At 46.2% G+C, this 72,089-nt stretch overlaps 1 protein-coding gene across 4 annotated transcripts; it reads right to left on the reverse strand.

Annotated features, from left to right (window-relative positions):
• Window positions 1–9,543: 9,543 nt before the first annotated feature.
• ETV3 (ETS variant transcription factor 3) lies at window positions 9,544–55,041 on the reverse strand. Of its 4 annotated transcripts, none has more exons than XM_030186331.1 (5): window positions 54,971–55,041; window positions 29,289–29,351; window positions 27,127–27,364; window positions 22,922–23,037; window positions 9,544–13,198 (listed from the first exon to the last, which is right to left on the reverse strand). In XM_030186331.1, exons 2-5 carry the CDS (start codon window positions 29,332–29,334, stop codon window positions 12,027–12,029), a joined length of 1,572 nt encoding a protein of 523 aa, XP_030042191.1. In that variant the 5' UTR covers window positions 29,335–29,351; window positions 54,971–55,041; the 3' UTR covers window positions 9,544–12,026. The 4 variants fall into 4 exon arrangements, with proteins under 4 accessions (XP_030042191.1, XP_030042192.1, XP_030042193.1 ...); XM_030186332.1 differs by lacking the exon at window positions 54,971–55,041 and adding an exon at window positions 49,374–49,487; XM_030186333.1 differs by lacking the exon at window positions 54,971–55,041 and adding an exon at window positions 32,497–32,676.
• Between the last annotated feature and the right edge of the window lie 17,048 nt (window positions 55,042–72,089).

Genomic DNA, 72,089 nt, shown 5'->3' on the forward strand with positions numbered 1-72,089 from the left:
TGTCCTTTAGGAAACCCGTCTAACCCCTTTTTAAACTCTGCCAAGCTAACCGTCTTCACCACGTTATCCTTAAACCTGTTTTCAACAGATTAAACATTGCGTGTGTGGGTTTGGGTTTTTTTCCCCAATTGTTCTGCTATTCATCTCTACCCTTATGTTTTTGGATGTTGATTGAGAACGTAATTTTGTGTATTTGGGACTTTTATTCTGTACACCGCCTTGATGGGTGAACCTCTTCACAAAGGCAGTTAATAGATCCCAATAAATAAATAAATATCTGTTGAATGATGGTATAAAAAATGTTTACTAAATAATTTTTTAAAAAACTCACACTTAAAAAGAGGATGCATAGAGACGGGAGGGTAGAGCACACTTGACATCAGCTACAACCTTTTAAAATATATTGGGGACGGAGGGTAGATAGGAAAATTACAAGAAGTCACAGGTACAGCTCCCTTCTGGGCAGACTGGAGGGTCATGCTAGTCTTTATCTGCTGTCGTATAGGGTAAAGGTAATGGGATTTGATATACCACCTTTCTTTGGTACAATCATAGCCGTTTACATTTATTATATGCCACCACATAGAGTTCCAGATGCAGTTCAGGTCCAAGGCAGGGATAAGCAACAGGTAAGAACAAACAAACAAACAAGGAAGGCTTTAAACCAGAATCGTTGGGGCTGGGTCATCAAAGCCCCCGGGTGGTGGAGAGGAAAATGGTAACAGAATTCAAACATGCGTGGGATAAAGGAATCCTGCTCAGAAGGAAGGGATCCCCAGAAGCTTAGCCGGTGGTGGGAGGCGGGGCTGGTGGTTGGGAGGTGGGGATAATGCTGGGCAGACTTATACGGTCTGTGCCAGAGCCGGTGGTGGGAGGCGGGGCTAGTGCTGGGCAGACTTAAACGGTCTGTGCCCTGAAAAAGACAGGTACAAATCAAGGAAGGTATACACAAAAAATGGCACGTGAGTTTATCTTGTTGGGCAGAGTGGATGGACCATGCAGGTCTTTCTCTGCCGTCATCTACTATGTTATTATGTTTTTTAGGTAAGTATAAATACTTCTACCCAAATAGAAAAAAAGAGGCAACTTCTGGGAAAGCAAAGCTACTCACCTGTAGCAGGTGTTCTCCAAGGACAGCAGGCCAAGGTATTCTCACATGTAGGTGACATCATCCGACTAGAATATAGATGTTTCAAGAAAAATGCTAGCAGCGTCCCAACATGCTTGCAGCCTAAGGTGAAAGGGGGCCGATGCAGGAGTAATCTAAGGAAATATTCTTCACGGAAAGGATGGTGAATTTGTGGAACACAGTCTCCCAGTGGAACTGGTGGAGGCAAAAACTGTACCTGAATTCAAGAAAGCTTGGATAAGTACACAGGATCTCTAACAGATAGCAGATGGTAATGGAACAGGAGGGTAAAACTTAGCTAAGCATGTACACCAGACCCTAAAAATCACCCTTGTACCCATTTATTTTAAATAAGGAAAGTTGATATACTGCTTAAATACTCACTGTGCCATCAAGCGGCTTGCAATCGGAAATGAAAAGAAATGTGCAACAGTGGAGACAAGAAATAAGAGGAAGAGGGAATAGAGAAAGAAGGGGAGGATGAGGAAGGAAAAAGATCAGCTGAATGCTAATTGATATAGCCATGTCAAGAGCCAACATGGCAAAACAGGGCGATACCAGGCCTGAGACTCACAACTGTGTTGAGAGGCAAATCATACAATTCCTTCTGGTCTGCCCATTGCCTCTGTGTGGCCACTGTAGGGTGTGTGATCTTGTTTAGGTCCCATCACCACTGCAAAGAAACATAACTTTGGCAGATGGACACAAGAAGATAACACGAACAAGAGTCGCGTAGCCAGAAGGCAATTTTTGGGTGGGCCAACAGGTTGGATGGGTGGGCACTACAACTTTTTTGAAAGAGAAAAAACAGCAACCTGATGCACTCATGCTCTGTCCCTACCGTGCTCCCCATAACTTCAATGAGGGTAGCAGTGCAAATCCAACATATTATATTCACATTAAAAATAAAAATTTTTTGTACCTTTTTGTTGTCTGGTCATTTTATTTTTCAAATCATATTGGTCCCAGTGTCTGATTTCTGCTTCCCTCTGTCTTCTCTTAACTCATTTGCCAGGGTCTCCTGTCCATTTGACATTTCTTCTTTATCCATGTCCATCATCCATCTCCGTTTTCCTATATTTCCTTGTCCAGTATCTCCCTGTGTTCATATCCCCTCATCCATCATCATTCCTCTGTGCACCTATGCACCCCATGCCCAGCATATCCCTTCTGTGTTCCTATCTATGTACCCTTATCTGGTATCTCTCCCCCGTGTCCAGCATTGTATTCTATTCCATATCCCCCTCCTCCCCCTTGTCAGGCATTGCCCCCTCTGTGCCCATATGCCATTGCCATCCCATAAAGTATCTCACATTTGTGTGCCTTTCCCCATACTCCCACCTAATGCCCATCATCTCCCTTCTGTATCTGTACACCTCCCATGTCCCCTTTCTCCCTCTTTTCCACACCAATGTGTTCCTCTCCTCTCTGATCCCACCCCAACCAGCTTCTCTTTCTCTCTTTCCTTCCCCTTATGCATCTGGCTCTTTCTCCCATTGTGGGTTCAGCATTTGACTCCCTCTTCCTTTATCCCCTTGGCCAGCATCTCTCTCCCTTCTCTCTAACCCCTCCCATAGGTCTAGCACCTTTCTCTCTTTGCTCCAACCCTCCTTGCAGGTCCACATCTTTCCCTTCAGCCATCCCCTGCATAGCCAGCACCTCTCTTCCAGCCCCCCCTACATGCCCAGCACCTCTCTCCCTTTCATCCAGCCCCCCTACATGTCCAGCACCTCTCCCCTTCATTTCAACTCTCTGCATATCCAGCACATCTCCCCTTTCCCTCCAACTCCCCCCCCCCCGCATATCCAGCTCCACTCCCCTTCCCTCCAAACCCCCCTGCAATTCCACCACCTCTCCCCTTCCCTCTAACCTTCCCCCTGCAAGTCCAGTACCTCTCTCTCTTCCGTTCTCTCCAACCTCCTGCCCCTCACAAGTCTAGCACCTCTCCCTTCCCTTCAGCCCACTCCCCTTGCAGGGCCAGCAGCCTTCCCTTCAGCCCCCTCCCCTTGCAGGGCAAGCACCCCATTGTCTTCCTCACCCCCCCCCCCCCAACACACATCCAGAACCTCTGTCTTCCCTTCAGCCCCCTCCCCTTGCAGGGCCAGCACCCCATTGTCTTCCTCAACCCCCCCAACACCTCTCTCTTCCATTCAGCTCCCTCCCCTTGCAGGGCCAGCTCCCCATTGTCTTACCCCCCTCCCAACACACATCCAGAACCTCTCCCTTCCCTTGCAGAGCCAGCAGAGACCACTGTCTTCCTCACTCTCTCCCACCCCCCACCGCAGTGCTTGTATTCAACACTATCGGTACTGCATCCCCCTGCACCTCATAGTCTCCCACCCCCGCGGCAGTGCTTGCAATTTGCACATACTTGACTGCCTTTACCCGCCGAGAACAACTCTTCACACACATTCAAGGACCAAGAACCCTCCCACGGTCTATCAGCGATCCCTTTTCCATTCTCCAGTCCATCAAATCTCCCCATTCTTAATCCAGCATCTTTCCCTCCCTGCCCCCGCCACAATCCGACGTCTCTCCCTCATTTTCAAATTCCCCGCTGCGCTCCCGCGTCCTCCTACCTTCAAATTAGACGCTTTCTATCGTCCCGCCTCCTCCGACCTGCTCTGGGACCTTCCCTTTGCAGCGTGCGTTCCGCCCTGCGTAAACAGGAAGTTGAATCAGCACGGCAGAGGGAAGGCCCCGGACCAGGACATCACGCCGCGTCTGTAGCTGTCAGGCAGCGCCGAGCAAATTACAAGCACTGCCGCAGGGGTGGGAGGCGGCGCCGATAGCATTAAATACAGGCGCTACGGTGGGGGTGGGAGAGGGTGAGCTGGCGAGGAGACATGGCGAGGGACTCTGGATGGGCCTGAGACAAAACTGGGTGGGCCTGGGCCCATCCAGGCCCACCCGTAGCTACGCCCCTGACGAACAGAGATTTGGAATCCAAAATGTTCACAACTTTAAATATTCAGATATACATGCTCTACAATCATATCTTTACATACTTTTTTAACTGTTTTTGATCTGGCCACTTCCTCCTGCTTCACTGCCAGTTTGGTTGAAGCCAGGGTTGAGATCTAGCATCAAAGGCTTTAATCTGCATTTGTCCAGGGATTCCCCTGCCGGAATGGCCAGAACTCTATAAGGGACGCCAGGCAGTGGCAGGCCCGCCATAGACATCAAACTGGTAACCCCCATGTGGCAGTGCCACTGAACCAGACCATCCCCATTTAGTAATCATAAAGTTCATCCCATGCCATTAAACAAAAATAATTTGCCCATGCAAGGCAAAAAAAAGTGACCACAAAAACAACTTCATTTTTTTAATTCAAAAGGGTATTTTTTAAAATTTTTAATCTTTTCAAATTTGAGGTAAAATACTTTACTTTCAAATCTCATACAAAATACAGCGCTATCCAATACCCTGGGGAAAAATATGCATATTATACATATATTTCTATAATGTTACATCATATATACATCATATATGCAAACAGCCTTTGACAACTTTATCGAAAGTTAAACGGCTAAAAGGCACTGCACAAAAAGGTAGTTAGGAACTGCTTACAGTTATGTACATATACACATTGGTTTTAATGCTAAAATCGACTCCAATACCACATTTATGAAAAATCAGCGCGCGTAGGTATAAGGAAACTCCTGCAGTCTTAAGGATAACAATTTTCCACTAAAAACACGCAGCAAAAAAGTTGTAAAATGCAAGCGGCATTTAAAAAAAAAAATTTGAAAAACAAACTAAAACAGCAGAAAGCAAAAATTGTATTTTATAGATATGCAAAATCCAATTTTTTTTTTAAAAACCATTAGGATTCACAACAGCCAAAGGAAATACCATAGTTAAACAAAATGAGGAAAAATAAAAACAGAAACTCCACAATACCATCAGGTTCCTATGCTTTCCCTCCACTGAATAAACTGGGGAACCATCAAGCAACAGAATGGAGAGAATTTAGCATCTCTGTGCCAATTAAAGGATTCTTTACAGAGACCTTCTATTACTGGCTTCTGCCAGTATGTTTGGTAACTGTCCGTTACCATGTCAAGGTGGTCTGTTTTTCTCCAAGGATGTCCACTAACAGTCCAATGGCATCTGCCCCAGTACAGACCCTGAATGTCACAGTCCATTCTCTCTGTGCAGTGGCTGTGTTTAAATCGAAGGGGTCTTCAATCAGTAAACCAAGCTGATTATCTGGGCATAGCTGCTCCGTGACATGAAACCGGTAACCCAAGACCTCACAGTTAGTAAGGGCCTTTCATCACTCGAGGGAGTGTTTTTTTTTTTTTTTTTTTAATTTTGTTTCCTTAAGAGACCCACAGCCCTATTCACTAAGAAAGATCTGAAAGCCAATGACTAAAAAGAAACATCTCCAAACAGCCAACTAGCAAACTCCATCCGAGATTCAACAGAACAGACAACAGTAAATGTAAAAGAAAAAAAACCCAAAAATTAACCCCCCCCTTCCCCATGCCCAGTTACATATTGCTTCTTTGGCCTATCACGTCAAGACCAGACCTATAAATCCAGATATGCAATGCAGGGAACCAGCCTCACCTTATCTCTTGTGACTGCAGGACGGCTCAGTATCAAAAGACAAATTCCGTAGCCCTATCAGGAACTCCAACTTCTACTAAGAATCAAAAATGTTACCCAATAAAGAACACTGCATGTTTAAATTGCTGGTTTTAATGTTTAAGGCAGTACATGTGAGGAAACCTATTTAACTGAATTGTACATTCCAGGTAGATGTTTAAGATCAAATCACATACCTATTTAGTAGAAAATCCCTACAACTGCAGTTTTTAGGAAAGAACAGTGGAGGAGAGTATTCTGGGTTGCTGGCCTTGAAACGTAGAACAAACTACCTGCAGTACTCAGGTCCCCCCCCCAAACTACATTATCTTTTGAGAAAAGGTTTGAAAACCTAATATTGAATAAGTTTATTGATATGATCTTGTTCATAATTTAGGGTTTCTTTTACTAAGCTGTGGCAAAAGGTGGCCTTAGTGTGCCCTTGCATGGGTTTTTCCCATGTGCTAGGGCCATTTTTACTGGAGCTGTAAAACAGACGTTTTTCTGGTTTTTGTATTAAAGGCCATGCGTTAATGTTGCCACTAGTGAACGTTCATTTAAAAAAATTACCATGCGAGCATTTACCACCGCCCATTTTGTAGGTATTCCTGTGCTAACCGGTTTAGTAAAAGGACCCCTTAATCTTTTTGGCTCACTCTAATTGTACATCTTACTGTCTTTTGTTTGTGTGTGCTGTGAACCATTTTGAATGGACTTGCTCCAAAACATGGCATAAACTACATAAATAAATCAAATAAATAAATCTCTCAGAGAAATACCATAAAATTTTAGAAAGCACATTTTCAAGGATGTATATGGCTAGATCAGTGTCTTAGTGAACAGGGTCTCGGGTACAGACGGATACATGAACATATCGATTTAATGCTTTGATATAACGGACTTTCCTCCATCCCTTCCCCACCCCACCAGATAAGGAAATAACTCTTACGAGTGGCTACCTTTATGGTTTCTTTAAACACTCTACAAGTACAAAAATAAATCTACGTAGTTCCATGCTGGTTTGGTTAACTTATACAGGTGGATTTCATTACATTTGCACATTCAAAACTTTTAAATGTTTAATGCGTTTGGAACTCGAAATTCAGTACAACTATGTAAGTTTTTCCCTTCGCCTCCAACAGCCAAAACACGCATCAGCCCTTCAATTACACTTCCCCACTCTGCAATACTAATCCGGCACAGACACAGAGGAGATAATTTCCTAACAGTGCCAAACCAGGCTGAAAACTCGTCTGCAAATTTTGTGCCTGTACCTTCATCAACATACCAGATTCATGGCACAGAGTGTCACCTCAGCTGTAAAATTTCATAACCCATGCTTCTACCACACAGCTACGCGGAAAGAAAATCCTGAAAGTATAACTCTGCGCAAAATATTATCAGGATTTCCTTCCAGAAGGGTGTGTGGGCACACCTTGATGTGACATTTCCTCCGAACTGCAATTCCTGGAGCAGCCTGAGAGGGCACCCTTGCACCATACAGAACGTTCTCTCTCCCTCTCGGAGATCAGACACTACCATCCTTGGCAATATGCCCAACCTTTATTGGGCCTACATCTCAGATCCCTAAACTTTCCCCAACACAGACATCAACACCCAGGATGCGGTGCAATTCCCACAATCCACCAGTGGAATGGCTATCCAGAATATAATATACCTTTTAGCGTTACTACAAAGCCCTTCCCTCACACAAATATATATATAATTATAGTTCATTTTCATAAAATATGAAACGCATAACTTTTGAAAACAAAGCAGCATCTACTGAACCTGGCACTTGGGTTTTATGGGAGAAATCTATTTGCATTCTTGGAGAAAGGCCTCTTTTTTTCTATTCCTGAGTTCATACTGGCATCCAGTGGTCCTTTCAAGGATTAATCTTCAGGGAGTTCCTGGTACTAGTAATAAAGAAACCACATCCTCTCGCATCCTGGGAGACAACTTCACGGGGCTGGGAAGGGAAAGGGGGAAAACAAAGCCTCTTGTTTGCCCTACGGTGACCACTATATTTTTATGTTCCATGACAGATCTCTCTTATATGAGCACATACACACAATCAGTGAAGGTCATGACCTCTTACGGACATGAACACTAGGCACAAAATGGTTATACACCCAGTAATGAAGCTGGGAGGGCTTTTCTTAACCAATGAAAAGTGCAGGTCTTCAGGAAAGCTGCTAAATCCCCAGAAGATGATGTGAGAGCTGGCCTGTATGGTCACACAAAGAAGCCATGACAGCTTGTGGCCATGCTAAAAGCAAGACATCTCAACCAGCTCATTACTCCCATTAACCATTTTAAACTTTAGCTTGGGAGGAACTTTTCAGGCAGGAGTGTCCCTGTTTCTAACTATCACCTTTGTTTACACGTAATGAGGAGGACTGGTTCAGCCTGTCCCAACCAGTGTCAGATGCCATCTTATGACATAAGACACTCCACATGGCACTTATGAATTATATACTCAGATATTCTACAATTTAAGAAAAGAATTTTGTGAACAGCCCCACCTGACTGCTCATATCCGTTTTCCTGCTTCCGAGCAGGACTGCACACAGTATACAAGGCAGGGTGTAGCCTACCTAAAGGCCTGACTGGGTGACAAGTCCAGAGGTACTTTAAAGTGACTAATACTAGAGAACCTAGAATATGAAAAGTCAAAAAGGACAGTTTTGGTTGGTTTCCAGTTAGGGACTACCCCTAAAACTCCATTACAAGAATTTTACCATATTCAGATGGGAACCCCCTCTCATGCAGCTGGACATTCCCATCACAGCCAATCAGATGCCAGGGTTCCAGATGTGCATTTCCACTCACTCCTGAAACAGGCATCCTTTACCAACAAGCAATACGGAAAGACCCTGGCTGACTGTGGTTCTAATCGTATTCCCCAGGGAATGCAATTTTCAAAATTATTTTCAAAAATACTAGTTTAAAGTGAAATATGTAGATTTACAGAAAAAGTCAAACCTAGATTTAACAAAAATCAACTTCATCCCTCTAAAAGACCAAGGTTAACCACTCGCCATTATAAAACGTTTAGAAAGCAATTTTAGCATAAAAGCGCTCATTCATGGACCAGGGAGAATGAGAATTGCTCGTGTTAAGCTGGGCAGGAAAGCAACCCGTCATTGCTAAGGCAGGACATAATTCAAGAGTAATAAAAACAGAATAGGCTCTTTTATCTCACGGTTCCATTCGCCACCCGCCATTAAAGTGGCTGTCCTTGACCATGAGCCACACAGCATGGCACACTCCACAGCCAGGTACAAATGCACTCCAAGTCACCAGCAAGTGTCACTGGTAAGAGATGAATCCTCCTCAAGAGTTCCAATTTCTACCTCTACGATAGCCCCAGTTACCCCACAGAACAAGAACTGTGGTTCTAAGCATTTTGCTGTATTTGAAATGAGCAAACAATACTCTCCCCCCCCCAACACTAAACAGAATCGATACGAATACACATAAAATTTCAAGCACATTTAGAATTTAGTTGGTACTTACTGCCTGTTATTATAGGGGAATCTTGTCCTGCATAAAATCCTTCTTAAGGCAGGTCACTAAACTTTAAAATCAGCCTGTAGCAGGTTTATCATTTTTCTTTTAAAATGACTACTCCCCCCCTCCACCCCCAATTTGATCTTGCTAGGATTTTCTGCTTTCCCTCTCGTTTCACTTTCTGGATACAAATGGCTATGTTCCTATTAGGTCAAACAGTTTAAGGGCTGATTTGAAGGACAACAAATGGATTTTTTTTAAAGTTAAAATCATTTTTTATTTACAGGAAAGAGTCTAATTTCTGAAAAGTCCATTTTGCTAAAACTGTAGTCATCCCTTCTCTAACCCTGCAGCATACAGCACAACACTAAGCTCATGAAGAAAATTTAACTTGGGGAACCTAGAAGGAGCTTACTGAAAACTGCACCCGATTTCCAACATTCTTTTAAATATAACTCAGGCAAACCTCATTTCTGTTAACTTGGGAGCTGGCTGTTCTTAGGTCAGGAGAGTAAAGTGGGCAGGCCTCACCAAGTGTTTTCAATGAGAAGTGACAAGAGCAGAAAAGGCAGCGTTTTGGCGATTCAACCTGACCTGAGAGACGCATTAAAAATTCTCTTCCATGAGCCCTTATTCCTCAGTCTAGAATAAATCAGAGTGTTACCAGAGCACTAAAACACATGCAACAAGAGACTTCAAGCCACTTACAGCACTCCAAATTCTTCAGACTGCCTCTCCCTAATACAAATACTAGAATTTATCTTGCTCTTTGATGCCCCTGTGGTTGATTGCTTCCCTATGACTCAATGTGCACCTCTGGCATTTTTTTTTGACACACTTCTTTGCACCTCTGAAGGGAAATTTGAAAAGGTGAGAGGCGGTCCAACTTGAAATGTGCCAAGGCAAAGAACCTACTCAGATGCTTTGTAACCGCACAAAAGATGCTCTTAGCCATGGGGAAGAAAAACAATGAACAGTAATAATAAAAAACTTTATGGCTAATACACTCAGTCATGGTTGTGTGTATACACAAGGCATGAGTCACCTTAAGTATGGGAGGGGGGGCTGGTACAGGAAGCAAAACTATACCAATCGTCAAGAGACTTCAGTGCATAGGTAATACCCAGTCTTCTAAAGCTGGATTCAAACCAAACAAGCAAAAAATAAACAAAAATCAAGAACGTGCAGGTTGTGTGCTCCGAGGCACCGATGAAAGGCAGCACCAGGCATGTCTTCAAAGACGCCAGAACTCTCTGAGTCATAGTTTTTGCTCAAACACGTGCGACAAGAGGCCAGACTTTAAACAAGATGTGAGCATTCATTTTTTCACTACAGGCTGCTTATCCACAGCTCTGTTCCATCTCCCCCTTTGCCAGTCACACTTAGAAAAAGAATATATATATATCTAGATTTATACATATATTTTAAAGGCATTGGCTTCCTCCTATTCCCTGCTTCCTTCATGGCTTCTTCAATGAGCTAATCAAGTGTTCTGATCACATACAGATCAAGTGTGTAAGAAAAATAAGATATGGGATATGGCCCAACTTAACACAAACCAAAAAGCTACAGTTTAACTGTCATTATCAACTGCCACCAAGAATGCCAGGGAATTAAAATATAGATGTGGAAGGCCAGTGATGTTATATACCTCTGCAAAGCTGTGCAGAAAGCCTCTCGACTCCCTGTACAGCCTAACCACGGGCTTCCCAACACAACGTGGGTTTTCCAGAGGCCGTGGTTAAACAGATTTATGAAAGACCAAATGAATGTATTACACTCTGTATCTATGACATGTCTAGGAGAAAACTCGGGCAGAAGACTGTGGCATTATGAATGCTGCAAGGCCAGTATCTGCAGGTCTTTAAGACGCTGCTTGCAAGGCTGGGAAACACACACACCACAGAGGACTCAAAGCCGTAGCTACAGCAGGCGCTATCGTGCATTATATAGTGTTATACGTCTTTTGCAGGTTTAAAAAACAAACAAAAAAAATGCAGGAAAAAGAAAAATTGGTAATGTCCCTGATTTTCACGCTGTGTTCCAGTTTTTGAGGATCAAGCAGTATGCAGACGGTGGCTGGGAGCAATCAGAAAGCATCTGTTGGGATTGCAGGTCTCGCAGCATGTCCCAAACACACCAGTTGCTGGTTTTTTACGAGAGGCATGGCAGCGGTGAGCATGCACTGTGGCTGCGAAACCAAGGCTCTGGCACGAGACATGCAATCCCTGCCCCCATGCCAGAAGAATGCAACTGTTTCCATACGCCCTCTCCTGCTTTCTTTATATGACATTTGAAGAATGCACCAGGTGTATTCCTCTTCCACGCATGATCTTGGGGATGGGAGAGGAGAATCACAGAATTATCCATTGTAGCTTCAACCCTCCCCTGTAAAGAAAAGGCTCTCTGCAACTAGGTAAAGTATAACCCTAGAATGGGATAATGATAGTAGTTGTACTATTTTCCCACCTACTGGGGGGATGGGGAGAAAAAAAAGTCTCCTCCCCTTCTATCCACCACAAATATTATACAAAATATTAGGCTGAAAGGGCCTGGAAATGTCACCAAATATTGGTTTTGGCACTTTAGAAGGAATACTTTCAGCGCATGTTTAAATTTATCCCCAGAAACCCTACCAGTGTTGCAATTGTCCTTGTCAAAATAAACTTCTATTTTGTTAAATTACCAACCCATCGTAGCTCCTCCCCGCACCCTCACTCTGCATTCTTGCTACTTTAAACGCACCATTAAAATGACAGTGGGTGACTATTGTCCCATATTTCAGTTCTAGGCATCAGCAACCACCTTGGGTCCTCCCACAACAGGGGTGACCCCGAGGTCACTAGCACAAAAGCTGAATTTGCTATTCTTCTCTTCCACCTGCCGTTCCCCATTCCAGCGTCGTTTCAAACGCAGTTTTGCTGGCATGGATGACTCTTCCTTTTTCTCTGGGGTACCGATTGCAGCTGCTGTCTCTCGACACGGCTTGTCGTCTTCCGCTTGGTCCGAGTTTGCCTTGTTGGCTATGTTCACCGACGCTGGCTCTGCTGAGGGGAGGGCAGCTGCAGCGGGCCATGATAGGGGTGTGGGCTTGGCAAACACAGACACTCTCTCCCTGTCCACTATCACGTTCGGCCTTGGCTTGCTGGGATTCTCCTCTTGCAATGGTAAATCTTGGCTCTCAGGCTCATCGTCAGATACAGGCTCCACTTTCATCTTGTGGGGGATGGGAGCCATCTGAGGTTGAGTAACAGCACCGACATCGTCTGAACTTTCATGCCTCTCTCTGTGCTTACGTCCCATGGGAGGAGGCTGCAGCTTTATGGGAAACGCAGGCTGCTCCTCTGGATGCAACTGGCGCTGAGGTGGTGGTATAAAGAGCCCTGGGTACCTGGGAAAAGTCCGGGGGCTCAGGTGGTAGTTGAATACTGAACATGCCTGAGACTGAAGGTAATGTTTCATCTCCTCTGGGTTAAAGGTGAAGCAATTGCCCCCTGGGAAGGCAGGACTCAGGCCAGGAGAGGGGCTGTAGGAGAAAACTGTGGGGGTCAGAGAGAGAGCCGGGGAGATTGGGACATTGAGGACCCCTCCACGACCTGGCAGAGGTGACACAGAGAACGGACTGTGAGGGTCAGGGTACATCCCGGGTCTAGCAAACAACGGGAGGACAATTTCTGGCTTGCGTTTCTGGTGTGGTACACCGATGCTTGAATTGATATTATTCCGGGAAGCCACAAGGTCCGCGCTACGTTGCCACTCTGAGGAGAGGTCCTCCAGCTCAGTAGGGTTGGTCTTCCGGTCATTGAGGTTGGGGTGGGAGTCATGGGTGTGTTGTAGCAGGGGGCCCGCAGGGAACCGGCTTGCCTGGGCATCTTCAGTTGGAGAACGGGCATCCAAGGGAGGGAAATGAAAGCGGGAGGCGGCAGAGGGAACTGGCGGGGCACTCTGAGGGACCGCACCTATTATAGAGGGAAAAGGGTGGGGAAGAAAAAGGGAAAAAGAAAAAAACGAATTAGTAGGATCAAAAAAAAAAGTTATTACCACTTTATGGTTGTGTCCACACTACATCAGTAAAAGAACATGAATATGATCAAAGATGGAGCCTGAATCATAGAAAACATTGCTCTCAAAAATGCCACTGGGTTCCCTGTCAGTACTGAATTTTAAAATAATCACATTTCCTAAGTTTACCTTCTTCTATTTTCATAGGTTAATTTTTTACAGTCCACATTTGTTTTCGTGCAGAAAATGTTTATTCCTCAGGTTTGTTCAGAGAACTGTGGTTTAGACAGCCATAGGGATGCCTTGACACATATCCAGAGGCAGCGGATGCTGGAGCTGTGTTTGAAAGCTCCTTAATAAAGGGGGGAAAAGGGGGGGGGGGGTTCTTCAGGCTGGACCGGGGGCTCGATGATGTGCGGGAACCTGAGTTCCCTGCATTCATGACCCCTGAGAGGAGGGAGGTGCTGAATCAGTCACTGCTCAATATTTATTTGTAGCATTTGTATCCCACATTTTCCCACCAATTTGCAGGCTCAATGTGGCTTACATTTGCCATAATGGCGGTTGCCATTTCCGGGCAACAGAATTACAAATGGAACATAACATACATGGAACAGATCATGGTATATATATATATACCATGCGCGTACATACATGGTAAAGAAGAATACATTATGGTATTGCATGAAGGTTCCTGAGTGATACTTGGATTATAACATACATTAGGTCATCGACTATGGAGAGACCATTTTCGACACCTCACACCAGGTTCCAGAGGGAGTCACACTCTGTGGCCCCTGACTGAGGACTGTCACTACAAAGAACAGATCAGGCAAGTGAGAGGGAGATATAAAACAGGGGCAAAACATTTCCTGTGGTACCACAGGCAAGAGGCCCATTCCAACTGAGCTGAAGGCACAGAGGAGGCAACGTCTGAGCAGACACACACCCTCTCAAGTAGTCCCACAAATTCCAAACTGGGAGCATCGTGTGTACGGATATTCTAGTAATCTGCAATCAGTTCAGAGCTTAAAATTAGTTAAATCATTACACACACATCCATACTGGCGAAAAGTAAATTCTGATTTTCTAGGTTGTGATACTGTCACATACACATATACTTCTTTCCTTTAGTCCCTGCAGTCAGATCTCGAGTGGACTCTAAAGCTCATATGTCATCTTCGGAGAATTCTTTTGTTGACCAATGCTAAAGTATCACAACTTGCTAATTATCCTGTTACCACGATGAAAGCAATGGGATCACACACGGCACTCACTGTAACTAACACAAAGTACATTATCCAATAAGACAGGGAACATAGTAATGCTTCAAGTGCACTGGATTGTGCAGTCAAAAGACAGTGGTTGGCTGTGTGTTTTTTTAAAATAGTGAACTGATAAATCAATTCAATATCATGGAGAGGCAATTCATAGGCTTATTCAAGAACCTCTAAGAGGGTCTTGACCTGATCAGGATGTGCCTTCTGCACACCAGTAAATGACTGTTCCCCCTCCCCTGCTCCGCCTTTCCCCCTGCAGGTGTAACAGCAGGGAGGAGCAAGGAAATAAAACAAGCAGATTCCAGCACCCCAAAAAACAGGCTGCAGGTCCCTCCCGCCTCTCCCTTAGGCAGGGGGGAGGGGGGAAAGCAATAGCAGCTGCAATTAGAGACATACACATCTCAGTTCTTCAACTACTGCTTACTGTTTGTACGCCTGGCCCCAAGGGGAGAAAGGGAGTGGCAGCACCAGAAAGACAGCTTGCACACAGTGAAAGGCACAGCAGGGAGCAACTCAAACCCAGTTGCTGCAGACAGCCCAGGTTAAGCACGCACCTCCTGCTCCCATGCACAAACTGTATTCTCTCAGGCTTCCTCAGTTTTACACCCAAGGCACATTGCATCCGAGTTTTCTCTAGTGGCAGGAAGCACACTTCTGGGACTCCTCATTAAAATAAGGACCTCTGGCTTGCTTTTAAACAGGTGTCAGCGTGAAGACGTGGCTAGGTATTCAGAGGAAACCATCTACGTTTTTCACCTCCCGGTTCTGAATTCGGGACCACACAGGCCCTGAATTCAGGTGTATCTGCCAGGCTGAAGGAAGCATTATATCTTTTAGCGCATGCCACCAGGGGATGAGAGGAGAACTCCAATAATATAAATCATCAAGAGGTTGAAAATCAAGAATAGATGAAAAACTTCCTTTTTCATATCTGAAAAAGGGACCTGTGTTGTTTTTAAAGATCATATGCTAAAACATTTTTAATGGAAACGGAAAGGAAAGAAAAGTGTGTGGGGGGGGGGGGGGGGGGGGGGGGGGGGAAGAGTGGTATTTCCAGTCCACCCACAGATTCCAGTTTTCTCCAGAATCAGTCTGCTGCTAGAATTTTACACCCCACCATTTGTGAATTTAAACCACTAAGGTAAAATTATGTATAATCATACCTGATAATTTTCTTTCCATTAATCATAGCTGATCAATCCATAGACTGGTGGGTTGTGTCCATCTACCAGCAGGTGGAGATAGAGAGCAAACTTTTGCCTCCCTATATGTGGTCATGTGCTGCCGGAAACTCCTCAGTATGTCGATATCAAAGCTCCATCCGCAGGACTCAGCACTTAGAGAATTACACCCACGAAGGGACACTCTGCCCAGCTCACCACCGCCGAAACGGGGGAGGGGAATTAACCCAGCTCATCCCCACACAAGTGGGGGAAGGGAATCCGTCCAGCTCATCCCCGCGGAGCGGGGGAGGGACACCACACCCGCCGATGCGGGGGGATCTGGCTTATCCTGCAACCGCAACCGCGGGAGGAGCTGACTGACCCGAACACCGCCGAAGCGGGAGGGGTACAAAACTGCCCTACAGCCGCACGAAGCGGGAGGGAGTGCCGGCAGAATTATAAGTCTCAATCCAGCCCCGTAAAACGGAGGGGAGAGGAATGCAGCAGCTCACTGTAACACAAACTCGTCTTAACTCTTGAAGAATCCAAGTGAAAAAACTTGAACACGAAGTCTTTCTGAAGTAACTGAAGAGTAAACTTGAACCTGAAATGCAACCAGAATAAAACAATACAGATATCTGGGAGGGGCTATGGATTGATCAGCTATGATTAATGGAAAGAAAATTATCAGGTATGATTATACATAATTTTACCTTCCATATCATCAAGCTGATCAATCCATAGACTGGTGGGATGTACCGAAGCAGTACTCACCCAGGGCGGGACCTAGAAATCCCTGACCGCAACACTGAAGCTCCAAACCGGGCCTCCGCCCGAGCAGCCACAGTCAAGCGGTAATGCTTGGAGAATGTATGGGCCGAAGCCCAAGTTGCCGCCTTGCATATCTCTTCCAAGGAGACGGAACCGGCCTCTGCCATCGAGGCCGCCTGAGCTCTTGTGGAGTGAGCCTTCAGCTGGATAGGCGGCACCTTCCCTGCGGCCACATAAGCCGCTGCAATGGCTTCCTTGACCCATCTTGCCACTGTAGGCTTAGCAGCCTGCAGACCCCTACGAGGACCTGCAAACAGGACAAACAGATGATCCGATTTCCGGAAATCATTGGTCACTTCCAAGTATCTGATGATGACTCGTCTCACATCCAGATATTTAAGAGCAGAGTACTCCTCTGGGTAGTCCTCCCTACGAAAGGAAGGGAGACAGAGCTGCTGATTCACATGGAAGCGAGAAACAATCTTGGGCAGAAAGGAAGGCACTGTGCGAATAGTCACTTCTGCCTCAGTGAACTGCAGAAAAGGCTCTCGACATGAGAGCGCCTGGAGCTCGGAAACTCTTTTGGCTGAAGTGATAGCCACCAAAAAGACTGCTTTCAACGTCAGGTCTTTCAGAGATGCCCTCGACAAGGGTTCGAACGGCGGCTTCTGCAATGCTCTTAGCACCAGGTTGAGATTCCACGCAGGCACCACTGAGTGCAGAGGAGGGCGCAGGTGATTAACTCCCTTGAGAAAGCGCACCACATCTGGCTGGGAAGCCAGGGAAGCACCCTTCAGGCGGCCCCTGAAGCAAGCCAGAGCCGCTACCTGGACCTTAAGGGAACTGAGCGACAGGCCTTTGTCCAGACCTTCTTGCAGGAACGCCAACACTGAAGAAATTGGAGCAGTGAAGGGAGAAAGTGAGCCTGCTTCACACCACGCTGCAAAGATACGCCAAACCCTGGCGTAAGCAGTAGAAGTAGAGCGTTTCCTCGCTCTCAGCATAGTGGCGATGACCTTGTCTGAGAAGCCCTTCTTCCTCAGACGCTGCCGCTCAATAGCCAGGCCGTAAGACCAAAGGGGGAGGGATCCTCCATCACCACGGGACCCTGATGTAACAGGCCCTGCTCCACTGGCAGCCGCAGAGGATCGTCGATTGAGAGCCTGATCAAGTCCGCATACCAGGGACGTCTGGGCCAATCCGGACCCACCAGGATTATCCTGCCGGGATGTCTTGCCACCCGGTCTAGGACCCTGCCCAACATGGGCCAGGGTGGGAACACATAGAGAAGCTCTTGTGTCGGCCATTGTTGGAGAAGAGCATCTACTCCCAGGGATCGAGGGTCCCGTCCTCTGCTGAAGAAGCGCGGCACCTGGCAATTGGCCGATGACGCCATCAGATCTAGGCTCGGCTGGCCCCAGCGCTTCGTGATGTCCAAGAACGCCTGAGCAGATAGCTGCCACTCTCCGGGCTCCAAGGTATGGCGACTGAGAAAGTCCGCCTTGACATTCATGACTCCGGCAATGTGGGCCGCTGACAGCTGTTCCAGGTTCGCTTCCGCCCACTGGCATAGACTCATAGCCTCCTTGGCTAGAGGGGCGCTCTTGGTACCTCCCTGGCGGTTGACATAGGCCACAGCCGTGGCATTGTCCGACAGTACCCGTACAGGCTTCAGCACCAGTACCGGGATGAACTCCAAAAGCGCCAACCGAATGGCTCTGAGTTCCAGGAGGTTGATAGACCACTTCGCCTCTGCAGGAGACCAGAGCCCCTGCGCTGTCCTTCCCAAGCAGTGGGCTCCCCAGCCCGACAATGAGGCGTCCGTCGTGACGACAATCCACTCTGGGGTCACCAGAGGCATTCCTGCAGACAACTTGTCTGCCTGCATCCACCAGCTCAGCGCCTTGCGCACTGCTGGATCCAAGGGAAGACGCACCGCATAATCCTCCGACATCGGAGTCCAGCGCTGCAGCAGAGAGTGTTGTAGTGGTCTCATATGAGCCCTGGCCCAGGGCACTACTTCCATCGTGGCCGTCATAGAGCCCAACAGCTGCACATAGTCCCAAGCCCGAAGAGGAGAGGCTACCAGGAACTGGTCCACCTGAGCCTGAAGCTTGACAATCCGATTGTCTGGCAGGAACACTCTGCCCACTTGGGTGTCGAATCGAACTCCAGATACTCCAGGGACTGAGTCGGGCGCAGCTGGCTCTTCTCCCAGTTGATGATCCATCCCAGGGAGCTCAAAAGAGCAACTACCCGGTCCACAGCTTTGCCGCACTCTGCATAAGAGGGGGCTCGGATCAACCAGTCGTCCAGATAAGGATGGACTTGTACTCCTTCCTTTCGCAGGAAGGCCGCTATGACCACCATTACTTTGGAAAAGGTCCGCGGAGCAGTAGCCAACCCGAACGGGAGGGCTCTGAACTGGAAGTGTCGGCCCAGGACTGCAAAACGCAGAAAGCGTTGATGAGGAGGCCAGATGGGAATATGCAGGTACGCTTCCTTGATGTCCAAGGAAGCCAGGTACTCCCCTGCCTTCACTGCCGCTATAACAGAGCGGAGAGTCTCCATGCGAAAGTGCCGCACTTTCAAGGCCCGATTGACCCCTTTGAGGTCGAGGATAGGCCGGACAGAACCTCCTTTCTTTGGTACCACAAAGTAAATGGAGTAACGCCCCTTGCCAAGCTGACTTTCTGGCACCGGAACGACCGCACCCAGGCGGATCAGATTGTCCAAAGTCTGCTGCACTGCCACAGCTTTGACCGGAGACTTGCATAAGAGAGTACAAACCCGTCTCTTAAGGGTCGGCAGAACTCTAGCTTGTAGCCGTCTCTGATGACTTCCAGCACCCAAGCGTCTGAAGTTATTGTGGTCCACTCGCCCAGAAACGAGGACAGCCGTCCTCCAATCTGCACTGGGGCGTGGACCAAGACCCCGTCATTGGGTACGAGACCCTGGGGGAGGACCGGAGGGAGCACCTCCGGGACGGCGGTCTCTGCGAAAGGAACGCTGCTTGGGGGAGAAATGCCTCTTAAAGGAAGAGGGGGCAGAAGAACCCGACCTGCCCGGGCGGTACCGACGGGCTTCCTGAAACCGTCCTCTGGAGGTACCGGGACGAGCACTAGCCCGAGCCCTGACCTCTGGTAACTTCTTGCCCTTAGACGTGCCGAGATCGGTCACGATTTTGTCCAGCTCGACCCCAAAGAGCAGCTTGCCTTTAAAAGGCAACCTAGCCAGGCGGGATTTAGAGGCGTGGTCAGCAGACCAATGTTTCAGCCAAAGCCACCGCCGCGCAGAGACTGTCTGAGCCATGCCTTTAGCTGAGGCTCTCAAGACATCATACAGCAAGTCTGCCAAATAGGCTAAGCCCGATTCCAGGGCTGGCCAATCATCCCTCAAGGAATGATCCGAGGGGAAAGCCCGCTGCACCATAGTCAGGCACGCCCTGGCCACATAGGAGCCGCAAACTGAGGCCTGCAAACTTAAAGCAGCCGCCTCAAAGGACGACCTTAAGGCCGCCTCCAATCTCCTGTCTTGGGCGTCCTTTAGGGCCGTGCCACCTTCCACCGGCAATGCCGTTTTCTTAGTCACCGCAGTGATTAAAGAATCCACGGTAGGCCACAGATAGGCCTCACGTTCACTCACAGCCAAAGGATAGAGGCGGGACATAGCCCTAGCCACTTTAAGGCTCGCTTCTGGGACATCCCATTGAGCCGAAATTAAGGTGTGCATGGCATCATGCACGTGGAAGGTTCTAGGCGGGCGCTTCGTCCCCAGCATAATGGCAGAGCCAACAGGGGCTGAGGGAGAGACGTCCTCCGGAGAGGAAATCTTCAAAGTGTCCATGGCCTGTAACAACAGGTTGGGCAAATCCTCTGGGCGAAAAAGCCGCGCTGCAGAGGGGTCATCCGCTCCATCCGAGCGGGGATCCGTCTCCTCCAAGGAATCCGCAAAGGACCGTTGGGAGACCTCAGACACGCTGCCCTCATCTACATCGGAGGAGACAAATTCCTCCAAGGCCTGGGAATCAACCCGAGGGCGTTTACCTCTGGGAACCTCAACCTCTTTACCAGACGAGGGAGCGGGGGCAGCGTTGTGCATGAGGAAGGCCTGATGCAGCAGCAAAACAAACTCGGGGGAGAAACCCCCCAGACTGTGCACTTCCGCAGCCTGGGCAACAGCCCTAGGCGCACTCTCAACCGGCGCTCGCAACAGCGGGGGAGAGGCCTGCTGCGCATCCAAAATGGCGTCCGGCGCGAAACTCCGCGAAGGAGCCGCGCGGGAAGAACGGCTCTTAACTTTAGCCGCTTCTGTGCCGTCGCCCAAATTAAGGGCGTTCATGGCATTAATGTCTCCAACCTCAAGGGCGGCCCAAGAAGAAGCCGTCCGAGCCGCGTGGCCGGCCAAAATGGTGGAGGCGAGGAGCGGGGGATGGGCGTTTATGGCGGGAAAAACCGCCACGCCGGAGGAAGGACCGGGACATTCATCGGTCACGAAACTGCCACCCAACAAGGGCGAATCAGGCTTTAAGACCCCCGCATCCCCTCTAGAAGCGCTCAAGCGACCCGGGGAGCGACCCTTTGCGCCCTCGCCCTCCGACGCCATGTGCCACGAGGAGAAGAATCGGGGAACCCCCGCCCGCTATAAAAAGGTAAAAATTACCTGCTGTCCGCTCCGAGTTGTAACGACCTGGTGTCCCAGTGAGTAGCTGCAATAGACGCTTAAATAAACGTCGAAATAAACGCCTTTAAAGACGTTTAAATTTTTTTTTTTTTTTTTTTTTTCAACGGAGCCAGCGGGAGGGGGGAGAAAAGGAGGGACCTGGCACCACCAGGTTTGCACTTGCTCAAAAGAGCCCTCAACCCCAGGCACTCAACAAAACCTAAAAATTAGGCTTGGAGGCCTAGCCAGAGCTGCTGCTGCTGTGTGTGACCACCACCTGCTGAGATAGAGAACATACTGAGGAGTTTCCGGCAGCACATGACCACATATAGGGAGGCAAAAGTTTGCTCTCTATCTCCACCTGCTGGTAGATGGACACAACCCACCAGTCTATGGATTGATCAGCTTGATGATATGGAAGCTTAAATTCCATGAAACCTTGGGAGCAGTCCAGAGACGGTGGCGGGACTGGTGGTTGGGTGGCGGGGATAGTGCTGGGCAGACTTATACGGTCTGTGCCAGAACCAGTGGTGGGAAGCGGGACTGGTGGTTAGGAGGCAGGGATAGTGCTGGGCAGACTTATACGGTCTGTGCCAGAGCCGGTGGTGGGAGGCGGGGCTGGTGGTTGGGAGGCGGGGATAGTGCTGGGCAGACTTATACGGTCTGTGCCAGAGCCGGTGGTGGGAGGCAGGACTGGAGGTTGGGAGGCGGGGATAGTGCTGGGCAGACTTATACGGTCTGTGCCAGAACCAGTGGTGGGAAGCGGGACTGGTGGTTAGGAGGCAGGGATAGTGCTGGGCAGACTTATACGGTCTGTGCCAGAACCAGTGGTGGGAAGCGGGACTGGTGGTTAGGAGGCAGGGATAGTGCTGGGCAGACTTATACGGTCTGTGCCAGAGCCGGTGGTGGGAGGCGGGGCTGGTGGTTGGGAGGCGGGGATAGTGCTGGGCAGACTTATACGGTCTGTGCCAGAGCCGGTGGTGGGAGGCAGGACTGGAGGTTGGGAGGCGGGGATAGTGCTGGGCAGACTTATACGGTCTGTGCCAGAACCAGTGGTGGGAAGCGGGACTGGTGGTTAGGAGGCAGGGATAGTGCTGGGCAGACTTATACGGTCTGTGCCAGAACCAGTGGTGGGAAGCGGGACTGGTGGTTAGGAGGCAGGGATAGTGCTGGGCAGACTTATACGGTCTGTGCCAGAGCCGGTGGTTGGGAAGCAGGGCTGGTGGTTGGGAGGCAGGGATAGTGCTGGGCAGACTTATATGGTCTGTGCCAGAGCCAGTTGTGGGAGGCGGTGCTGGTGGTTGGGAGGTGGGGATAGTGCTGGGCAGACTTATACGGTCTGTGCCAGAGCCAGTTGTGGGAGGCGGTGCTGGTGGTTGGGAGGCAGGGATAGTGCTGGGCAGACTTATACGGTCTGTGCCAGAGCCAGTGGTTGGGAGGTGGGGATAGTGCTGGGCAGACTTATACGGTCTGTGCCCTGAAGAGCACAGGTACAAATCAAAGTAGGGTATACACAAAAAGCAGCAAATATGAGTTATCTTGTTGGGCAGACTGGATGGACCGTGCAGGTCTTTTTCTGCCGTCATCTACTATGTTACTACGTCATGTTACACAGCATCTGAGTGGTTTGCATGGAGTAACATCACATACTTCATTGGCAGGAATGGCAGCATGACGCTCGCAAGACAGGGCATTAGTGCTCCGCAGCAGCGCATGGTATGCAAAGCGCACAGCTTGCCAGTAAGGAGAGCGCCTTCACAGTTTAATTGAGGTCTGGTGACGTCGGGGAAATGTGTCCACTTACCATTGGGTCTTATGTTGATGAAAGGATAATTCGGCATCACCAGCTTATTGAAATTAAATTTGTACGTGAATCTTTTGCCTTTTGTTTTATGAAGGATCCTCTTATTATAATAATACCTGTAAAAATAAGAGATGAAAAAATGAGTCCAAGAGTAACAAATTGGTACACAGTTATTGCAGGCTTCAAATCAGCACATTTGTGACCGTCTCTGGGTAAAAAGGTGACTAAAGTCGCCAGAAACAAAAATTGAGGTTTTCATGAATTCTGTTAGAGTAAACAAGTTGTAATACAATGGTTCAAACCCTGTCCTTTTATGTGAAAAAATAAAAAAAAGTTACAGAAGTTCAAACATGTAACTTTCTCAGACTGCTTATGGACTCATGATATAAAAGCAGAAAATAAATAAATAAATTGGTCATTCTAAACATTTTGGATCTGCTACTGTAGTCACCTTTTCTCAGAGACAGTCACATTTGCACTCTGCAGCTCTTCAGTACCTCTCCACACTCATCTCTCCCTACACTCCTCCCCGGGAACTGCATTCACTGGGTAAATCTCTCTAATCTGTACCCTTCTCCTCCACTGCCAACTCCAGACTCCATTCCTTTTATCTTGCTGCACCATAGGCCTGGAATAGATTTCCCGAGTCAGTACATCAAGCTCCATCTCTGGCAGCCTTCAAATCTAGGCTAAAAGCCTACCTTTTTGAAGATGGTTTAACTCTTAACTCCTATTCACTTGTTCGGTACCCAAATCTGTTGTGTCATTCTCACTTTAAGAATCAATAGAAAACAGAATAAAACATGGAAAAGAAAATAAGATGATACCTTTTTTATTGGACATAATACATTTCTTGATTAGCTTTCGAAGGTTGCCCTTCTTTGTCAGATCGGAAATAAGTAAATGTGCTAGCTGACAGTGTATTTGCTTATTTCCGATCTGAGGAAGAAGGGCAACCTTCGAAAGCTAATCAAGAAATGTATTAAGTTATGTCCAATAAAAAAGGTATCATCTTATTTTCTTTTCCATGTTTTATTCTGTTTGATTTCTATTGATAACCTTAAGAGTGGACTAACACGGCTACCACACTCCTCACTTTAAGAAAAATTCCCTTATCCCTTATTTGTCCTGTTTGTCTGTCTTGATTAGATTGTAAGCTCTGTCGAGCAGACTGTCTCTTACATGTTCATGTACAGCGCTGAGTACATCTAGTGGCACTATAGAAACGATAAGTAGTAATAGTAGTAGTAACATGAACATTCACTCTCCCAGGCTGTCCTTCTGCCCAGCTTGCAAAGAGCTTCCGGGTTGTTGCAGAGCCAACCTGAGAGCAGGTCTCTAAGAAACCTCGCTTACACTGCTGCCGGAAAAAGAATCAACCAGCATGGCCGAAGAGGTCATCGCTTCTGAACAAGTAGGTACCCTGCACAAGTCCAGCATAGATTGCTTCAAGGACTGGGGTACACTCCAGTGCTGGAGGAAGCTGCCGAGTCTTCAGATAGGAAAGGCGCCAAACAGAACAGAGCAATCAAACGCAGCAAGCCACAGAGCTCCTGCTTGAGCATCTATTCAGGAAGCCATCTTGGTGTTATACTGTATGCGCTTTTTAGCATCTCTGTTTATAAATTTTTTTTTTTTTAAGTTTAAAATAAAAACAAAAAAATGGAATAAGCTCATTCAAAAGCTGCAGGAAAATAAAGTTTCAGAAAATATTTGAAATCATGGTGGTTTGATAAATTGTAGGCGAGATCTGAAATATGATTTATATTATGGGAGATCAACTAGCATAATAGAGCCTTCATTTTGGCAGTACAATTTGATATACCTGCTTCTATCTTACTGGGGTAAACAATAGTTTTATTCTACAATTTATTGACTGTGTTTTATTAATCCTATTTATTATATGTACGTTTTGTACATCATCTACAAGTTCTCAGGAATTTAGACAATTGATAAATGGAAATATACAAATAAATATGGATTTGGGTTAAAGCTTCAGCATATTAAAGCTAGAGCAGGACTAGGAAAAAAAAAATCCCTCCTTGTGCTTAAATAAATTTCAGTCCGAGTTAAGCCCCTCTCCAATCACTGGACAGTCCATGGTCTTCAATGTGCGTGTGATATGTCCCTACTTGGGCAATTAATAAGGCTGGAGGAGAGAAACCTCATGCAACCTCACCATGGACTTTACTTGCCTGCTTTTCTCAGCAAATTAGAACTACACGTCCCAGAAGGCCACAGAGGTAAAACTAGGCCCGACTCAGCGGGTGATATTGCCCCAAATCAGGTGATGACACTAGTATCTGTCTGTGCCTCCTACATACATCTTAACGAATACAGGAAGAGAAAATATTAACTCTCGGGGAGGAAGGAGGGTGAGGGTCATAGTTAGGGTGGCCTTAGGTCCCTAATAATCAAGGGCAAGTCACATCAATCCTGGATTTATCTTCGTTACAGCTATGCACTTGTTTCCTGCCAACCATAAAAGGAACCGGAACCTCATATCCACAGGCACACTGAGGGCAAATCCAGGACCTGCCCCGTCAACCTGATCGGGTGGAGCAGGAGAGATGTCCCTGTGCCAGGTTTTCCACAACGGCACGTTTTGTCTTGCTCGGTTTCTATGACAACCTAAGAGGACTCGTTCACGCACCCAGGTGTGCCCGGGCTTGCATTTCAACACAAAGTAAAAATGGGGAGACAACCAGGAAAAACAAGTTTACTTCTGTAAGCAAGTGAGACAAAAAAAAAAAAAAACACGAAACAAAGTGAATAAGCAGCCAAGCCAAATCTAAGAGCAGGAGGTCAACCTGCCAAATACTTCAAGGGAGAAGCGATTGCAAGGGAGGTGCTGCCTCTGCAGCTTGTTACATTACGGAAAAGAGGATGATGTCTCAAACAGCCACTGAGCTGGGGCTGCAACAAAACTTAGGGCTTTCAAACTAGCATGCTTCCAGGCTCCCATCCACGTGGCACCCAAAACGGATGCGGCTTCCAGGATATCCACAATGAATATGCATGAAATATTTACATAGGTTTGGTCTGAGAAGCAGATTCATTTGCAATATTCTACTACTACTTAACATTTCTAAAGTGCTACTAAGGTTATGCAGCGCTGTACAATTTCACAAAAAAAGGACAGTCCCTGCTCAAAGGAGCTTACAATCTAAAGGATGAAATGTCAAGTTGGGGCAGTCTAGATATCCTGAATGGGAGTATAGCGGCTTTGAGTAAGGATTTGAAGATGGGCAGGGAGGGGCCTTGGCGTATGGGTTCAGGTAGTTTATTCCAAGCATAGGGTGAAGCTTCCTGAATAGATGCTCGAGCAGGAGCTCTGTGGCTTGATGCGTTTGATTGCTCTGTTCTGTTTGGCGCCTCCAGAAAAGAAAAAAAAAAAAAGACCCACTTTACTATCTCCCCCCACACTTTTCCACTCCCTGAGGAAGACATTTTGGTATACTGTAAGTTTAATTATTACAGCAATAAATAAATACATAAATAAAGTGGTAGAAAGCATGGGCAAACAACAGGACGGTGTTAAGGCACAGGATCGAAAACAAAAAAGGTTTAAGGAGGAGGTGAGGGAGAGGAAGAGCAGAAGGGACAGTTGTGAAGAAGAAACTGTACTGTCCACCGTGGTCATCCCCACAGTGTGCTCCTCTAATGAGGAAACTTGACAGACTGAGATCATACTCCACGTACCCTGGCTCAGGACAGAGGTTCATTACCTGTCATAGCATGTGCAACACTAACCCATAAAGAGACAGTGTTCCCAGAGGAAACTGTGCAAACACTAAGTTTACAGTGCCAGAAAACCGGGAGCATGAACCTAAGAGAAAATTAAGTTGTGAACACCAGGGGACATTTTCAATTCCACTGACAAAGCTTGAAGGAAGAAAACCGGACATTGCGGTAAGGGTAAATATACCGGAACAGCGTATTTATTTATAAATTACATCTTATGAACTCTAGGAGGCGGCTTCAGGGGACAATGCAAGAACAAGGCTGAGTACCTGCAGTAAAACAAACATACCCTAGGCTCTGGAGTGCGGTTCATTAGTGCTAAGAAATGCACAAAAGTGATCCATTGGAAACCAGTACCATTAGAAGACCCGGCTCTCAACCTTGCTGTTCCTCACAGTGTTCCCCTCACCTCAGGGCCTATCCCTTTATACCCTGCCAACTCCCCACCATGTGCTCCTCACCTGAGGGCCCGGCTGAGCTTGTCATAATTCATCTGGGGTTTGCACTTCCTTCTGCCCCACAGGCGGGCCACCTCGTCCGGGTCCTTGATGACAAACTCCCCGTACTCGCCCTGCTGCCAGGCGATGACGTGGCGGAACTCCTCCTTCTGCAGCAGCTCCAAGATGAAGTGCCATAGCTGGATCTGCCGGGACCCCGGGCTGGACTCGGCCTTGTAGGCCCAGTCTTGGAAATGATAGCCTAAACACAAAAAGGATCACATCTTTAGGTCAGATCTGGACTGCAGTAAATAGACGTCATTGAAAGCTGAAAGCCATTGAGCAGCCTGGGCCAAATTGGTGACCTTGATCCCTATGGCACAATTACCACTGCAAACTAGCAGTAATTAGCTCTTTGCTGGCAGCAGAGAGACCAAAGGCTTACAATCTTGCCCTTAGCACCCCCTGGGTTGACAGATATTGGCAGAGCAGCGTTCACAATAACTTACTTGAATTTTATTCCCCCATTAGAAGCGTATAAAAATGTAAATGGCTTCCTAGTCCAAACAGAAAAGGGACATATTAACTGGGAGCCTTTAGAGAATCTTAGGTTCTGTCTGACAAGGGAGATGGTAAGACTCTCTCTCTTCTGAGATTATAGCCACAGAAGCTGCCTGTAGAATGATTCTCAATCACTACTATGCCTCTTTTGCTCAGCGAGATGCTTTATGAAGGTAAAGCTTGGTCTCAAAGAGCCATTTCTTGTCATCTTTTGAGGGAAGGGGGTGGAGAGGAGGAGAGGGGCAGGAAATGTCTATTGTACTAAGGAGCTCAGTGGTCAAGCGCTGCCAAACTAAACCATCAATCAAAAGACAGTTCTGCCAATATTTAAACATTTCAAAATGTGAAGCAGGACTTTTGGGTGCTGCTGCCTGGGCACCTATGTGTACTGGCCCCGACTTTTGGGAACCCAAACGGTGGCAGCCAGAAGTCCTTTCCCTACTTCTTTCCTCTCTGCCCTAAGTCCAGGGGAGAGCAGGGCCTGTGCCTGTTAGCTTCTGTGGGGTCCTTGGTATAGAAAGGAGAGCTGCCCTAGGTGTTGCCAGTCGTTGTTCTTGAAGGGCACTGCTTGGACCCCACGGCAGTGAACAGGCGCAGGCCCTGCTCTCCCCTGGACTTTGGAAGGGTGGGGCAGGAAGGAAAGAGATAGGGAAAGGATGTTTGGTCACCGCTGTCTGAGTGCGCACACGGAGGTGCCCATACTGCAGCGCCCAAAAGTCACACCTCCTCAAAAGGGGTTTAAAAGCTGGATTAGGAGAAAATATGTTCCATGTACCTGCCACCCGCCGACCAACATAACAGCAAAAGCAAGAACCAAGTGGCTTTTCAAAAGCTCAAAAAGTGTGTTTCACTGTTAGCCACAGCAATGTCAGATTTGCTCTACATACAGGGTGAAATATTTTGACAGGTGCAAAAGTCTGGACCAGCCGAGATAGGGGGATTAAGGAATACACCATTGAGGAGGATCATTTAATAACGCTTCTTGTAAACACCAATTTTATTAGCACATAATTTCCGCAGGGCGATTCCATAAAATGGGCCCTGTAACAATTTACACATAGTGTAACAATTTACACATACTAATGGCATTGGTGTGTGCTGTTAATAAATGACCCTGTCAATGTTTAGTGACTATTTTCCGCTGGGCACCGAGGTCGGGCTGTGGAGTCGCAGTCAGTATCAGGAAAAAGTGTATCCACTCTGATTCCAGCTTTTTGTTCAGGTTCTTTGATCACACTTCAAATAAATATATTTTGTGGTCTACTATTCCTAACTTTGTACATAAAGAAAGATCCTATGTTTCTGTAATTCATCAAATTTGTCTTAGATTTACTATACACTGTAGAAGTCGGAGTCAGGGTCGGACAGTAGAAAAATAGAGGAGCTGAAGTCAGTCGAAGGTTTGGTGTACCAATTCCACAGCGCTGCTGAGAGGCAGAAAACTCGTACAGTCACATCTGGGTGAACGATCTTTAAGGCCTGCAGTGTTGTGGTTGCAATTTAACCAACAGCAGCATCGAGGTGTGACAGCATTCACGGGCATTTCCAGGTGAAGAGAGACACAAAGTTTGCAAGGGTTTTTATGAGCAATCGAAGTGTACTAGGAAAGTGGAAATAGTGCTTACCGCCCCCTCCTTTCGGCTTCTCCACGATGCTGCAGCCCGTCTTCATTTTCTCCTGCCTGCTGACTGTACAGAAAGAAGCAAAAAAACAATGACAGATGAATGCGTGGAGCAGAAATTCTTACACAAGCACAGAACTCTTTGCTGTCAAACTGAAGTAGCCAAATCCATTCATAACCATATTGAGCAACAAAAAATGAAGGGAACAAGTGCTGTCATGGAGAAACAAACCCACTACTACTACTACTTAGCATTTCTATAGCGCTGCCAGGGTTACGCAGCGCTGTACAAGTTTCACATGGGGAAGGACAGTCCCTGCTCAGGAGAGCTTACAATCTAGAGGTTACAAACTATGTAGTCAGTGTAGGTAACATGAATGGGGAAGGTGGTTAGGCGCCGAAGGCAAGGGAGAAGAGATGGGCTTTGAGTAAGGACTTGAAGATGGGCAGGGAGGGCGCATGGCGTATGGGCTCAGGAAGTCTGTTCCAGGCATAAGGTGATACGAGGCAGAAGGGGCGGAGTCTGGAGTTAGCAGTGGTGGAGAAGGGTACAGATAAGAGTGATTTGTCCTGAGAGCGGAGGTTACGAGTGGGAACATACGGGGAGAGGAGGGCAGAGAGGTAGTGGGGGGCTGCAGATTGAGTGCACTTGAAGGTCAATAGGAGAAGCTTGAACTGTATACGGTAGCGGATTGGGAGCCAGTGAAGCGACTTGAGGAGAGGGGTGATGTGAGAGTATTGGTTCACGCGGTAGATAAGCCGTGCGGCGGAATTTTGGACAGATTGAAGGGGGGATAGATGGCTGAGCGGGAGGCCAGCGAGAAGAAGGTTGCAGTAGTCAAGGCGAGAGGTAACGAGCGAGTGGACGAGGGTTCGGGTGGTCTGTTCAGAGAGGAAAGGGCGGATTTTGCTAATCCCCCAAAACCCCCAAACCCCCCCCCCCCCCCCCAAAAACAAACCTAAAGTCAATCACCTTCCACTCTTCCTAAAGGAGAATCAGGAAAACCATTAGCATCAAACACCTACCTTGGGATGCCAGTGGTATAATGCCGGCACCCTAGTTTTAAAATCTGGTGTACAAAAATCACCCATCTAACCACGGCAGAACAATGAACTTTGCAAAATGCTGTCATCCACCACACAGTGTCTGTACTCAGTAAAGAATATTCAACCTCTTAGTTTAATTGAAATGGTGAATGGTAAATGGAAAGCTTTCATTATAAAATATCAATGCAAAAAAAGAAATTCATTGGGAGAGACACTATCAAAATCTACATACAAAATGTCAATCCCTCAAAAAGGTTACAGGGCATCTACCAAAAGCACTGAACTAAAAAAATACTATACAATGCTTAGTGAATAAATAATTTGTGAACGGGTACACAGAGAGTTCAGTATAGGCTGTTCCCACAGCTGAGCTGATTTTCAGTGAGTCTGGCCACAAGCTCTATACATCATGTTTTACTCTCTTCAAGTGTTTCCCCGTTTTTTTGTGAATACACCATAGAAAAACTAAAGTGAAAACTATAAGTAAATACTACACACTTTTAGTACATGAGTGGACCTGCTACCGGAGCAAAAAGGAAAACCTAGGTTTTCTCAAATTTTAATTGAATCACTGTAGCAAAACACATAAACTGAATAATATGCACTGGAAAAATAAAGATTATCAGGAGCAAACTTATCAGAGTCTGAAGTTTGGTCAATATTTTCTGAGGTTTCCGCGTCCTACAGAAATTTCCGTTTCAAAAAAATCTTCATCAGGAATGCCAGTGCTTCTGAATATCAGAGGTCCTCCATCCTATACTGAACTCTCCGTGTACCCCTTCACGAACTATTTATTCCCTAAGCATTGTGTAGTATCTTTTAGTTCAGTGCTTTTGGAATATGCCCCTGTAATCTTTTCGAGGGATTGACTTTTTGAATGTAGATCCCTATAAAATATGGCAGGTTTAACTTTAGAAGCTGATACTCACCTATTCACACAAGCTCAAGATCATACAGACACAGCACCCTTCTCCTCCCCAAAAAAGGTTCCATCTCTTCTTAACACTTTTGTTACCACTTGAAGAGGGACCACTGACTGTCTAGAGCTCGCAGTATTCCGATTTTTAAGAAGAGGTTCACGTGATGTCAAAACTATCCTCACCAGCTTTGTCCATTTGTTGCATGAGAAGCCAACATCCTACTTATGGTCTCCAAGTTTGGCCAACAAGCCAGGGTAGGTTCAGTGGAAAATCTCCAACAACCAAGAGATAGCTTCCAATGGTGAGCAAGGCAGAGTAGTGCCTTAGAACCATATGGAGGAAAGGGAAATGGGACTTGATATACCGCCTTTCTGAGGTTTTTGCAACTACATTCAAAGCGGTTTACATATATTCAGGTACTTATTTTGTATCAGGGGCAATGGAGGGTTAAGTGACTTGCCCAGTCACAAGGAGCTGCAGTGGGAATCAAACTCAGTTCCCCAGGATCAAAGTCCACTGCACTAACCACTAGGCTACCATATGGGTGCCAATCTCAGCTCCACCACTTGCATATCACGTGACTTGGGTGATGTCTAGCCACCTGCACCAGAATATTAAGGCTACTCCACTTCACCATTACCCACTAGCTCCCAAGAAAATTATCAAGACCTAATTTCTCCTTCAATTACATAGCTTCCCACTATGGGATATACCTGTGGGATGTTCAAAAGCAATCCCTAGAGTGCGTGGGATCCTGGCGCCATGACCCTGAGGACAAAAACCCCAAAACTAATAGCCATACTATCTACCCCAGTGACAGTTACACACGCCTCCCTGGAATGCTACAGCTACAAGAGGGAAAGGGAAATGGAACTTGATATACCGCCTTTCTGTGGTTTTTGCAACTACCTTCAAAGTGGTTTACATATTATATACAAGTACTTATTATACCTGGGGCAATGGAAGGTTAAATGACTTGCCCAGAGTCACACAGAGCGCCAGTGGGAATTGAACCCAGGTCCCCAGGATCAAAGTCCGCTGCATGAACTAACCACTGGGCTATTCCTAGTGTCTCTGGCCTCCTCTGTTTTTGAAAGGCTCAGCCCTGCCTCCTAACCTCCTATTTAAATTATCCATCCCACACAACTATGAAATCTTGAAACGGCATCAAAACGCATCCCACCCCCACTTTAGACAAGATGTGTCTCAGTAGCTAATGACTATGCAAAAAGCAAAACTACTCACCTGTAACAGATGTTTTCGACAGACAGCAGGATTAATGAGGCACCCAAGTGGACAACATCACAAATCACTGGGATGAACAGCCCTCCCAGAGCTCAGAACCACGTGTAAAAGTTAAAAGCACGCACACTCCTTCCCACACGCAGTGGGCTCCTCAGACCTTTCAGTTAGTTCCACAGCTCAAGACATAATGCAGCTCTGGGGGATGTAGTGTGCCTGATTAATCCTGCTGCCTTTGCAAAACACCTGATTACAGGTAAGCAACTGTATATCCTGCTTGTCAATGGAAAAAGCAATCAGGTACACAAGCGAGTGACTCCCAAGCTCAGGGCAACTCAGGTTTATAGAGAATGCTACCATTGAACAGAACAGCCTGTTCAACACCTGATGTGAGAATGGCACAGATCACAAAGACAGGTTGGTCAGTACTGCCCAGCCGAATTCAGTGACTGGCCCAAACAGTGAAGAGTGAAAGCATGAAGTGAGGATCCAGCCACTGCTTTTCACATGCTGAACAGCGAAGCAGATCTCAAGGAAGCTACATTAGCAGCTCTAGTTCCGATCTGATGAGGTTTGACTTGCTAGGCACAGAAATATCAGTCTGCTCATAACAGAATTAACTACTGGAAATCAGAGTTCACTTTCCACTGAACAGCATTAGGGTGGAAGGAGATGAACAGCTGTGTTGATTTTCAGATAGAATATGTTTTTACAATCATAAAGGGACTTTCGCCGACTGTCTAGGGTGTGAAGCAATTTCCAGTGCAAATGCTTCTGTGGTTTAGGCTGGAAACTTGGAAGCACTATTTCTTCATTCACGTGGAAAGGTGTGACCAGCTTTAAAAGGAAATTAGGATGAGTAAGTACAACTTTATTATAATGAAACTGAGTGTAACGTTTATATGTGATTGAGGCCCGAAGCTCACTGAACCTTCTAGCCAAATTTACTGCTACTAGAAAGAACACCTTCCGGTAATACACCTGAGAGAAGAGGACTCAATGGCAGTTTCATGAGAGATGCAACACCAAGAAAGCTCTGTATTGGAGGTTTGGCGTGAACAAGTCCGCTTCATGAATCTGTAAATAACTGGACACAGTTAACCCAGACTGTCTATGGAGACATAAATAGGCTGAGAGTGTGCCAATATGTACTTTGAATGAGGATGTTTGAGACCTAGGTAATAAAGATGATGTAGGTACTGTAGTATTGAACTTGAAGGACACCAAAACAGAATCTTGACCATTACTGAAACACCAGATGGAAAGCCTTTTTCTATTTAAATGGATGTTTGTTTGGCCACCAAGATGTCTTTACTAAGCAGTTGTAGGCCCAGTCTACTCAACACTGCTCAATTTCCATACTGTCAAGAAGAAGGCAACACCTGTTCTACATTTAAAGCTCTGACATATGGTCCTATGAAAACCATTGCGCCAAGCCTTTTCTATTAAAGGGTTGGGTGGATAAGAATAGAGAGGGGGCAAAATTCAGTTTATGGCTGACACATCCTTTGCTAGTCAATCCAGGATAAGTGCACTGAACAACAGAGGGGCAGCTTTGTTATTTTTGCTGCTGGAGTGTCCCAGCACCCCCTTCCCCCAAAAAATGTCCTGTATTGTTTAATGGTAAAGAAACCACCTCTGGGGCTGAATAACACTGCTGAGGTTGTTTCCTGTTTTGAAGTTGTATGCTATGAAAAATCAGGTCCCAAATTAGTGCCGTTTCTCAGCTTAGTCAAAGGGAGCTCATACCTCCGTTTGTTGACATAACACATGGCAACCCAATCGTTTGTCTGTATTAGATTGGATGAATCTTGAAAACGGGCAAACATCTAAAGGGCGTAATTGATCTAGATGACTGATGTGGAACATTTGGTTGGTTTGTGACCACTATGTGAGTCAAGAGCTGGTGTGGGCTCTCTAACCAAGGGCAGAGGCATCTGTGCTAAGGATAGAATCATATTATATTGGTCAGAAAAACTGACAACTTTGTTCAAGTTGTGCTCCAACAACCACCACTAAGATGGTCTGAAAGGAAAGTGACAGATGAATTATGCTATAGGATATTGGGAGTGCTGATCCATTGGTATTTGAGGGTCCACTGTGACCACCTTACTTTGGAGGTGAGCAAAATGCATGGCAATAGCTAAATAGCCATACAACAGTGGTTCCCAAACCTGATCCTGGAGGCACCCCCAGCCAGTCACGTTTTCAGGATACCCACAATGAATATTCATGAGAGAGATTTGCATGCAGTGGAGGCAAGGTATGCAAATCTCTCTCGTTAATATTCATTGTGGATATCCTAAAAACCTGACTGGCTGGGATACCTCCAGGACCAGGTTTGGGAATCACTGCCATACAATATCAAGTAGATTCTTGGTGTCAACATTGTGGAGCATTGAACTTTCTGCAAATAATGTATTTGTTTCACACATCTGTTGTGTGGCAGAAAAGATTGATCTGTGTCCAAAATAGTTTGTAATAATTAGAACTTATTTGTAGGCTGAAGACTTGAATCTCAAAGTTAATGAGAATAAAACAGGATTTGAAGAAGTTATATTTTGTTAATCATAGAAACAGAGAAAATAATGGCAAAATAAGGAGAAATTAGTCCTTCCCACTATTCCAGAACCTGTGGGATAGTTGTGTCCATCAACCAGCAGGTGGAGACAAGGAGTAACAGAGAAACTCAGAATAAGCATAACAATAACGTTAAACAACTTGCTACCCTCACACTAACCAGACAAGCAAACATGTGTGGACCTCTCTCATCTTTGGACAATTTGTAGAGAGCAAGAAAGATATACAGGAAGCACCATGCATGGTGACAGCCATTATTTTGCACCGACTAAACATCTCAGAAACCCCGGGCAGGCCTCTGGAATAATGGGAAGGACTAATGGAAACAAAATTATGAAGACCTAATTTTCCCTTCAATTACGTAGCTTCCCATTATTTCAGAACTGTGGAATGTTCAAAAAGCAATCTCTAGAGTGGGTGGGATCCTGGTGGTGCTGTCACCCTGAGGACAGAAGCCCCAAAACTGGCTTCCGAGTGCGTTGCAACATCCACACTGTAGTGCTTGGCAAAGGTATGCAGTGTCAACCACATTGCCGCCTTACAAATATCCGCCAGAGACAGTAAGGTAGTCTCCGCCCAGGATGTCGATGTACACCTTATAGAATGAGCCCGCAATGCCTGAGGAGCCTGTTTCCTTGCAAGCAAATAAGCCGACATGATAGTCTCCTTCAGCCATCTAGCAATTATGGGCTTGGAAGCCATAAGGCCAAGCCCGTTTACCAAAAAGTACAAGCAAATGTTGTCCAATTTGCAAAACTCATTTGTAAGTTCCAGATATCTAATAAGAAGCTTCGAGAAACAATACTGAGCCTCTTCATCCTCTCTTTAAAAGGATGGAACCTCTACAGATTGTTTGAGATGAAATGCTGATACCACTGTTGGAAGAAAGGAAGGAACCATATGACAGACCCAAAGGGATCCAGACAAAACAGAGCCTGAAACTCTGAAACCCTACGCACTGACACAACAGCAACCAAGAATGCTGTCTTTAGAGTAAGATCTTTCAAGGAGGCCTTCCAGAGTGGCTCAAATGAAAGCTTCTGAAGCACCCAAAAGACAAAATTAAGGTTCCACTCTGGACACAGCGTATGAAAGGGAGGTCACAAACGGCCCGCTCTCCGCAAGAATCCAATGGTATCTGGATTAGCCACAACAGATGTCTTCTGTAGTCGGCCCCTGTAACAGACTAAAGCTGTAACCTGAAGAGAACCCAATGCCAATCTTTTCTGAAGGCCTGCCTGGAGAAACATTAGGATCTGAGCAGAGAAGGGAGAAAGTCCACTCTGAGAATACAAGCCCTCCACACCCTCGCATATGCCTGTAGCAAGGTAGCAATGACTGAAGCAGAATAACATTTTCGTCTCAACTGAGCCCTTTCAATGGCTAAGCCGTAAGACCAAAGAAGAACAGATCCTCCATTAGAACCGGACCTTGCTTCAGTATGCCACATACCTATAGAAGATGGAGAGAACCCCTGTCCAGCAGTTGAATCAGGTCTGCCTACTGCAGTCAATCTAGGGCTACAAGAATTATTCAACTCCGGTGCAATGCGATTCTTTTTAACATGTGGCCTACCATGGGCCGAGAAAAGACATACAGTAGATGCGTCTCCAGCCAGGGCTGCAGTAGGGCATTGATTCCAATCAAGCCTGGTTCTTTCCAATGGATGAAGAACTTGTGCATTTTGGCATTCCTTTTCGTCATCATCAAGTCCAGAAGTGGAGAACCCCATCATTCCACTATCAGCTGAAAACCCTGGCTGGATAGTTGCCATTCTCCTGGGTCCAAGGAGTGCCTGCTGAGAAAGTCTGCCTCCACATTTAAGGACCCAGCAATGTGAGCTGCTGACAAGCAGAGATTTTTCTCTGTCCAACTCATGAGGGAGGCCGCCGCCGCCACCACCATCGAGTGGCTACAGGTTCCACCTAGCTTGTTGATATAAGCCACTGCTGTCACACTGTCAGAGAAAACTCAAACTGGAGCCCCCACTAGAAAGGGAGCGAAGTCGCATAAGGCATTCCACACTGAGCTCCAAGCGAATGATCAACCACTGAGATTCCTGTTTATTCCCGGTGCCCTATGCCAGATGGAACTTGTAGCTCCCCAACTTGACTTACTGGCATCCGTTTTCACCACCTCCTATCGTGTTATCAGAAAGGGAGCTCCGATGGTCAAATTCCTGGGCGACAACCACCACTGAATCCTCCACCTGGCAACCAAGGAAGATGAAGGTCGTATTTCTGAGCCCTTGCCCATGACACAACTTCCACTGCCACCAACACTGAACCCAGATCCTGGGCCTGCTTTGACTGAGGAGAAGGTGAATCTGTTGAGCCAGCTTTGACCTCCTGTGCTCTGAGGAAGATCCTCTCCTGTGTTGTGTCGAATAGAATGTCCAGATACTCCGGTGTCTGCGATGGAGTTAGTCTGCTCTTCTCAAAATTGATCATCCAACCCAACAACTGCAGAAGACAGACAACTTTCCCCATTGCTGTCACTAAACTGGAAGTGATGGCCCAGAACTGCAAAACATAGAAACCTCCGATGCGGCTGCCATACGGGTATATGCAAGTATGCCTCCTTGACATCAAGGGCGGTGAAAAATTCTCCTGCTTGAACCAAGGCTATGACTGCTCTTAGCATCTCCGTGCAAAAGCAGGACACTAGGAGACAAAGGTTTACACCTTTGAGAGCTAAGACCGGACAAAAGGTTCCTTCTTTCTTTGGGAAAATGAAGTAGAGTATCTGCCTCATTCCTGTTTAGCCTGGGGAACTGAACAATGGCCCAGAGTGCCAGCAAAAAATCTACGGTGGCCTGAACCTCAACTGCCTTGGCTCCCTTTCAACAAGGAGAATGTAGAAAGAGAGGAGCAGCCAGGTGGGAGAACTCCAACTTGTAACCTTCTCTAAGAATATCCCGAACCTACTGCTCTGAAATGATTTTTGCCCACTCCTCCTGAAACTACTGAAGAAGTTCTCCCACTGGAAGAAGAGAAGAGTGGACTACCCTTGCATCATTACGAAGCTCTGGAGGCATTGGGCGCTCTAGCTGACTGAAAGGATGCCTTCCTGTCCACACAAAAGGAAGACTGGTGTGCCTGAGAGAGGGACTTCACTGTATTGCTGCCAACCAGGCCTGTACTGTCTGCTGTCTCGAAATCGAGAGCACCCTGAAGACAGATGACCAGAGTCTTTCAAGCTTATCCTCCAGCAACCCTGTTTGTGCAGGTGAGCTACTATAACCAAGTATTTGGTGAAAACTCTGCAAACAAGGAGAGGCCAAAAAATGAGAACTTGCTTTTGGTTATGAATGGTTTGTAGAATGTGCATAGGCTCCTTGAGACCCAGTAAGCACAACCAATTCCCTTTGGTCAATTAGGGGAAGACGGAGGAAGTGTGTTCATTTTAATATTTCTCTCTACATAGAAACATAGTAGACGTTGGCAGATAAAGACCTGTACGGTCCATCCAGTCTGCAGAATAAGAAACTCATTACATATGGTATGTATACCTATTCTTGATTAATCCTTGCCATTTTTAGGGCATACACCGTGGAAGTCTGCCCGGCATTGGCCTTGTTCTAAAATTTCTGAAGTTGCTGTCAAAGCCCCCGTAAAGCTCCGCTCCACTCCAGTCCATCCACATCTAATACAGCCTCCATCACGGCACAGACCATAGAAGTCAGCCCAGTGCTGGCTTTCTAATCTTCCCTAAGCTCCTTTGGATCTGATCCCTCTAAACAGGATTCCTTCAGTCTGAGATCCAAGATAGGCCATAACCCTCATGTTTTCTTGGGGATGCGGAAATACTTGCTATAGAACCCTTGGTCTCCTTAGCTGGAAGAGTTTCTATTGCATTTGCTTCTGAGAGTGTAACTTCTTCGCCAACAGGGTTGGTGTGGATTTGAGATAGTTGACAGCAAGCTGCGAGTCTTTCTAGAGGATGTTGAAGGTTCGATTTATGATATGTCACAAATTTCTGAAAGGAAATCTAAGCAGAGAATACACAATATGACATATTAGACAAGTAGAAACAAAAAAAATGATGCGTAAGAGTAAGGAGAGGAAAAGTTACAATTTGAACAAGGGTAAGTAAAGGGAGAGAAAATACAATGGGAAACTTGGTTAACTGTCTCATTAATTCGCCAAAAATCAATAGGTACTGGGTAAGAACGTCAGAGAGAAAAACAAAGCAGGGTGACACTGGGCTTGCTGTGGTTGTTTGAAGAAAGGTAGAAAATTTCTTTTCCCATAGCAGACAAATCATTCAGTATTGGTTTGCGCTGGTTGACCTAGAGCTACTGCAGTGAGTGTCTTCTTCACTGTTCAGAACCCAAGTTAGACAGCAAAGATATTACTTGGTCTTGAGAGAAAGGAGTCCTGTAGATTGAGAGGCCTGCACATTCTCTTTGATATTAGACAGAAAGAAGATCCTTTACAATAGTACTTGATAAAACTCATTAAACACTAGCGTTGTTTTGATAAAGGTAGTGCAAAGATTGAGAACACTTGTGCATGAGATGTCAGTTTAAAGGCATGTTATGATTGGTGAATAAGAGCATGTTTGTGCTGGTTCTGTGCTGAATAGAATGGTGTGCAAAGATCCTTGCAATGCAATGGAAGTATCTCGACCAGCACTACAAGTCAGATGAGCTCTCTGCGCTGATGGTGAACGATGTAGGTCAGCACTACAGGTTTGCTGATGCTTTGTAGGAGGTACAGAGAAGGCAGGAGGAATGTGCTTGTTTGTGCTTAGAGACTGCACCCTGAGGCGACAATGCTCCTCCAGCCCTTTAGAGGGCACCTTAGAAGTTGCTTCAAACTCATGCTTGTGTGACTCTGTGGAAGATGACAGCACCCTAAGCCAAACAGGCTCAAGCTGAAACTCGAGCCAGTTTAGAAGATCTTTGATGCTGTTCCTTTGTAGCTCAACTTTTAAAGCCACTTTGCACGGTAGTAAAAGTAATATCCAGAGAAGATCCACTGAAGTACACAGAAAGAGCTGATTCTCTGCATACAAGACATCCTTTTGGGGGGGGGGGGGGGGGGTTCTGCGCAAGCAGGGGCCTCTTCTCTGCTTGATGACAACTATGGAGTCTACTGAGATGGTCCTTTCAAGCTCACAGAGACATCCTTTCACAGTATTCAAACAGATGCGACATCGAAGTTCTGGATTTTTCTAACACATTGAAGGTGTGACCAGAATTCCGACATGTTCTGAAGGAGCAAGAAAAAAACAAAATATAGTATTTTTCCTTGAAAGACGATGAAAAATGTGGGGGGAAAACCCCTTCAAATATGGGTATGCTCAGAACCTTACATGAGCTCAAAGAGTACCGTTCATTCACGTGCAATATGATGACCTCACTTCTGCACCTGATTATATTCTGCTTGACAATGGGAAATTGCCATTTTTAAGGGACTTCTAGAGCAGTATGCCAGCAACCAAGAAAGTGCAATGATGGTCATGTTTGTTTAACATTTTCAGAATGTCCTGAATAAAAACAAATAGGTCTAGGTCTGTGACAAGTCAGACCCTGGTCACTCTGAGAAGTAGCAGCTGGGCTTCGATGTTTTGTGAAGATATCCAACAGCATTTCTGACCTCTGCCAAACTTCTGCATGCCTCTTAAAAAAGACAGATACAAGGAAAAGAACAACATTTTGGAAAAAACACACTTCCAACCTCAAAACATTTCACATGTTCATTTGGAAGTAAACAAAGTAAAACTCTGGACTGATTAACAGAATCCTGTCCGTAAACTGTTTGCTGGTGTTTGTAATAAATCGTATTATGGCTCACCATTATGGTTAAAATATCTCACCGAGAAACAGTGGCGCGTACTTACCTGGGAGTTGTACTACACCTTAGGTCCACAGTGAAGCACATGAAGAGCAGAAGGCTATAATTGGAATAATCTGTATTAATAGTATTATTTTATAGGCTTGCAGAGTCACACAGGTGATTTCCTGGGCCAATACACAAAGGGAGACCAGCACAAAAGCAATTATGCAACTAATGTCAAAGCAGCTAACAGGCACTGTTATCCAATCCACCCATGATCTTTGTTTGCTAAACTCTTCAGCTAGGTTAATTAGGAAACTTCAGATGCAAGCTTCCTAAATCACACTTGGCCTGCTGGACCACATGTTTATTCCACACCCGATATACTGCCTTTCTGTAGATACAGTCTAAGCGGTTTACATATACTATTTCTTGCAGGTACTTTCTGTCCCTAATGGGCTTGATGAGTTTCTAGTACTGTTAATCCAAACAGGTCTGGCTCAGTGCATACCAGGAAGCGTTTGCAAAAAAAAAAAAAAAACTGTAAAAAGTAAATCCTTCAGAAAAAACACACACATGCATGCATCCTTGGAAAAATAGGGAGGTTAAAAAAAAAAATTAATCCTCTAATTACAGGCAACAAAAATGCTGTGCAGAAGATCATGAGATTCCCAGAAGGAGTGAGACAACCAAGATTCAAATTTCCAGTTTCAGGATGCCTGGCAGTTCTCTGTCCCAAGAAACGCCCATGTCACATACCTTACAGTTTATGTACTCTCTTATCCTCAGTCATTGTAAAGAACGCTACACAAACAAACAAACAAACAAACAAAAAAAAAACCTAAACAAAACAAAAACATACCTCTGACCAGAGCTCAATTATGAATGATGAATCTTAAATGAATAGATCAACATCTGTCTGCCCTGTACCTCAAAAAAGGATCACTCCCCCCCCAAATCACAAACTCGTTCTCCTATACTTTGCACAAATAAAGCAACGGTACTAACCTATAGCTGGTGTTCTCCGAAGACAGCAGGCCGATTATTCTCACATGCAGGTGACGTTATCTGACAGAGCCCGGTGTGGACACCGATTCACTAGAAAAGTAGAAAGTTCTAGCAGTGTCCCACCGCGCATGCGCTGGTGCCTTCCCACCCAACACTCGAGCGTGGGTCCTCCAGTCAGGTAAAAAAAAGCATAAAGTTCATAACTAAATACAACTAGGGGAGGTGAGAGGATACGTAAGGATAACCGGCCTGCTGTCCTCAGAGAACACCAGCTTAATGTAAGTACCTTCACTTTCTCTGAGGACAAGCAGACCTTGTTATTCTCATATGTGGGACTCCCTAGCTACCAGGCTCACTGAAAACAAGAAAGCTAGGATGATCGGACCTTTTGAAACGTCGAGACTGAAACGTCAATCAACCTGAAATTATATATATACTAGTTGTGGAGATGCAGCCTGGAACAGAATAAAACAGGGCCTAGGAGGGTGAAGTTGGATTTTAGACACCGAACGAATTCTGCATTACTGCCTGTCCAAATCAACTGTCAAGTTGGGTGTCCTGTTTCAAGGAATAGTGGGAAGTGAATGTATGGACTGAAGACTATGTGGCAGCCCTCAAATCTCTTCTATGGGGGCTGACCAAGTGGGCTACCAAAGCAGCCATGGCTCGGACATTATGAGCCGTAACATGGCCCTCAAGAGTCAGCCCAGCTTGAGCATAAGCAAAGGAGATGTAGTTTGCATTTGCTGATGGCCACCTCCAACCTACTGGGGTCAACAAAACGAAAAGCTGGATGGACTGTCTATGGGCTTTAGTCCACTCCAGATAGAAGGCTAAGGCTCGCTTGCAGTCTAAGATATGCAGTACACTTTCAACAGGATAGGCATGAGGTCTGGGAAAAATGTTGGCAGAACAACTGACAGATTAAGATGCAACTCCAACACTACCGTAGGAAGGAACTTGGGCTGAATGCGGAGAACTACTCTGTTATGATGAAATTTAGTATATGGTGGATGAACTACCAGGGCTTGAAGCTCACTGACTCTGCGAGCTGAAGTGACCGCCACCAGAAATATAACTTTCCAGGTCAAAAACTTCAGATGGCAGGTATCCAGAGGCTCAAAAGGAGCTTTCATCAGCTAGGTGAGGACCACGTTGAGTTCCCATGATACTATAGGTTTGGTAGGGGGCTTTGACAACATCAAACCTCTCATGAAGTGAACAACTAAAGACTGTACAGAGATGGATTCACCTCCTCCTACATGGTGATGATCCGCACCAATTGCACAGAGATGAACCCTTTCAGAGCTGGCTTTTAAACCAGACTCAGAGAGGTGCAGGATATACTCAAACAGTTTTTGTGTAGGGTAAGAGAAGGGATCTAGGGCCTTGCCCGCACATCAGACGGCAAACCTTTGAATTTAAAAGAGCAACACCACTTAGTGGAATCTTTTCTGGAAGCAAACAAGATACTGGAGACATCCTCAGGCAACCCAAAGTGTTTGAATTGTACGCTGTCAACAACCAAGCCATGAGGGACAGAGATTGGAGGTTGGTATGCAGAAGGGACCCCTCGTTCTGCGTGATGAGGGTCGGAAACAATCTCCACGGATCTTCAGAGGATCACTCCAGAACAAGTCATCAGATCTGCTGTGGCCAGTAAGAATCATGGATCCTGGTTTTGCCTGAGTTTCAGCAGTCTTCTCTATGAGAGGTATGGGAGGATACGCGTATAGGAGATCTTGCCTCCAATGGAGAACTAAGAGACCTTGTTGTTGAGGTGAGTGGCAAAAAGATCCACCGAGGGGGTGCCCCACTCTCAGAAGATCTTCCAAGCTATGCCTATGTTGAGAGATCACTTGTGAAGTTGAAATATCCTGCTCAGTCTGTCTGCCAGACAGTTGTTCTTGCCGGGCAGGTAAGTAGCACAGAGGTCCATACTGTGAAATAGAGCCCACTGACGGATGCCCACCGCTTCCTGACACAAGGGGTAGGATCCCATATCCCCACTTGTCAATACAGAAAACTGCAATCTGGCTGTTTAAATGAGTACAACTTGATTCTGGAGTCGATCTCTGAAAGCATTTAGAGCATTTCAAATGGCCCGTAACTCAAGGAGATTAATGTGGAACTGATCCTCCTGAACAGACCACCGACCATGACTATGAAAACCAATCTACAGGAGCTCCCCTACCCAGGCTGGCTGCATCTGTGGTCTACACCTTTTAAGGTGGTGACATTTGGAATGGTAGTCCCAGGGTTAAATTGCTGTGAGCCAGCTCTGGTGGAATACGAATGACACCCTTTAGCTTCCCCGTTGTCCACTGGGTCGCTCTTAACTGAAGCCATGCCACAGGTGTGACATGCACTGTGGAGGTCATGTGGCCCATCAATCTCAACATTTGCTGAGCTGACACCTGACTGGCGCTGACCTGTGAGGCAAGCGTTACTAGGGTATCCACTCTCACTTGAGGGAGGAAGGCTTGAGCCTGCACTGAATCTAGCAGAGCATCTATGTACACCAACTGGCTGTAGATGGGTACACCAACTGGCTGTAGATGGGACTTGTGGTAATTGATTACAAACTCCAGAAGCTCCAATTCCTCCAACACCCGCATTGACTCCTTGGTTCCTCAATTGTCAAATAAGGGGAAAGGACTTGATATACCGCCTTTCTGTGGTTACAATCAAAGTGGTTTATATATTATATACAGGTACTTATTTTGTACCTGGGGCAATGGATGGTTAAGTGATTTGCCCAGAATCACAAGCAGCTGCAGTGAGAATCAAACTCAGTTCCCCAGGATCAAAGTTTGCTGCACTAACCACTAGGCTACTCCTCCACTACTCCAGAAAACACATACACCCCTAGTCTGTGTAGAAATGCTGTGACTACCACCAGACATGTGGTGAAAAATTTGGGTGCAAATGCTAAGCCAAATGGCAGAATGTGATACTGGAAGTGGTGCTTCCCCATTCGAAATCTGAGATACTTCCTGTTACTGGGAAGTATCCAAATGTGGGTATAGACATCCTTTAAGTCTAGAGAGCATAGCCAATCATTTGCCTGAATGAGAGGAAGTAGGCTGTCCAGGGAAATCATCCTGAACTTTTCTTTCACCAAAGATTTGTTCAGGGCCCTCCGGTTTAGGATGGGCCGATATCACCCTGTCTTCTTGGTCACAAGGAAGTACCTAGAATAGAATCCCTTCCATTCTTCCCCTGGTGGTACAGGTTCAACCGTGTGGGCCTGTAGAAAGGTAGAGAGTTCCTCTGCAAGTACCTGCTTGTGCAGAGAGATGAACGATGCTCTCGGAAGGCTATTTGGAGGAGGTCTTTGATGCCAATTCAGGAAATGCTGTTCTGGCCACGGTGCAAGCACCCTCGATGACAAAGCGAGAACCCCTTGCAGCAACTGCATCAGCTCCTCCCGGAGAATGCTATGGAACCACTCACTGAAGATGGACATCAGCGAAGTCGTGGAAGACAGGGCAGAGGCAGCCTGAAAAGAAGTCTGTGACGAACCGGTGGCGGGGGCTGGGCTGTTTAGTGACTCACATACCGGCACCTCTTCCAAGGAGGGAGAGCGTGCCTCCAAGTGTTGGCGCTTCTTGGGTATCGAATCCACCAATGCCCTGGGGCTCCCGGTACTGTGTGTTGAGGAACACCAGTGCTTATGCTTCTTGGGCTTCCCCTGATGCACAGAGCCCCGATCTCCCAGTGCTGATGAGGACGAAGTCAAATCCTCGCGGGTCCTCGATGTTGGGTCTGATGCTGACCGGTTCCGGGGCCTAACAGCACCCAGGGTTGATACAGGTGAAGACCCACTTGATGCATGTGCCAATCCCAGTGGATGCCGGAGTCGGAGCAACCATGAAGGTTGATGCCGCCGGTGCCGAAGTTGATGGTCTGGCCTTTGAAGAGCCAAAAGGTTGCTTCTTTTGAGCCAGTCGCATTCTCCGGGTTCTTGCCTGCATATGCAAATATCACAAACAGAGAAGCCACGATCTGGCCCAAGGCACCCCAAGCGCCAATTGTGCGTGCACATGGCAGATATCACGTGCCTGCATTTAGTGCAGCGCTTGAAGCCAATGGGAGTCTTCTGGGACATCAAACGCGCTTCCACACACGAAAAAGAAAGAAAACTTAAAAGTGCTGGAAAAAAAACTACAAAAAAAAAACAGAGGGAAGAGAAAAATACTGAAAAAGGTAAAAGAAAAAAACAAAACTGAAGAAAAAAAGAAATACCTGAACGGGAAGGCACTTCAAAATCGAAAACACAGCAGGAGGCAGAGAACGGAAGATGTGTCCTCTCAGTCCTGAGGAAAAACAAGACTAGAGGACCCGCACTTGAGTGTCGGGCAAGAAGGCACCAGCGCATGCGTGATGGACGTTATTAGAACTTACTACGTTTCTAGCGCATCAGCGTCCGCACCGGGCTCTGCTGGATGACATCACCCACATGTGAGACTAACAAGGTCTGCTTGTCCTCGGAGTACTGAAAAACCCCAAGCTCACCCCACTCCTTCCCCCTACCAAGCAGCTGATCTAAAGACATTTCAGATCAAATTCAAAACAGAACAATGCCAGTGCATCCAAAAGGCATTCAGAAACACAGCCAGGTCAAACTGTAGAGCAGATGTAGGATATTAAATAAGGGTCCTCTTCCAAGCAAGTCTCACACCCACCTTGGCATCTGATACATTACTAAAGTCAAGTGCCAACCAAGGTACGCTTCAAACCATGTGAAGTACAGATTGTAGGGAAATCGTTGCACAGGTGCAGACAGCCACACCACTGGTGTTTTGTTTCTTCAGATAAAGAGAGAGAACAGAGAGTTATACCTAGCTTAATGTCTGTGTTATTGACTTAAGGAACATGTGGCCATTTCCAAGGTGTGTGACAAACGAAAGCTGCGGGGGTGCAGCGAGTTCCTTTGAGATGTATACTCCCTTCCTGATATTCCTCTCTGCAATATTTACACAGGTAAACAGCAACCCTGCCTGACAGAAGTGAGGAGACGGAGCCTTAAGAATGTAAAGGTTGTGAATGCCACAGTAGGAAACCACGGCCTCCGTTCCTAGAAACGCTCTCGGTACTGGCTCTTCTGCAGGACCTCTTTTCTTACAGCACATCAAAGCAACAGAGTTTGACTTCTAAAGATGTACAGTACTAGGTGTTTACATAAAATCTCATGCAACATTTAGCACAGATATCTGACAACACACAATTCGTTTCCCCATATGATTAACAGACTTATCTAGCCAGGGCTATACTGTACATTTTAAAAAGAAATAGATCATTTCCTGCAGTTCCCTCCCCGAGATGAGTGGTAGCATTCTAAGATTTACCTGGCTAATTATTTATGGACTTCTCCTCAAGGAATTTGTCCAAACCTCTTCTAAACTTAGCTGTGTTAAATGTCTGGCTGTATCCTCTGACAAAATTCCAGTTTGATTGTTCAGTGGGTAAGCCCCCCCCCCCCCAAAAAAAAACCCTACTACTACTAAACATTTATAAAGCGCTACCAGGGTTACGCAGCGCTATACAATTTAACACAGAGGACAGTCCCTGCTCGAAGGAACTTACAATCTAAAGGACAAAAAAGTGCAGTCAATCAAATTGGGGCAGTCTAGATTTCCTGAATAGATGAATAATGGTTAGGTGCCGAAAGCGACATTGAAGAGGTGGGCTTTGAGCAAGGATTTCTTCAACTTATTTTAAATCTGTTAGTTTCATGAGCATCCCCTGTCCTGGTATTAGAGAATGACATGGGGACTAAGTTTGTCCCTGTCCCATCCCCCATAGACCCCGTCTCTGTCTCTGCTCCATCCCATCCCCGTGGGCTCTGTCTTCATCTGCAGAAGCCTTGAACACTTACGATTTTATATTTAAAACTTTTTACTAAACTATAAAAAGGAACAATATGCTGTGCAACTGTTGTGTATAAATTGCAAACAGAAAACAGTAATAACAATGAGCATCTATAATAACCCCCACCCTCTACCCTTCCAACCCCAACAATAGCTGGCTTCTACTAGCTCAAAGAACCCTAATCTACCTTGTTAAAATGTCCAGGACTACAAAATACAACCCACTCTGCATGCCCTAGCGGGGGAGAAATATGCTCTATGAAGCATTGTTATGATTTTTTATTTTGTGGATGTACAAGAAGTCACCAACAATCTCAGGATTCAGTCTAGCTCTCCTGCCTTCCAAAATCCTTCCTGCAATAGAAGATGTGCTGGTAGCAGGATGTACAGGATCCCCCATGAAAATGTTGCTAGTTGTGGCCAGCATGTTCCAAAAAAAATCAAAGTCTGCATCACTCAAACATAAATAACAGTCCAGTTCATTAACAGGCTTCAAAGCAGAAAGTGATACGGGGACAAAGTTTGTCCCTGTGCCCATGGGCTCTGTCCTCATCCCCATGGTTACCGCGGGTCCCCGTCCCAGTGTCATTTTCTACCTTGTATAGTTTGAAGGTAGAAATAGTGCAGTGGCCTGACAACGGGTTCGATTCCCACCTCAGTTCCTTGCGACTCTGGGCAAGTCACTTAACCCTCCACTATCCCAGGTACAAAATAAAGTACCTGTATATAATATGTGAACCGCTCTGATTGTAACCACAGAAATGTGGTATATCAAATTCTATCCCCTTTCCTTATAAGTTCCACCTTGACCATGGGTTTACAAACTTCTATCGTGTCCTCTGTCAGTTCTCTTTTCTCTAAGGTGATAAGCCATAAAGAACTTAAGATGCTTTGAGATCTGCAGGATTATTTCCTAGTAACTAGGATGTTATTCTTGATGGATCTTTGGCCTTACCCACATGGCTTCTCTTAGGATCCCGATGCTGCATTTCAACAAGGTTAAAAAAAAAAAAAAAACCAACCCATCCCTGCCAATACAGTCCAGAGCATAAACCTTGAAGCAAGACACTTTCACCAAGGTCTGGTAAAAGCTCAGACAGCAGATCACCTAAAATCTGATGTTAGATCCAATGACCAAGGGGCTGTCACTACTGGGCTCTCATGTCTGTGGCAGAGCTTGTGAAACCATTGGCTAGGTCTTCCATTGTGGCCCATTTCAATCCAATGGTCTGACCCTGCCCTGGTTTTGCCTATTGCATGCATAGAATTAGAGGGGGGGGGGGGGTTCTTAGAGAAGTACATACGTTCAACAGAGCAAAATGAACTGGAGATGCCCGTTCAGTTGGCTAATACACTACATTACAGAAGAGTCTAGCATGAAGGAAGATGGGAATAGAGGCCGAGAACAGAGAAAGAATAGAAACAGAGAGACGCACAGCAAAGGAAGGCAGATGGCGAGCAAAGAATCAAAGCAAATAAAAAATATATATCAGGAAAAAAATTCCACAATTCAGACAATGCTGGCGGTGGCTGGCTTGTCAAACATTTCTACACCCGGGGATGCTTTTTTAAATTGTATTTTTGCATCAGCAAATATTTAACTAAATTGGACTTCATGCAACAAGAAAATACATACTTAACACAATGTGATTTTAATTCAGATTTGTGGTGTCAGCATTTTCATCAGAGAGCAGATTTCAAAAGCTCAATTGGGAGCTGGCTGGAAACGGGGAAGGCGACAGGAAGGAGAAATAAATAAACCCAAACTGAGGACTCAGGGTAGTTCTCTTCCTTTCCAACTTGAAATCCTAACCAGAGGAACAGATAAGGAAGGACAATAAAATCCAGACACACTTTAACTGACAAACATAGTCATTTTCATAAACAATTACAGGAGATAACAGTGGTGGGGTCAGGCCTGGTTAATTGGTAATGGGTTATCCAGAGAGATATCTAGAGAGACAGTCAGATAGGAATCCAAAAGCCGAACATAGACAAGAATGATCACTGCTTAATTGGAACTTGGTTTTTTTTTTTTGGTCCTCAAAAGTATCCAAACTCAAAACTGCCCTTGAGCAGCGCACTATCATCTAATCGACATACATACCAGCCTCAGACAAAGGTTTGATAGAAGAAAGAAAATATGGACCATTAAAACGATGCCACATAATAAAAAGATCTGATGTCCACTTCAAATATCATTCTACAGAAAAATAGTACAGAGTCCCAGCAGTCATACTGTTCCTACAGCTAAACTCGAGTCATGGTAGGTTGTGAGATCTTTTAGAAAGACCAACCAAAAAATTGTAGTGTGAGAGCTTCCAGTATTTCACATGCCCTTTCTTCAGCCACTTGAAGAGCTCTGAAAGGTCTCAAAAGGAATCACAACCTACAAAAAGACACTCTAACACTGCATGCCAAGGTAACTCTTCAGCTCCCATTCCACAAGACAAAAAAAAACAATTTGAAGGAAGCATTTCCCTGCTTAGATTCTTGACTAACCTAGCATCACACCCAAATGAGGACAAACCCTTCCCATCATTAGGAGTCCCAAACATACATTAGCTGAGGAATCTGCTGCTGATTCACCTGTAACTCACTATTACATTACTTAACCATAGCAAAATGCTCAAATATTCCTAGCAACACCGTTTGGTTTAATCTGAATGACTCCTTTAACCAGATATTTAAAACATTTGCTTGTAGACACAGGTACGAGTTAGAGGCCTGGTAAATATTAAGAGGAAACCTGACAAGTACATTTAAAAATTGCTCATTTTCAAAGCACACTGACTTACAAAGTTACATGGGGGCTCATTTTCAAAGCACTTAAACACTCAAAGTACTATATGTTACTATGATACTCTGTACATCTGACAAGTGCTTTGAAAATGAGTCCCATAGAGGCTCATTTTCAAAGCACTCAGACTTACAAATTTCCATAGGTTACTATAGAACGTTGTAAGTCTAAGTGCTTTTGAAAATACATCTCACAGTAACCAATGTAACTTTGTAAGTCTATGTGTTTTGAAAATGAGCCTCTTAATTTTTTCACGCAAAATCTCAGGTAATAAAATCTAAACACACAACACACTATAGCAGTTGTATCCAACTTTGTGCCTTTAGAAAAGCGGTACAGAAGCTTTAGTAATATTCCCACTGTAGAGATTCTTACCAAAAGTTCTTCTCAAAAAATCCTGAAAAGAAGTAGCATTTCACTTTCAAAACCTGTAATCTTACACCTCCAAATCTGAAATCCTACCCTGACTTCAACAGCAAACCAAATACTTCCAAGGTGACACATATGGAACATTTTGCAAGCTCTAAAACCACTGAAAAATGCAGAAGAAATAGTTTCAGAATATTATCCCGCTGCTGTTTAAAAACAAACAGCATAAAACTTAAATCTGTGTAAAAGACTAAAAACTCTCATTTTCAAGAGGTTTCTATCCATTAATAGCGTATCTTAGATTGCAACTGGCCATCCATGGTCTATAGTTGATATTTTGTTTATGACTTTGTAAACCTTGTCTGTTGTTTATTTACTGTTAGCCACACTGAACTCGAGTATGTTCAGGATAATGTGGGGTGTAAATGTCAAAATAAATAAATAAATTGCATATGAAAGACTTAAGTAACCAGTACATGAATATTTGTTTTGATGCTACTCACTGGAGCAAAAACCTTTTGCTCAAGAAATCTGGTGGCCTGCTGTTTGCTCTCCATTCTACCATTGTATAACATATGGAGAAATGTTACTTAACAGCCTGTGCCTGGCCTTCAGGGGTCAATCTGGAAGATTTTTTTTTTATCCTTTTCCTAGTACAGTTCAGTAGGAGAAGAGAAACATCTCCGCCCACCCCCCAACACAGTAGGACAACTAAAATAGCAAAGTTTCAGTTCTGCAAAGGAAGAAAAAAACAATAGCAGGATCCAATTGTGAGAATTTCCCTGCATCATGAAACCAAGATGTCTAAAAATAACCCAAACTGGAGCCTGAAAATCTCAGCAGGGATGCCTGGAAATAATAACAGAGCCAGCCTGGGAGGAGAATGGGGAGCTAGAGATGCCAAACACATGTTGCCACCCACCACCACAAGAAGGGTTTCCGAACGGTTCCCCAAAGCCTCAAACGGTGAGCGAGGGAGCAGAATACAGAAAGAAATAGGGGGGAGGAGGTGGAATCTGCCAGATTCCCAGAGGGGGAGAAAGATGGGGGAGGGAGGGGTCAGAGAGGCAGGCAGACATATATTGGGAGGGAGAGGAGATGGGCAGAAAAATCTGAGACAGACAGACAAGGGGGTGGGTGGGGCGGACAGAAGAATCTGACAGACAGACAAGGGGGTGGGGGAAGGCGAGGCGGACAGAAGAATCTGACAGACAGACAAGGGGGTGGGGGAAGACGAGGCGGACAGAAGAATCTGACAGACAGACAAGGGGGTGGGGGGGAAGACGAGGCGGACAGAAGAATCTGACAGACAGACAAGGGGGTGGGGGGAAGACGAGGCGGACAGAAGAATCTGACAGACAGACAAGGGGGTGGGGGGGAAGACGAGGCGGACAGAAGAATCTGACAGACAGACAAGGGGGTGGGGGGGAAGACGAGGCGGACAGAAGAATCTGACAGACAGACAAGGGGTGGGGGGGGAAGACGAGGCGGACAGAAGAATCTGACAGACAGACAAGGGGGTGGGGGGGAAGACGAGGCGGACAGAAGAATCTGACAGACAGACAAGGGGGTGGGGGGAAGACGAGGCGGACAGAAGAATCTGACAGACAGACAAGGGGGTGGGGGGAAGACGAGGCGGACAGAAGAATCTGACAGACAGACAAGGGGGTGGGGGGAAGACGAGGCGGACAGAAGAATCTGACAGACAGACAAGGGGGTGGGGGAAGACGAGGCGGGCAGAAGAATCTGACAGACAGACAAGGGGGAGGGGGGAAGACGAGGCGGGCAGAAGAATCTGACAGACAGACAAGGGGGTGGGGGAAGACGAGGCGGGCAGAAGAATCTGACAGACAGACAAGGGGGTGGGGGAAGACGAGGCGGGCAGAAGAATCTGACAGACAGACAAGGGGGTGGGGGAAGACGAGGCGGGCAGAAGAATCTGACAGACAGACAAGGGGGTGGGGGAAGACGAGGCGGGCAGAAGAATCTGACAGACAGACAAGGGGGTGGGGGAAGACGAGGCGGGCAGAAGAATCTGACAGACAGACAAGGGGGTGGGGGAAGACGAGGCGGGCAGAAGAATCTGACAGACAGACAAGGGGGTGGGGGAAGACGAGGCGGACAGAAGAATCTGACAGACAGACAAGGGGGTGGGGGGAAGACGAGGCGGGCAGAAGAATCTGACAGACAGACAAGGGGGTGGGGGAAGACGAGGCGGGCAGAAGAATCTGACAGACAGACAAGGGGGTGGGGGAAGACGAGGCGGGCAGAAGAATCTGACAGACAGACAAGGGGGTGGGGGAAGACGAGGCGGACAGAAGAATCTGACAGACAAGGGGGTGGGGGGAAGACGAGACGGACAGAAGAATCTGACAGACAAGGGGGTGGGGGAAGACGAGACGGGCAGAAGAATCTGACAGACAAGGGGGTGGGGGGGAAGACGAGGCGGACAGAAGAATCTGACAGACAGACAAGGGGGTGGGGGAAGACGAGGCGGACAGAAGAATCTGACAGACAGACAAGGGGGTGGGGGGAAGACGAGGCGGGCAGAAGAATCTGACAGACAGACAAGGGGGTGGGGGAAGACGAGGCGGGCAGAAGAATCTGACAGACAAGGGGGTGGGGGAAGACGAGGCGGGCAGAAGAATCTGACAGGCAGACAAGGGGGTGGGGGAAGACGAGGCGGACAGAAGAATCTGACAGACAAGGGGGTGGGGGAAGACGAGACGGACAGAAGAATCTGACAGACAAGGGGGTGGGGGAAGACAAGACGGGCAGAAGAATCTGACAGACAAGGGGGTGGGGGGGAAGACGAGGCGGACAGAAGAATCTGACAGACAGACAAGGGGGTGGGGGAAGACGAGACGGACAGAAGAATCTGACAGACAAGGGGGTGGGGGACGACGAGACGGACAGAAGAATCTGACAGACAAGGGGGTGGGGGAAGACGAGGCGGGCAGAAGAATCTGACAGACAGACAAGGGGGTGGGGGAAGACGAGGCGGGCAGAAGAATCTGACAGACAGACAAGGGGGTGGGGGAAGACGAGACGGGCAGAAGAATCTGACAGACAGACAAGGGGGTGGGGGGAAGACGAGGCGGGCAGAAGAATCTGACAGACAAGGGGGTGGGGGAAGACGAGACGGACAGAAGAATCTGACAGACAAGGGGGTGGGGGAAGACGAGACGGACAGAAGAATCTGACAGACAGACAAGGGGGTGGGGGAAGACGAGGCGGGCAGAAGAATCTGACAGACAGACAAGGGGGTGGGGGAAGACGAGGCGGGCAGAAGAATCTGACAGACAGACAAGGTGGGGAGACGGACAGAAGAATCTGACAGACAGACAAGGGGGTGGGGGACGACGAGACGGACAGAAGAATCTGACAGACAAGGGGGTGGGGGACGACGAGACGGACAGAAGAATCTGACAGACAAGGGGGTGGGGGAAGACGAGGCGGACAGAAGAATCTGACAGACAGACAAGGTGGGGAGACGGCCAGAAGAATCTGACGGACAGATGAATATGGCAAACGGGAGGGATGAGATGGACAGAAAAATCCAACAGAAGAGGGGACAAGAAAAATCTAACCAAGACAGCAGGGGACAAAAGAATCTGACAAACAGAAAGATGGGCGGGTGGGGGGGGGGGGGGGGGTTAGAAGAATGTGGCCGACGGATGGGGGGAGGGGATAGAAGAACCAGACAAAGATGGGGGTGGGGAGGTTAGTTGAACCTGCCAGTAGATGGGGGGGGGGGGGAGAATCTGACAGGTTGATGGAATGGGTTAGAAGAATCTGACAAACGGAAAAACGGGGAGAGGGAAAGAGAGAGAGAAAAACTGCCTGGCACACGAGACGTGTATCATTTGAGAGCAGGGAATAAGCAGGACTTAAGGACGGAGGGAGGAGAGGGGAGTTGGAGGCAAAGACCAGAGGAGGAAGAGCTAAACGCCGAGGGAATAGATAAGTCAGCACATGGGGGGGGGGGATAAGACAGACGGTGGAGGCACTCGGGACCCAAACTGCTCCTCGGCTGTTCTTCAGGCCGAGAATCCCAATCTCACCTGCTCCACGGGCCTCAGCGCCGAACTCCTCTCCAGCGTTCCTCACACACACAAGCAGGAAGTGCCACCGCTTTTTAATGCCACTTCCGGTTACGCGCCGTCACGACCTCACCCCCCTCACGAGCCGCCAGCAGCCGAAGCCCCGCCCCATTCCCTGGCCTCACTTCCGCCCTCGCTCTGCGGAGGAGGCTGAAGAGGCGTGGGGCGGGGGAGGGGCACGTTCGCAAGACGTGAGGGACGCTGACGGCTGCTCGACGACTGTGACGAAACGAGACGCGAAGGGGAGGCGGAGCTTCCTTTCAATGCAGGTTAGAGACCTCGAACCCCTCCCCCCAGCCCTCTCGCTCCAGCCACCTGTTTGAAGGTTCGGCTTGGTGGTGTGGAGGCGCTTGCGCAGAAAGCGCCTGCACCGCCCGGATGTGACGTCAGGGCCAGGCTCTGCTTGGTATGAGCGGCGGATGTCGCGGTTTAAGGGGGTCGCGCGCGGGCTGGGGTTATGATTTGCAGGTTTGTAATGATGCACCGGGAAGCAGGGACGGAGGCAACTGCGGTGCATGAATCCTTGCTAACCCAAATGCCCTTTAGAAGCAGTGACAGCCAGGGAATCTCCCCTCCCCCCCCCCTGGCATTCATAGTCACCCAGGAGGGGAAGAAGAGCTTAATGATGCCAACAGTGATCAACACAGGCGAAGAAAGTTATTATGAATAACATTTTGTACATGATATACTTTGAGATATGGACCCAGAGCACAACTCTCTTTGTGCACATGATTGCATGTTTGTGCCTATTCTAATTTCATCAATGTTTTGTTACACCTATATTACCAAATTCAATAAAAAAAAATGTTATTGCAATAAGTGTAACTTTTATTTTTTTGTTGTGCAGTGATTGAAGCTTTTATATAAATAACACGAGAACAAAATTCTGATGTGGCTCCTCATGATCTTGGGCCAGCCCTTCTCCACCAACTCCCAGCTCCGTCCCTTCTATCTCGCCTCACCCCATGCCTGGAACACACTCCCTGAGCCCATACGCCGTGCCCCCTCCCTACCCATCTTCAAATCAATGCTCAAAGCCCACCTCTTCAATGTCGCCTTCGGCTCCTAATCACTACACCACTTCTCAGGAAACTTAGCTACCCCAACTTGACATTTCGTCCACTAGATTGTAAGCTCTTCCGAGCAGGGACCGTCCTTAATTGTTAATTTGTACAGCGCTGCGTAACCCTAGTAGCGCTGTAGAAATGTTAAGTAGTAGTCGTAGTAGTATTTAACACAGTAGCATATAGTTAGCAAATGACAGCAGATAAAAACCTGTACATGGTCCATCCAGTCTGCACAACACCCATAAACTCAGTTACATGGTATGTGATACTTTATATTTATACCCGAGTTTGATTTGGCACAAAGTTCTGAAGCTAACATCGAAGCCCCTTAAAATTTACACTCCAGCCCATCCCTATCTATTCAGTCTCGATCAGAGTGTAGACGTAGACCGTAGAAGTCTGCCCAGCACTGTTCTTTTACTAAAAGTTCTGAAGATTCCGGAATCCTAAAGAGTTACAAGATTCCGAAATCCCAGTTAGCAACATTCCATCTAGAACCCCAAAGAGTAACAGAGTAAATGATGGCAGATAAAGGACCTGTACGGTCCATCCAGTCTGCCCAACAACATAAACTCATTTACATGTGATACTTTATACCAGAGTTTGATTTGTCCTTGCCATTCTCAGGCACAGACTGTAGAAGTCTGTCCAGCACTGTTCTGAAGCTAATGTTGAACCCCCTTAAAATTTACACTCCAGCCCATCCCTGTCTATTCAGTCACAGTTGTGGCATAGACCCATAGACCGTAGAAGTCTGCCCAGCTCCCATTTTGTTTCCCAATTACCGGCATCGCCACCCAATCTCCAGTAAGATTCCATGGAACCATTCCTTCTAAACAGGATTCCTTTGTGTTTATCCCATGCACACGTAAATTCCATTACCGTTTTCATCTCCACCACCTCCCACGGGAGTGCATTCCACATATCCACCACCCACTCTGTGAAAAAATACTTCTCGACCTTTTTTAACCATCCCTTGCCTGTACAAACTTACTGTGACCTCTCTGAGCACAGGAACATACCTCCCTGTAGTTGAATGTAACTCGCCTTGGATTTAGCACAGGCTTTTCTCACAAGTTGAACGCAGGGCAGTTTTTTTTTTTTACATAGTGTAGGTCAAACTTGGTACAAAAAATGGATAAGAAACTGGTTGACTGACAGGTGGCAGAGGGTGGTGGTAAATGGAATCCGCTCAGAGGAAAGGAAGGTGAGCAGTGGAGTTCCTCAGGGGTCCGGTGCTGGGGCCTATTCTGTTTAATATATTTGTGGGAGATATTGCTGAAGGGTTGGAAGGAAAGGTGTGCCTTTTGCGGATGACACGAAAATAGCCAATAGAGTGGATACCCTGGAGGGAGTAGAGACGATGAGAAGGGATCTCCGAACGTTAGAAGAATGGTCGAGGGTCTGGCAGTTCAAATTTAATCTTCTTAAATATTCTGGGTTTTAAGAGAATTTCGGTTTCTAGTCAGTAAAGCTGAAAAATATTAAAGAAACCAAAGAAAGTATATTATCAAAAGTGTGTAAAAATTTCTTTGAGAAATTTTGTATGTTTCAACAATTTTTTATTGATAACACAACAGAAAATACAACCGACAAGCTCAGTTTACACCAAGTTAGACACATCTCAACTTAATGAGCACCATATATTGGGCTCGCCATCAATAGTTTTAACATTTTTCTCCCCTCCCTCCTGCCCCACCTCTATCCCAACTCCACCTACTGCATCATTCCCAACACTTGTTATTAAGGATCCAACCACGTAAACAATTCAACAATTTCCATATGCCTAGACCCTTTCTCACCCTCCCTTCCTTCCTTCCCATCCCCACTCCTATTATCCCACCCACCCTCCCAAGTCCTGCATGCATAAACCAATCTTTAAGGCTCTTTTCTCTCCGGGGATCCCCATGGTAATCTATTCAGGACTTGGCTACGTGCTCTTGGAGATACTTTGTTTAAATATTGCTGCTATATGGTCAAAAATCTCAACTGCCTTTTTGGCGAAAGTCTTGCCCCCCCGGGATTCCCATAACATAAGTTTTTGTGTGAGAAATTTTTAATGCTAAAAATATCTATAAAATATAAAATTATGATTTGTGCTTAGTTTTTTTTGGTGTATTACAGCGACCCAAAGACTCGTGATATGTAAAAACACCATTCTACCATCATAGCACTCCCTACCTCCACTCCTGCCGATTATGGTGTACCAGATTGTAACAGTCTCAAAAAAAGAATCAGCTACTTAGCTTGAGTTGACTTAGGAGGGAAGCCTGCTTTGCATATTCAGTGGGATGTTGCAGTTCAAGAAATGATGCGAGCCCCGGATCGGTGTAAAACGTTTATAATTCAAAATCACTCAGTGACTTCACCAATCTAGTGTCCATTGTTCAATGTTCATGGTTTCCTACATGGGCCATGTTTCGCCGAGATATTGGCGTCTTCAGGGGAACTGATCTGAGCAGAAGTTCCTTGCCAGGTGCCCTTGGCCTGGATTGGCCGCTGTCGTGGACAGGATGCTGGGCTCGATGGACCCTTGGTCTTTTCCCAGTGTGGCATTACTTATGTACTTATAGTAGATGATATGGAAGGGCAGACAGGATAGGCCTTATGGTCTTTATCTGCCATCATTTTCTATGGGGCCCTTTTACTAAGGCGTGCCTACAAGTGGGGTGCGCTGGTGTAGGCGTGTGTTTTGAACGCTCGCTGGTCCATTTCCTCAGCATGCCTGGAAAAAAGGCATTTTTTGCGCCAGAAAATGGACGTGTGGCAAAATTAAAACCGGCGTATACATTTTCAGCCTGAGACTTTACCACCACCCATTGACTTAGCATTAAGGTCTCACGCACTAACCAGGCGGTAAGGGTTTAATGCGCATAAACTGCTGATTATCGCCGGGTAAGCGCCACGTGGTAGAAAATAGAAAATATTTTCTACTGCGTGTTTTAGGCGTGCACCAAAAATGGGATCACCACCCGGGGCACGAGGTAGCCAGGCAGTACACCGCCTTGAGTGAATTCCTTCAAAAAGGCGGTAAATAAATCCTAATAATAAAAAAAAAATTTGACGCATATCGGATGCACGTAGGTGCCTATCGTACCTTAGTAAAAGGGCACCTATGTTCTGGAAGCCCAGTCAAATGATGTACATTAGTTAATAAATAACACATAAAATTAACAAATATTTCTAAGCCAAAGGAAAAAAGACTGCTTAAAAGACCTTTTATAAAAAAACAAACCCTTCACCTTTCAGCACTTCAGGTAACTTATCCCACCACTCAACTGCAATCAGTCGGAAAGCCCTGGAGTGCCTGGCTGAGAGCTGTTTATCAAATACTAAAAATGAAAACCTAAACCAGTTTGGATTAAACCAGAAGCCAGATGGATACAAAGTTGGCTCCTCAAAGCTTTAGTATTTATTTCAGACCCAGAAGTTATTAAAAATGACCTAGAACATCCATTTCTTGCAGCTTTATTGAATATGGAATACGCAAACACACTGGCATGTTCCCTTTTTGTGTCCCTTTACCTCAATTTCCACTCAAACTTTTATTCGAGATACAGGAAAAGGAGTTTATGGAAAAAATTGAGCTCCTTATCTTTCCCACCTAAACCAAACTCTGCCCTTCCCCTTCCCCCACTCTCTATTTCTGTCGACAACACGCTCATTCTTCCTGTCTCTTCTGCTCGTAACCTTGGAGTCATCTTCGACTCCTCCCTCTCCTTCTCTGCACATATTCAACAGATTGCTAAAATCTGTCGTTTCTTCCTCTATAATATCGCCAAAATTTGCCTTCTCCTTTCTGAACACGCTATCAGAACCCTCGTCCACACTCTCATCACCTCTCGCTTGGACTACTGCAAATTGCTTCTCACCGCCACCTCTCTCCTCTTCAACCTGTTCAAAACTCTGCCGCACGACTAATATTTCGCCAAAGTCGCTATGCCCATATCAGCCCTCTCCTGAAATCACGTCACTGGTTCCCTATCCGTTTCCGTATACAATTCAAGCTCCTCTTGTTGACCTATAAGTGCATTCACTCTGCAGCCCCTCACTACCTCTCCACCCTCATCTCTCCCTACACTCCTTCCCTAGAACTCCGTTCACTAGGCAAATCTCTCCTAATTGCACCCTTCTCCTCCATCGCTAACTCCAGACTCCGTTCCTTTTATCTCGCCGCACCTTATGCCTGGAATAAACTTCCTGAGCCATTACATCAAGCTCCATCCCTGGCCGCCTTCAAATCTGGGCTAAAGGCCTACCTGTTTGATGCTGCTTTCAGTTCCTAACCTGTCACCTGCTCGTAACCTTTATCTTGTCTTCCTCTCTTCAATAGTCCCTTTTCCCTATGTGTCCTATCTGTCTGTCCTTCCCTTATCCTTTATTTGTCCTGTCCGTCTGTCCTGATTTAAATTGTAAGCTCTTTTGATCAGGGACTGTCTTTTCTTCATGTTCAATTGTGAAGCGCTGCATATGACTGGTAGCGCTATAGAAATGATTTGTAGTAGTAGTAAAATTGGGTACTCGTACCTTTCAGGAACTCTTTAAGGGATCCTTTTTCTGTCTGAACCACAGTTAACAGAACCTTTTGGAAAATAATTCTCTCATTTTCAACATTTCCAGATTAAACACCTTGTTTCTGCCCAGAGAATCTTTTTTTATTTGTTGCATTTGTATCTCACATTTTCCCACCAATTTGCAGGCTCAATGTGGCTTATGTTATGCCGTAGTGGCGATCGCTATTTACGGGTAGAGACTTACAAGTGTATTGCATTAAAGGCGTGTAAATATTAAAGTAGAATACAAAGTGATATTGCATTAAAGTTCCTGAATGATAGAGAGAGATATAGAATAAGTTAGAGAATCAACTATAGAGAGTTCATTTCCCACATGAGAAATAAAGCGGCAGTGCGTATCGCCTAGCTTTCATTAGTGGCAGCGAAGGTTATCAGTCTAGTGGAAAGAGTTTGGTTAAGACATAAGACATAAGTAATGCCATACTGGGAAAAGACCAAGGGTCCATCAAGCCCAGCATCCTGTCCATGACAGCGGCCAATCCAGGCCAAGGGCACCTGGCGAGCTTCCCAAACGTACAAACATTCTATACTCTCTGGACTACTGCAACTTACTCCTCACCGGCCTCCCACTTAGCCATCTATCCCCCCTTCAGTCTGTTCAGAACTCTGCTGCACGTCTCATATTCCGCCAGAACCGATATACTCATATCACCCCTCTCCTCAGGTCACTTCACTGGCTTCCGATCAGATACCGCATTCAATTCAAGCTTCTCCTTCTTACCTACAAATGCACTCAGTCTGCTGCCCCTCACTACCTCTCTACCCTCATCTCCCCTTACGTTCCCGCCCGTAACCTCCGTTCACAGGATAATCCCTCCCTCTCAGTACCCTTCTCCACCACCGCCAACTCCAGGCTCCGCTCATTCTGCCTCGCCTCACCCTATGCTTGGAACAACCTTCCTGAACCCTTACGCCAAGCCCCTCCCTGCCCATCTTCAAGTCTTTGCTTAAGAGCCCACCTCTTCAATGCTGCGTTCGGCACCTAACCCTTACCGTTCAGTGAATCCAGACTGCCCCAATTTGACTGCCCCGATCGGACTCCGACCGTTCACTTGTCTATTAGATTGTAAGCTCTTTGAGCAGGGACTGTCTCTCTTTTGTTAAATTGTACAGCGCTGCGTAACCCTAGTAGCGCTCTAGAAATGTTAAGTAGTAGTATACATGTTATTCCTGGAATTGGGAGTTTTCCAAGTCCGTTTAGTAGCGGTTATGGACTTGTCCTTTAGGAAACCATCCAACCCCTTTTTAACTCTGCTAAGCTAACCGCCTTCACCACTTTCTCCGGCAACGAATTCCAGAGTTTAGTTACACGTTGGGTGAAGAAAACTTTTCTTCGATTTGTTTTAAATTGACTACACTGTAGTTTCATCGCATGCCCCCTAGTCCTAGTATTTTTGGAAAGCGTGAACAGACGCCTTCACATCCACCTGTTCCACTCCACTCATTATTTATATACCTCTATCATGTCTCCCCTCAGCCGTCTCTTCTCCAAGCTGTATAGCCCTAGCCTCCTTAGTCTTTTCTCATAGGGAAGTCGTCCCATCCCCGCTATCATTTTGGTCGCCCTTCGCTGCACCTAGTTCACGTAAAGTCTAGTTGTCTAGACTTTAGGATGGATCATTATGGTCTGCCTTCTTGAACAGGTTGGTTTTCAGTAGTTTTCGGAAAATTGTTAGGTCGTGCATTGTTTTTATGGCCTTTGGTAAAGCGTTCCATAGTTGCGCGCTTATGTAGGAGAAGCTGGATGCATATGTGGATTTATAGTAGAAAAGACTCTACTTATTTTATAGGGAATAAGATAATGGGTCTCATATCTAATTAAATGTAGCACTTCTGGATATATGGGACAAAATAACCTATGAATCACAATAGGAAGAAATTATAGGGTAACAATAAAAACTTGACAAAACTGTGGAATTATACTGCCCAAAGTTTTTCTCTCTTTAAATCTAGTCACAGTACAGACATGTGTTTTAATAAGATCATACCTCCCTTACAGATTAGCAAGTGGGACACCGTGACCTCACCAGTGTGTTGAAAGGGATCTTTCATCATATATGGTGAAATGGCTCTGCAGTTCAAGGTTATTGGACTGAAATTCAAAGCTCTGTTCACAATATTTCTGGGGTACTTATTCCCCTTGATATTTTTTGTTTGGGGGAAAAGAATATATGGGATAACTTTCAAAAAGCTAACTCAAGCTTATTTGCCATGTTTTATTAGGTGCTCATTATACTGGGGCTAAACACTGGAAAGACAGAACTATTCCCACTTTCTATTTTGATGGTATTTTAATTATGTATGTTTATATTTAATTTTTGTTACATTTGTACCCCCGCGCTTTCCCACTCATGGCAGGCTCAATGCGGCTTACATGGGGCAATGGAGGGTTACGTGACTTGCCCAGAGTCACAAGGAGCTGCCTGTGCCTGAAGTGGGAATCAAACTCAGTTCCTCAGGACCAAAGTCCACCACCCTAACCACTAGGCCAATCCTCCACTGTGCTACTATTTGAGATTCTACATGGAATGTAGATGTCAGCCCTTGCAGATCACCAATCGTGCAGGATGTCAGACTCACAGAAACAGAAGCCTGCGCAGCCTTCTACATGGAATGTTGCTAGTGGAATAGCAACATTCCATGTAGAAGTCGGCCCTTGCAGATCACCAATGTGGCCGCGCAGGCTTCTACATGGAATGTTGCTAGTGGAATAGCAACATTCATGTAGAATCTCCAATAGTAGCAACATTCCATGTAGAATCTCCAATAGTATCTATTTTATTTTTGTTACATTTGTACCCCACGCTTTCCCACTCATGGCAGGCTCAGTGCGGCTTACATGGGGCAATGGAGGGTTAAGTGACTTGCCCAGAGTCACAAGGAGCTGCCTGTGCTGGGAATCGAACTCAGTTCCTCAGTTCCCCAGGACCAAAGTCCACCACCCTAACCACTAGGCCACGCCTCCACTCTGATTAATCTGATATACTGACACGACCACAGGTGGCACAAGTAAATCTCTAAGGGGCCGTTTTACCAAGCTGTGGGAAAAAAAGGCCCCTGCGCTGGTGAGAGGGGCCCTTTCTCACGTGCGCCAGGGTCTGTTTTACCGCAGCGGGTTAAAACGATCCCAGGCACACATGGCCATGTGGTAAGAGAACTCGTTACCGCATGGCCATGCGACGGGAAGCCCTTGCACGGCAGTAACCTGGCGGTAATCGCACGCGCTCAGGGCAAGACTACCGCCAGCGGCCGCGTTGGACGGTGCTAGTCCCGAAAGAGCGAGCAGTAAGCCCGCGTTGGACTTACCGCCACTCTGTAAAAGGGCCCCTCTTTGAGCTTCTGGTGTCCACTGCTACAATTGCAGCCCGGTGAGCAATGCAATATATTGAGACCCTGTGATCAGGTTGATATTGCAACCTCTGATTAATAATTTATACTGACACCTTGTGCCCACTGCAAGTATTACAGCATGTAAATATTATTCACTGACACAAAGTGGCCACTACGGCATTGCAGCCCTAATTAGTCCATTGTACTGACTCCTTATGGCTGAGCGCTGCCTCTAACTATTCTGTTATGCCCTGTATGCAATGCTGGTGGTACAGATTATAATTTATACAATTTACTGACATATTGGGACCATTGCTAGTACTGCAGGCTGTTAATCTGTTATAATGGTTCTGTGTTCACTGCTGGTCTGGAGCTTCTCATTAATGTTAGTGTTACATCCTTTGGTTAACCTTTCTTACATGCTCTGGCTGTTGCTGATTCAAACACAAGGGCTGGAGGTCCATGGGACCCACCAGGCCCCAACTACCCCTGCCCCAAGCAATGGGGCAGGAGGTCCATCGGACCTCCAGTCCCCCCCTCCAGGTTCAGGGAAGGCTGGAGATCTGGTGGGTTTCTAGTCCCCCTAACTCCCCTCAACATGTGCAACCATTCCCTGGTGACCCAGTGGGTGACCAAGCCCCCCCCACCCCACAGCACCAGGGGGCTGGAGGTCCGCTGGACAGCCGGTCCCCCCTGACGATTTCCCCCCCCCCCCAAGATTCAGGGAGAGCTGGAGATCTGGTTGCCTACCCAACCCCCCTACCTTGTGGGTTGGAGGAGGAAGGTAGCCTGCCTCCCTCCTCTTCCTTCGACGCTGCAAATGGCGGTGCCAGCCCTGCCCAGTGTATCTTGGAATGCGCTGGGCGGGGCTACACACCATATAAGGGAGTTTCTTATGTTGGAAAGAGTAAACAAACGATTCACATTTACCTCTTCCACTCCACTCATTATTTTATAGACCTCCTTTCAACCATTTTAACCTCTGTTCACATTCTTTCATCCCCTCTGGAGATCTCCATTTTTATTATTCAGTAGAAGTCGCATGAGGAAGCAGCTGCCAGAGTAACGTCTCACTTTGAAAAGCTCCCAAAGATTTGAAAAAAGTCCAGATTTCTATCCAGCTCCTACACCTGGCTTTTCAATTTGCTCTTAGAAGGATCATGCTGTACAGATCAGGTCATCATAGAGGTTGGGACATCAGTCCCTCCACTTTGTATGCCTAGAAAGCGGCAATGAACTTGAGGAACAGAACTTTGCCAAACTGAACTGACAGAGGCGGGCGGATGATATACAATTTTTAATTCCAGTTGAGAATTTTTTTTGATGACACCTTTGCCATGTTGCATGTATATCTCATTAGTATTAATCAATGGATGGAGGGCAACCATCTAAAACTGAATATTTCTAAACGTAAATTCTGTCTCAGGTTCTCCTGTGATTGATGCTCCCAGTTTTATGTAAATGAATTCTATCGAGATTGAATGAGATTAGGGACTTTGAAGTCCAGCTGGACTCTGCACTCGCTATAAAAAGCAAGTTTTCAGAGTGATTCGTAAAGTTTTATATAAGCTGAGAATAGTTAGGCAAGTTAAACCTTATATCACTTACCTAAATTTCCATAAGATAGTTCAAACTATTACTACTACTACTACTATTTAGCATTTCTATAGCGCTACAAGGCGTACGCAGCGCTGCACAAACATAGAAGAAAGACAGTCCCTGCTCATGGGGATTACAAAGAATTCTATCAGGGGCCCTTTTACAAAGGCGTGCTGAAAAATGGCCCTGCGGTAGTGTAGACACGTGTTTTGGGCATGTGCAGAATCATTTCCAGTGCACCTGTAAACAAAAATGCCTTTTTTTAACGTTTTCGCCAAAAATGGACGTGTGGCAAAATGAAAATTGCTGTGTGTCCATTTGGGTCTGAGACCTTACCGCCAGCATGACCTAGCGGTAATGACTTACGCATGTCAAATACCACATGGCGCACGCCCAATACATGCATCTGAAAATAAATTATTTTTCGGACGCACGTATCGGACGCCCGCCAAAAATGAAATTAATGCGAGAGCCACGCGGTAGCCGGGCCGGTAACTCCAATTTGGTGCACGTTGGGCTCGTGTAGACACTTACGTGGCTTAGTAAAACAGCCCCTCAGAGCTCTCTAGGTTGCTCGAAATTCTACAGCTAGGATGATTACAGGTACTTCTCGTTTTCATCATATCGCTCCAGTTCTAAAATCATTATTACACTGGTTACCTATTCAATGGCGCATTGAGTTTAAAATTTGCTTGTTTTTAAGGGTCTTAAAACCTATGTTTCCCTTACACTATGTTCTACTGTGAGCATAGGCGCCAACTTTTAAAATTATTGGGGGTTCTAAGCCCAGTGGAAATAACCCCTCCCTGGACACATACAAGGAATGTTCTCAATATTGGGGGTGCTCAAGCACCCATAGCACCCACAGAGTCAGCTCCTACGACTGTGAGATTTTACCAAGTTTCTTGAGGTCCAGTCCGAAGAGCCTCCTTGATGTGCCATCTTTCTGGTTTGTGCGATTGGAGGAGTATAGATCTTCCATTTGTTTTAATTAAAGGCCCCCAATTGTGGAATACTTTGCTCATTGAAACTTGTATAATTCAAAACATAACACAAATGAAGACGGAATTGAAAGTTATTTTTTTTTTCTCCCAGTATATGGGCCAGTGGAACAATGCAGATATCACTTGTAGTATATCATGTGAACTTTTGATTTATACTGCTGTCAAGAGCACGATGATGTGATTTTATGGAACTTTGTAATATGATTGTCTTTTGTGATGTTATTTTTATTATTGTATGTGATTTGTTCCTTGCTTAGATCTTCTATACGGGTTATAAATAAATTATTATTATTACCTTCTAGACTAATCAAGTTACTGAGGCATGAGCTTTCAAGGACCAGAGTCCACTTTGCTACTACTACTTAACATTCTAAAGCGCTACTAGGGTTACGCAGCGCTGTACAATTTAACATGGAAGGACAGTCCCTGCTCAAGGAGCTTACAATCTAAAAGACAAATGTACAGTCAATCTGATAGGTCAGGCAGATTGGGGCAGCCTATATGTTTGAAAGGTTAGGTTCCGAAAGCAGCATTGAAGAGGTGAGCTTTAAGCAAGGATTTGAAGATGGGTAGGGAGGGGATTTGGCGTAGGGGTTCAGGAAGATTGTTCCAGGCATAGGGTGAGGCAAGGTAAAATGGGCGGAGCCTGGAGTGGGCAGTGGTGGAGAAGGGTACTGAGAGGAGGGATTTTGTCATGTGAGCGGAGGTTACGGGCAGGAACGTAGGGGGAGATGAGGGTAGAGAGGTAGTGAGGAGCAGCAGAGTGAGTGCATTTGTAAGTAAGGAGGAGAAGCTTGAATTGTATGCGGTATCTGATCGGAAGCCAGTGAAGTGACCTGAGGAGAGGGTGATATAAGAATTACGGTTTTGGCGGAATATAAGACGTGCGGCAGAGTTCTGAAACGGATTGAAGGGGGGATAGATGGCTGAGTGGGAGGCCAGTGAGGAGTAGGTTGCAGTAGTCGAGGCGAGAAGTAATGAGGGCGTGGACGAGAGTTCGGGTGGTGTGCTCAGTGAGGAAAGGGTCTCTGGTTCTCAAAGGCTCAGGCCTCAACAATTTGGTTGTTCTATGCCACCTGCTTCTGTTGATTTGTTATAACAGACTAACATAGGTGACTCTTTTCAAGTTTTATTTTAAACTGGAAACTAATGGGAGGAATGGAGAGGGATGGGAAAGGGGAGTAAGGAAGGGGAGAAGGGGTAACGAAAGTAGAGAAGGTAGATATAAGGAGTTTAATGTACAGTGTCATGAATAATGCATACTATGTTGGCCAAATGACCAAATATGATAGGGATAAAGTTAGAAGGTCATAAGAGTACAGGCCTTCTGTTTATGGATTAAAGCTTGAATATGTGGTATTTGGGCTGGAGGGGAGAAGAATTCTTTAAACAAAATGTTTTCTGATGACTGTTGACTGCTTTGTTACTAGTAGTTACTCTGATTTTTGTCATCAATAAAAATGATTAAACATAAACTGGAAACTAAAAGCTGCTAGAATTCTACATGTATTGTGGCTGTCATCCTATATAATAAAACTCACCCTCAGCGTTCTGAGGACACTGACGTCACTGTCAGGTCCTCCGGGCACTTCCTTCCGGTTCGAAGCCTTCGTGGTGGTGAAGCCACCGAAAACACTGTGTTGGGGCCCCGCCCTCGCGTCAAACGTGATGACGTCTGAGGGCGGAGCAATGTCGTCAGTGGTTCACAACCAACTACGCAGCAGATTGAAGGTGGCGTGCCGAGGACCGCAACAATGGCGGCCGGTGCCATCAGCACACCAAAAGGGGTGAGTAGGGAGGGGGGAGGTTCGGAAGGAAACCGTGCTAGCGCCCGTTTCATTAACGCAAGAAACGGGCATGTTTTACTAGTTTTACATAAGGGCATGTGATGTATTGCTCACTCAAAATTGGCTATTCCATCTTCGTGGAACCATCACATTTCAGTGTAACCTTGTTTGGGTTAACAGTCATTTCCACCAGAAAGACCAGAGACTGACAGCCATTTGTTTGGTAAATCCCCTGGATCTAAGCCTTAAAAGGAAGCCTTGTAATCCTCAAACGTTCTTTGAGGTTTTACTGCTGCTTTTAATCTCTCTTGTATATTTCTACTGCCACCTGCTGGCTGCAAAGAATACCAGCATCCACATCCACTTTGGTTCTCTAGCATTGACTCTTTTTATCCTGATTTCTTACTGGAGGGTAGATCTTAGGCAGGTGACAGGTGCCAGAGAATCATGGAAATTTTCACCCCTGAATCGGAGTCTGCATTCTCTTTTATGGGACTAATCTCTGAAGGCGGCTGAGGGGAGATATGATAGAGGTCTATAAAATAATGAGTGGAGTTGAACGGGTAGATGTGAAGCGTCTGTTCATGCTTTCCAAAATTAAATATAGTGGAATTAGAAAAGGTGCAGAGAAGGGCGATGAAAATGATAAAGGGGATGGGACGACTTCCCTATGAGAAAAGGCTAAAGCGGCTAGGGCTCTTCGGCTTGGAGAAAAGGCGGCTGAGGGGAGATATAATAGAGGCCTACAAAATAATGAGTGGAATTGAATGGGTAGATGTGAAGCGTCTGCTTACGCTTTTAAAAATACTAAGACTAGGGAGCATGCGTGTAATTAACTCTGGAATTCGTTGCCAGAGAATATGGTAAAGGCGGTTAGCTTAGCGGAGTTTAAAAAAAGGTTTGGATGGCTTCCTAAAGGAAAAGTTCATAGACCGTTATTAAATGGACTTGGGGAAAATCCACTATTTCTGGGATAAGCAGTATGAAATGTTTTGTACATTTTTGGGATCTTGCCGGGTATTTGTGACCTGGATTGGCCACTGTTGGAAACAGGATGCTGGGCTTGATGGACCTTTGGTCTGTCCCAGTATGGCAATACTTATGTACTTATGTATCTTTCTCTCCAGAGTTTTCAGAAAGCATTGGCAGAGATGCCGTTACCCCAATTCCAGGCTGGAGATTTTGGGCCAGTCCTATTTATATCCCAAAGCAGTGTGGGATTTGTAGTGCTGGATTCTGCTCATGAAATCAGTGCTGCAAATCCCATAATGCACCAGGATGGGGTGGTCAGAAATCCAGGACCATCCCAAAATCTCAAGCCTGGAACTGGGTAACTGGCATCTCTGCATTGTTTTTTACCAAGAAATCAGGCAGACATGTTCTTAGGACTCTTAGCAGCTCCTGACCAAGCTGAATTTGGGTTTAGCTCTCTGTATACAACCCCAAAATGTGCAATGAGGACATGTTTGTGCAGCACTGTGTACGCCTTGTAGCGCTATAGAAATGCTAAATAGTAGTAATAGTAGTAGTAGTAGAATAGTTGACAGTCCTCAGCGGGATACAGTCAGCCTTGACCAATGTGTTTCTCAGGAGGCAGTTCTTAGCAAGGGAGGAGCAGCCCTAATGTTTACTGCAGTGGGCTAAGAACCTGGAGAACTTGCTTTGATTCCCACTATTGCTCCTTGTGACCCCAGGACAATCACTTTAACCCTCCATTGACCCAAGTACAAAAATTTAGATTGTGAGCCTACTAGGGACAGAGAAAGTACCTGCATATAATAAATGTAAACTGCTTTGATTGTACCACAGAAAGGCAGTATAACAAATCCATGACCCCTTTATACTTTTCTTCACCCACACTATAATCTTTTCTTCACACTATAATCTGACCAGTGGCGTTCCTAGGCTGCCTGACACCCGGGGCGGATCGCCGATGCGCTCCCCCCCAGTGCGCGCCCCCCTGGCAAAATTAACACCCTCTCCCCCCTGGTGAAATTCCCCCCCCCCACACCGGCGAAATTACACCTCCCCCCGGGTGCATTTTTACCTGCTTGGGGGGGGGGGGGTGACGCGTGCTGTTGGCCGAGTCGCTCATTCCCTCCCTGCTGCTCCTCTGCCCCCGAACAGGGAAGTAACCTGTTCCGCGCAGAGGGGAGCAGCAGGGAGGGAACGAGCGGACTCGGCCAGCAGGCGCGCGGCACCCCCCCCCCCCAGCGGCTGTGCACCCGGTGGCAGGACCGCCCCCCATCTTGGTACGCACTGAATCTGATCTGTGATCATTGACTACTACTGAGCCAAGTAATCATGTTATGAAACGGAACCCAGCCACTGACATAGAAACATGACAGCAGACTAAAGGTCAAATGGCCCACCCACTCTGCCAATCCACAACATCCCACTATTACTTTCCTCCCTAAGAGATCTCCCCCCCCCACCCCCCCCCCCCCCCCCCCCCCACCCCCCCCCCACTTCTTGAATCCAGATACAGTCTTGGTCTCCATCACCTCCACCAGGAGGACATTCCACGTATCCACCATCCTTTTTCTGTAAAAAAGTATTTCCTTAGATTACTCCTGAGCCTACATTCTTTTAACTTCATCCTATGCCCTATCGTTCCAGAGTTCTCTTTCAATGGAAACAGACTTGCCTCCTGTACATTAATGCCACTGAGATATTTAAGTGTCTCCATCATATCCCCTGTCTCTCACCTTTCTTCCAAAGTATTCATATTTAGGTCAAAGTACTTAAGTAAAAATATATGTATTTTTTAATATTTAAGTAAAAGTACAGTGAAGAACACATTAAAAATATACTTACGTGAAAGTAAAAAAGTTATTGCCAAATACACTTTTTGAGTAATAAGTACTGCAACTACAATGAATGCAATTATTGTTAATGATGATTCTATGCCAACAACTTCATTGCTCTACAATTCAATCCACTTTGCTTTTAGTAAAACTAAGGACCCTTTTACTAAGCTGTGTAAGCGTCTACGCGCGCCCAATGCACTCCAAAATGGAGTTACCACCTGGCTACTGTGTGGCTCTTGCGGTAATTTCACTTTTGGTCCATGTCTGATACGCGTGTCCCAAAAATAAATTTTTATTTTCTGGAGTGCGTCCGCTTGACGCGCGTAGGTCACTACCGCCTGGTTACCACGTGAGAATTTACCGCTAGGTCAATGGCTGGCGGCAAGGTCTCAGCCCAAATGAACGCGTGCCAATTTTGATTTTGTCGCACGTCCGTTTTTGTCAAAAAAATTTTAAAAGGCATTTTTTGCAGGCACCCGAAACATGCTCCTACACTACTGCAGGCCATTTTTCAGCGCATCTCAGTAAAAGGACCCCTAAATTTTGAAAATGACCGACGCTCGAGTGCACTTGTGACTCATTATTCAACCAGCACAGCTAAAAAGGTGTTAAACACCTGCACTAGCAGGAAGGGGGGTATTCAGTCTGTTAAAAAGTTCCTTCAAATCAGGCAGGCCAATATTACGATGTCTTCTGACTGGGTCTGCAGACATTGATCAAGAGAATCTCTGTCTAAAAACACTTGACTTCCTTATAGCTAAGAATGCTTTATCATCAACATTTTCATTATCAGTCCATTAGAATTAGTGCTGATTAATTCATCACTGCATCTTCATTTTCATCTTTGTATCATTGTCATGCTGTCCAATTAGGCTTTCGCAAAGTTGAAATCATTGCCTGTTTTTCTAA

The sequence above is a fragment of the Microcaecilia unicolor genome, chromosome 14 (assembly GCF_901765095.1).
Source record: "Microcaecilia unicolor chromosome 14, aMicUni1.1, whole genome shotgun sequence".
Lineage (NCBI taxonomy): Eukaryota > Metazoa > Chordata > Amphibia > Gymnophiona > Siphonopidae > Microcaecilia > Microcaecilia unicolor.

What these genes read in the sequence shown, in the direction of transcription:
- ETV3 (XM_030186330.1), bottom strand. Translation starts at nt 31,455, where the DNA reads ATGCAACAAATGGACAAAGCTG. An exon ending in GAAGCCGAAAGGAGGGGGCG is followed by an intron (nt 27,365 to 29,288) that starts GTAAGCACTATT and finishes TTTTGTGTTTAG; the next exon opens with GCTATCATTTCCAAGACTGG. An exon ending in CATCAACATAAGACCCAATG is followed by an intron (nt 13,199 to 22,921) that starts GTAAGTGGACAC and finishes CCTCTATAATAG; the next exon opens with GTGCGGTCCCTCAGAGTGCC.